Source organism: Lissotriton helveticus, chromosome 9 (assembly GCF_964261635.1).
Source record: "Lissotriton helveticus chromosome 9, aLisHel1.1, whole genome shotgun sequence".
NCBI classification, from domain to species: Eukaryota; Metazoa; Chordata; class Amphibia; order Caudata; family Salamandridae; genus Lissotriton; species Lissotriton helveticus.
In genome coordinates, this window is record NC_136070.1 from 667432686 (window position 1) to 667504774 (window position 72089).

The window sequence follows — 72089 nt, forward strand, 5'->3', positions numbered from 1 at the left end:
TTGGCTCAATAGTGCTATCCAAGCATCCTAATATATTGGGAATAGACCACTTGGCTGCTCCATGTTACTTTTTAATGAATAGGCCCATATATCCAACATGTACGTAGATGTCAATATACCTAGATTTCACAATGAGGGATGGCTAGCGGTTATCTGCACCGGGCTTTCTCTCCGTCACTATATATCTGAGAGCAATTAGGTGCCCCATAGTTTTCTACTACTGTCACTGTCCATTAAGAAAACATTCAACAGTCTCAGTTTACTACTACGATTCTGCCTTTCAAAAACCATTGTTGACTTTGGGCTGGCCTGCATTTGACCACTACACATTCCGAGATGGCAACCACTGAGGGATGATACCTATGTTACACCAGTATGTGAGGGGCTTGCTCCTATTGGATCAATATCGCCCCTCCTCTCCTGTCCTCACTGGCCATTTTGTCATCCTCCTTCCTTTAGCTGCACGCACCCCACCTGAAATCAATCACTTCAATACCCGCACCTTAAAAGGCAGGTCTTCTCCTCTGCTGAGTCTCTATCCAGGTGACCAGAGGAAGGTAGGTCTCTGGCACTCTCAGTGCAGAATTCACATAAGTATGGTTGTTTCTCTAGAAATCTCTCAGCTTTTCCTTTTCTTTTCACCCTAAGGTCATTTGGGTCCCCTTGATTTACTGTTTCTTTATGTTGGATATCATTGCTCTTACCACAGTTAGCAGCTAAGCTCTACCCTCTGCTTTTGACCTATGGGGCATTATAGATTGATCCAAAGGATAAGACACGTCATTCACACCTGAGGACAACTAATCACTTATGATACACTGTGTAACACCAACACAGATTGGTTTTATTTTGTCTGTTAGACCAATGTCTACTTGCCTGTTCTGTTATATTTGATGTATCAGTGTGGAATGTATGTTATTATCCCGCTGTCTTTTTCACGGAAATCACAACGCAGTTGTTACAACAACTGCGTTGTAATCCTGCATACCATTACTCAGCAAGTTGGAATGACGACTTGTGGAGGTGGGCGCTGGATGTTGGAATAGTATAACTTACTATTCCAACTCCAGTCTGTGCGGACAATAGGGAAGGTGTTGGATATTAAATCCAACACCTTCCCCCCGCAAGTCGTTGTTCCAACTTGCGGAGTAATGGTATGCGGAATCACAACTCAGTCGTAATGACCGCATTGTGATTCCCTGCTGGGAAAAAGATTTGTGGTAAACGCTGTTTACCATCAGATTGTGCTTCATTTCTTTCACGTTGTGGTAACTGATCAGCGCCAACAATAGCATGAACATATCTACCTTAGGAGACACTATGATACACTGTGCTGAAAAAGGGATCCTGGTCTGGTGACGCATTGGACCATACATTCAAAACATTTGTTTACTGTGTGTTTTCTCTATTTTCTCATTCATTTTCTAGGTTGGAAGATCAATTTTAAACTTTTTGATCAAGGTATTTTCCTCCAGGGGAATGCCTTCACTGCATATTAGGTCTTAAGTGAGGGGTAGGTTTATCCCCCTTTTCTTTTAGATCCTGAAGAAGTAGCGGAGATCTATTTTGGGCCATCAGTCGTTAAACATGTCAACCTGATCACACTAACAGGATACATCATGCCCCTGTAGTAGCCCCTACCAAATTATGATTTTTTAATCCTGCCAGGAGAACCATCACATTAAAGTTAAGTTTGGTGTGTCTTAGACAGCTTTAGTGTCCCTTTATTTCAATATACACATTCACTCCAGCCCATACATTCAAAACGCACTCACACTGGCGCTTCTCATCAGACGGCAAAAAAATAAAAGGTTTCTGCTAAAGCTACCCTTTGTGGAGCCCTACGAGGAGCAAGTCCAATGATGATACATTCATCCTCATGGATGTGTAAGGGTACCTAGAAATAATTTTTAGGATTCCTGCTTCTTTGCCCGCATTTTTTTCTTCTTCACTTTCTAGAAGAAAAGTACCTCCACTGCTTTTTGCATTAGCACTTTCTGAGCCTAGGTACAGGACCTTTATTGGCTCCCACCCCCTCCCCCTTTTTGTTGTTTTGAGTCATATTCATGGCCATGTACGAATCTTTACAATGTCCATAGGATATAACATAACATTACATAATAAACATTTCTCCCAAATCATTAAAAGCAATTTCAAAGTGAGAGACGACATGTGTAGAGTTTAATCAAAGATGAATGCTCCTCTACAAGTAAGACTTTCATAGAGAGGGCAGGAGTTGCTGCATATTCTGAACTCGAACTGTCTTTAATTCACTCCCATATTAGGGTTTTATTTACCGGTGCATCGGTAAGTGCCTCGCCGCCTGTGATGATAATGCGCCGATCTTACAGTTCCTTCGAAGCATGTTCTTATCTGCCCGGTTCATCTTAACTCCTAACCATTCAGTAAGTACCAAGTGTATTTCTTACAATAATCATAGATCTATTCCCCTGAGATAAAATGTCCCCCTGTACGACCAGATCAGACACATGTTGAGAAGGAAGTCGTAAAGGACTGAGGAGCATCTGGGTGTACATTTTTCAGGTTTGTAACTTCATTAGAGGAGCTTGACGGTAAATTAATGATGACCATGAAACTTTCCTCACTCAGCACTTCCTCTCATCCCAAAGTGGGATATCTACTCCATGGATAGCCAAATCATATCAAACTGAAAACCCTCCACAGAGTAGATGAGGACTATGTAAGCAGAAACTAGACGAATTGTTCCTTTGTTCAGGTGACCACTGCTGCATTTCATCTGGGATAGTTAGGCGCCTCTTTAGGTGATCTCTCCTGATAGATGCAAGTGATTGAATAAGATTAACCACGTTTAATCAATATAGCAGATAAAGCGGAGGAAGGTCTAAAGCTATGTAAAAGCTTTGACATGATTCTCTCAGAGAGACCTACAAATAAGACAACAAAGCTGTCTGTTTCTACCTATTGTCAGGGGGGGGTTTCTCAAGGATTGAAGGGCAAAACCGAATCTGGTGTAATCCCTGCACAGTAGACTTGAGGAAGAAAGAAGAAGCCCTCCTGCTAAAGAAATCTCACTCCTTCGTCACAAAGAAGGCTTGTGAACTGAACTTTCCTTGCAGTGCCTTTATGTGAACACTAGAGAGAGAGCCTAGTGACGGAGCACAGATAATGACTGAACTCTAATCTTCTTATCCAAAGATGCTTCTTCAGTCCCATGGTAAGAACACTCCAGCATAGTTGTATAAGAGTATCCTTAAATCATGCTTTCTGGGCACTGAATATATTTGCTTTAGTAGTGGAGAATCATTCGCCAATGCCAGTTGTAAACACTGAAGGTCCAATCAAGTACCCCATCTTTAGCTTTTCTTTCTAATATGGAATCTCTTGTCCTAAATATCTGTGTTTGGTTAATGTCTCCCTGAGGCTGTGAGTTGTCTTTCATTCTTTGCAGGATATAGTAATTGGCTTTCAAACATGTGCCAGAGCTCATGAATTCGAATGCCGTCAAGTACTTGAAGAGTTCAAGGGCTCCCTTTTAGCTACTGAGCGGGTAAGAACCATGCAACTCTTTCTGTGTCATATTTTGAACTTTTCCCAGCAGCAGCGGTTCACATTTGCAAAAGTGTATTTTAAAATTAGATAAAAGTTTACAAGGAAAAAAACAAAAATATGTCTAAAGACTTATGCGGTGTACAATACTGAAAACAAAAATGTATCAAATAGATAGCCAGTTCAGTCTCCCGTGCCTGATGTGTACATAACATTTGTTGAAAAAATATTGAAATTTGTATAACATTTTTATTTTGAAGGCACCTATGATACCAAATGCAACAACCTCTTACATTCACCATTAATGACAAGTAATTAAACCTTCACTTCCTCCTTTGGATTACTCGTGACTTCAGAAGTGATAGAGCACAGACGGAAAGGCCGCTCTCCAAGACAACTCATATTTAGGAATGTGGGTGTTCAATACAAGACCGGGTCTAAGACCAGGTCCTGGACTCAAGGGTGGTGGGGTGCTCAGGACCAAACGTCAGGCATGGGTAAAGACTGGGCTCTGTATCCCCAGAATACAGAATACAGCTACATTGAGGAATGGGACAGGATGATAATATATTCTATAGCACACAGCTTACTGTGTTCAAAACTGATGCTGAAATAGTGACTGGTCCTGGCCAGGAGGCAACTGGTACTGACCCTGATGAGTTTTGTTACAGGATTACCAGTCCTCTCTTTTGGCAAAGTGGAGGGGCCTTCATAAGGTCGACGTGAACAACGCACCCTGACAAATGGCAGTGTATTGCAGTATGATTGCATTATACGGGCTGAGAGCATAGTTCTGATAGCATCCAATGCTATGTTGGCTAAAATAATGCTTCCAAGTTATTAAAATCAAATCGGAGTGCTCAGTCAGATCTCATTGGAAGCAAGCCTGCCTATAAGACCCGGCAATGAGATCTTAGATGGGACTAAGAGGGGCTGCAAGCAAGACAGGAAAAGTTGGGGTATAAGCTGCAGAGGGCTGCATTCTTTTCTGTAGGTTTTTTCCTCACCAGCAGAAACACTCGGTTTACTTGTGTACTTTCTTTCTGGTCTCCTCCTTTGACTTTGTGCACATGTTCATGTTTAACAGCGTGAACACTGTAATAATAATATATTATGTTTTCATTTATAGGTCTCGTAGCTGTATTTTTGTCATTTCATAGTGTTGCCACATGTCTTGAAGATACTATTTTTAATAAATTAATAACCCAGGCAAAAGTAAATATCACGTAGGCCCAGGGCTTTAAGTGGGCTGGGTCTTGCCGGTGCACCAGCTGTTCTAAAAAGCATGTGCGGGGACAACTCCCTATCAGGCTCAAGTCAAAGTCAAATATAACTTTATTCGATTTTTAGAAAGCAATCATAAAAGTATACATAAAAACAGTTCATTAAGATCTTTAAGAAACAATAGATTTTACAATTCATCTTTGGCGTACAAAAAAAATTCATCAATTGCAGGGGATTCAAAGTCCATAATATCATAAATTTTAAGGTGCATTTAGATAATCATACTTTTCCTACTGCGCATCACATATTTCAAATATAATGTTGTTGTTGCGACATACAGATGATTATCAAGACATTGAATGTTAAGCATGGCCACACGACATTGACGGTGGCCCATTTCTCTCAAGAATGGTAATAAAACATTACGTCTTATCACATCATAGAATTTACAAAAGAGAAAAACATGAATAGTACTCTGAGGTGAGATGTCATCACAGGGACAGGGAGGTAAGTCGTGCATCCAGTTATTTACTGTAGGGAAACTAACCAATCTATGGAAGGTACCAAATCTAGAGCAAGACAATAAAAATCTTTCGTAATTATCTAGCACATAGATTAAATAGGGCTGAATATTAAAAGTCGTTAATACCATTTGATGTTGCAGAACAGAAGGTTTTAAGACCTCAGTTGAGACTCTTAGAGAATCCAGGAAAGCTAAACCCTCCCTCTTCAAGTCTTTAGGCGAGATAGCTGAGATATTAGTAGGGTTTATAAAATAATCCACTTTTCCAATGCCATTAAAAAAATTACGGACATAGCTCAGCCACGGTATCCTCATGGCTCCCTCTAACTTTAAGATATCTGTCAGAATATCTCTATTAAGCTGTGTTGCTTCTTGTGTCCACAGCCTGTGCCATAATAGTACAGGGTCCAGCTTAATTAGGTCGGATATGAAAGCAAGACCCAATTCTGCATGACAATTGTAATTAGGGGTGCTCTTGGGAACAGCAGGGATAAACTTCAAGAAGGAGTTTTCCACCATCTGGATAGGCGTGGGGTCAGAAAAACCCCATACCCCGCTGCCATAAGTAGCACCAGCCACACATTTAGCTTTATAGATCTTAATTAGCTCCACAGGTGGTCTGGTGCCTAGTTTCTTTGAAAAGGTCTTAAGAGCGGCCGTCGATTGAATCATCGCAAGCTTTTTAGCTGACACAGCCTGCGACCACGACTCACTCTGAGTAAAGAGTATCCCGAGATAGGAAAACTGCTTGGTAGATTCAAGCTTCTGTCCTGCGATAAATATAGCCCTCTTAGGTTTACAGTGCCTGCCGCAATACATAGTAAAAGTTTTAGTTGTATTAACTTTTAAACCCAGCTCATTCATGAAGTGGAAAAAGCTATTTACCACACGCTGTAATCCCACTTGAGTATACGTGACAAAAGAACAGCGTCGTCAGCGTACAAAAGCGCTGGGATTGGGCGGCAGGCTACATATGGGGGGTCCAAACTATTATTGCACAGAGCTTTTTCCCATCCATTTATGTACAAGTTAAAAAGGAAAGGGGCCAGGACTCAGCCCTGTCTGACCCCACTCCTGATTGGAATTTTGTCGGTGCGTTCCCCCTTTAGGCCAAAGCGAACGTGGGCTGAAGCGTCACTATAAAAGCGTTTAAGATAATAAATAATATTTTCTTCAACCCCAAGTTTTCCCAGTAAGATCCATAGTTTGGAATGGATCACGCAGTCAAATGCGGCCGAGAGGTCAACGAAGGCCAAGAACAGGTTACCCTTCTTGGCCCTAGTATACTTCCCGACGAGCATTAGTAGGTGTAGACCCTGCTCCACTGTCCCTAAACCAGAGCGGAAGCCATACTGGAGATCAGATAAAATGGAATTTTCTTCTGCCCACACCAAAAGCCGGTCCAGAATTATTCGACCCGCTATTTTGGTAAAGGAATCTAAGAGGGAAATGGGCCTGTAACAACCGGGATCTTGTCTGTCCCCCTTTTTACAAATAGGGACTATTACAGATTCCACCCAGGTGGGCAGAATGTCTGAAACACAGCTAGCATTAAGCACCTGGACCAGGAGAGGGCCCCACAAAGAAGGGGTAGTCTTAAAAATATCTATGGGGACACCATCTGGGCCAGGGGTCTTACCACACTGGCTCACACACAGGGCTTTTTCAACTTCCTTCAGGGAAAACACAAATTTCTAGAGGTGAGATATTCAGAGGGAGATATCACAGATCCCACTTGTCCCTCACCCTCATACACTCTAGAAAAGTGCCTGATCCAATCAGATTCAGGAATTGCTATTTCCAATTTCGGACCAGCCTCTTCCCTAAGAAAGGGAGTTCTAATGAGTTTCCAGAAACCCGCACTATCATTCCTAGTAGAAGCAAGGTGCAGAGCTTCCCAGGCTTCCGTTCTCAACATATTCTTCCTATCTTTGATTGCTATTTTATATTCCTTCCTACCTCTACCAGCCTCCCCGACACACCTAGGTTTCTTACGCAATTCCTTCTTTAGGGCAGCATAAGCCCAGTACACTTAGAATCGAACCAACCTCCCTCCTGCTTATGGGTTTTAAATTGTCACATAAGGGAGATCTTAATTTCATTCGAAATTGTCGATAAGGAAGCAAGAAGCATTTCGGGGGGAGAATGTATCCTTAAGCAAGTCATTATTTTATGCAAGCATTTACCAACCACTAATTTAATTATTTCTGCCTGATTCACCATGGCCCATTTTAAACTGTATCCATTAACGCTACCAATAGCTAGATTCACGTCCACGCTGTCCCTTTCTTTATGATTAATCAGAGTAGACGTTGGTGGAAGCTGGATGGCCACACAGAGCGGAAAGTGGTCACTTAATGCAATGTCAGAGACAATTAAGGAGTAGATTCTACCACTGCATTTATTGGAAACAATAGCATAATCAATGGTTGTAGTACAACCCCTTCCATTAAATGTTGAGGATGGGACAGATGCAAGGTACAAAATTAATTTGCAAATCCTACGTCAAATTTAGCTAACAAGCTATTAAATTGTTCCCCCTAAGGAGGAGTGAGTAAAATGTAAATGACCTAGACCGTCTTCCTGTGTCATACCACACCTATTATCCTTCACCATACTACACAGAGTGCAATTAAAATCCCCAAACAAGAGTATCATCAATTTATGTCTGTAGATATTTTCCTGTAAAAACAGTGCTTTAGTCAATTTACTTAAAACAATAGGTACATCACCAGAAGGAATATTGTTATATAGGTTAACTAGAGCAATTGGAGTATCAAAAGCCAGGACATGTACTAAAAATTGAAAATAAATGTCTGTAATAGGCTCAATTACTCTTACAAGGTCCAATTTATTAGACAAATAAATACTCAGACCACCCTTTGCTCTTCCATGTAAAACGGCGACAGCTGGAGTGTGAAAGGTCCTAAAACCATTTAAATGGACCGGATCAAGACTCCAGGTTTCTTGAAAACAGAGCATATCTTGTGTCTGAATGAAATCCCACCAGATTGGATCAACGATTTTAGATCTAATACCGGCAATATTCCAAGAGGAAATTTTACACACCAATGGGACTACCGGGGGGACAGCCGAGACAGCAGGGGTGGAACCAGTTGGTAGAGAAGAGACCATATGGTCACCTCCCACTTCTGTTCCCCCATCTATAGTCACAGAACCCCCCGTATGTCCCAAAGCCCCAGACATAGTCGGGACTATACTAAACACTTTCCCCCCATTTGCCCTTACATTTTCCCTGTTACCAGAATAGGGGATAGGGTCAACTTTTACATCTAGATGAATGAGGGTAATGGTGCCTACCTGTAGTCAGTCGTTATGTTCTAAGCCACTAAGAGTGTCAAATGGATTAAATGTTGGGACGTCATATCTACTACCCGATAGTCCATCAACGTTTAAAGGTGGGCAGGGAGGAGCTAAACACCAAAGTTGGTCGAGGTGGACAGTAAAAATAACCGAGGGGAAGAATGTTAACAAAGTTTGAGTCAAGTATCCCAGTACAACCTCTCTCGATTAGAGTATGTACCAATTGTGGTGACCGGAATGACAGAATTACACAGTCACCCCTCACTGTTTTATCTGAGGTGCCCAGCCAGCTCACTCTTCTGGCCATCTTAAATTCTGAGAACAAGTTGTTTTTAAGCCCACACTTAATGGATAGAAAGTGAAGAGATGTATTCCTTAAAGTTGACCAATGTTTAAAGGCATTAGGGGGTAATGGAGGAACATTTGCTAACACCACAGTATATGGTGTCGCTTCTGGGGGCAAATTTAGAATAGGTAAGCTTATAGTGGCAGTTGCCTCAACTTTATCCTCAGCTCTTCTAGTTTGATTAGATGGTACTTTGAAGAATGCTGGGGTTGAGACAGTTAACCCAGGAGTATTAGTTCCAGTATCCCCCCTTGGTTTTTTATGCTCTAATCGTCCATTAACCTTGGAATTTTTGGTTTGATCCAAAATTTGGGTTACTGGGACCGGTAAAATAGTATTGGGATTTACATTCGAACAAATAACAGTAGGTTGGGGTAGAATAGAAACTGATTTGTCCTGGGATGGCTTCTGATTCATAACAAGCTGTCCCTCAATGTTGGTCAACCTTGTTTCAATATTCCTAACCTTTAAGCAAATTGGTTCTAGAAGCGTTATTAAAAGAGTCTCCATTCTTTCCCAAAAGGAGTCCTCTGCTATAGGGACCCTAACACTAGTTGATGGAAATACAATTTCTGGCTGGTTATTCACCTTATTTCCTCTTTTCCCATTAGGCTTTTCAACAACTTTTCTTTGTTTGTTGCTAGTGTTCCCTTTACCATTTTTTATAGATTGACCTTCCTTAATGATGTGCTTTGATTTACGTATTGCCTTCTGCCCTCCAGTCCTGACATACAGACTGTCACTGTTATTGGTTAAAATAGAGACAGAAATTGGGCTTAAAGGTGTGCCACATCCCACCATTTCTGGAGAATCCACATTCAAAGGAAGAGGATCGAGAATTACATTACTGGTGAATATTGTGGGGGTTACAGATAGCCTTGTTAAAGAGGGCAGGGGTTCAGTAAAAGCGGGGGCCACCCCAAGAGATATCTCATTAGTTGGTAAAGTGGGATGTACCCGAGGTAAAGCAACAAAAGATGGAGCTAACATCGAATCCTGAGAGTTAGTGGTAAACATCGAAATGTTTGTAGCAGGTAAGGGAGGAAGGGTACCAGCTGGGAGTGAAAAAAGCCTTTCTGTGCTTTCGATAGCAGAGGCAACCACACCGATAGTCTTCTATAGCATTCTGTCGATAGCTGTCAGATTAGGTAGAGGTGGATTAGAAACTACCCTTTGTTTTGCTATTGGAACAGGTTGAATAGGGATATTCTTCCTCATTGTTTAGCACTGAGTAAAAATAAAATATAGATAAAATGGTAAATGTATAAATATCCAAGACAAGATATCAATATAACCATACGCCAGAAAAATTAACACTTTAAAAAAAAAGTAAAAAGAGCACTTACAATGAGCTCATGATAAAACACAAATTAAACCCCAGTAGAGTGATTGCTTTTTAAACTAAAATGTAACTAATTACTATTTAGTGCCATATAACGTAAGAAGTATTAAGAACCTGTCGACAAAGTCAAAGAGGGGGGCCCAGCCCGGCCTCATCCGGCCCCTGACGGCCACAGACGGTCCTGCCCTTGTCCCGGGCTTCTCCCGGCGCGCTCCCGCGCGCGTCCCGCGGGACGAGGTTCCGAGGTGCCCTTTATGCGCCTCCTGGCGCCACGCGATGACGAATGCGGCGCCCTAGCTGCTAGCGGGGGAGCTGGGAGATGGAGTCCAGTGGAAGGGGCTCGGCGGAGCCAAGCCCGGCCAAGAGGGAGAGCGGAGCAAAGCCCTGCCCACAGGCGCTGCCAAACAAAGAAGGGGCTCGGCGGAGCCAATCCCGGCCAAAAGGAAATGAGCGGAGCAAAGCCCGGCCCGCAGGAAACAAGTCTGCCCAGCAAGTAAAGTTCCTATCAGGCTCTTTATTTGCTGACACCCTCCGGGCAGAAACCTCAGTTTTGTCTGACTCCTGTTTTCCCTGGAATGTCTGCTCTGATCCCACTGCTTGAAGAACTAATGTTCATTGCTGCTGTGAAGCGTGGCTCTTTTCCCAGTGCAGAACAGCAAGGCACTTTCTAATATAATGCAGAGTACAACATTACAGTGTTCACCACAAATGACATTAACTTTCATTGTCCTCTACTAGAGAAGGTTTCTACCCTTCATACGCTTGTATACTTTTACAGTCAAGGCAACTACTTACATGCTGTTGTTACACAAAAGGACATATTCCCCAGCCAGGACACTCCAAGGCCACGTTATGCTGTTCTCTGTTTTTTAATCTGTCAGTTTATATAGAGTAAACCCACCAGTGTTTCATCCCACATAGGCCCTTCGTCGCAGGCCAGGGTGTATTTCACAAAGCATGCTCCGAACAGTAACTTGCTACATTCCATTTTTTTTTCTTTCTGAGCATGATGAACTGGCAACTGTGGTAAAAGTGTATGCATGTGGTAATTCAGCATCATTCAAAGCTGGGAGAAGCATAGTGATATAGTGTTGGATATTTGCATAATGCACCCTGGCAGCTGGTGTTGTTGCAAATTGCTGGGGGCTTTGTTTCAATTATGTTGTGGCTAATCTTGGTAATTGTTTTCTGATTCTAACTCTTGTGGCCTTGCACGCCCCACACTGCAGTGGAACTGAAAATGCAAGCAATTAATTGTCCCTGGCCACCGCCCACCTGGGCAATCTGCAGGTAGGGCCTTTCAGTGCATAACGTGGCGCACACTGAAGCAGCCTCTCACTCCGTGTGCCGCCTGTTCAATAAAATGTGAACATCGGCAACTTTTTTAGAAAGTAAATGTGGGTGAAAAGATTGGCATGTGTATGGAAATGAGTGGCAAACCCTACGTAACCAAACTATAAACATTCTGGCAACAGTGGAAGTCATTTTACAATCGTTATCTGATCTGAAGAAACCTTCTACATATGTTTTTTTTCTTAAATGGGATTATACTGTAATTGCATGTACAGGTGATTTTCCTAAGATTACCTTTGTAGACGTGTGCTGCTTTCGTGGGCTGAGCTCGTCATGAGCATGGGGGCGCCCCCCACCCCAACCCCCAAGCATAGCAGGGGAATTTGCCCAGCTGTGAAGGGGCTATACTGCCGGCTCACACAGGCTACTTTCCTGTACCACCTCACACTCTGCACTGGTCCAACTCTCGCCTCCCCCATATGGGCCCCTGTTAATCGTACCTCCATCTCTCTCTGTCTCTTACTTTCTCTCACCCTTCTCTCTCGCTCTCTCACACTCTGTTCTTGCCTCTCTCATATGGTTCAATTCATGTCTTCCAGCACAGTTTCTTTCCTGGCCTTTTCAAAAAATTTCCATCCCTCAAACCCACGCTCTCCTCCTCTTCTTCAGGTGTATTCTGTGTACACATCTGCTCCCTCTTTATGCATCTGTGGCTTGCTCTCCCCTTCTTTCTCACACACTCTTTCTGCTCCTCTATCTCAAATTCAATCAACACTTCGTGCACAAACTACCTATTCCTGTGTATCCTCCTTTCTATCTATTCTGTGCAGCTCTCACCCCTTTCTATTCACCATGCCACATAATTCCACCACAGGAATACACCATACAATTCCATCCCACACAATTCCACAACTAACAATTCCAATACAACCCACATAATACATCTCAACACCACATACATCCACTACACTCCAAACCAAGACACATAGGTAAAAGAGTTTGTCATTTACAATGTCAATAGCTCTAACTCTCGCAAAACGAAGACATATTGTATTGCAAATGTTTGTTAAATTATCCAAGCCAATAACTGCGCAGGTCTCTGCTTATTGACTGAGGGGTATGACAGGGGTGATGAAGATGCTCAGTGGCTAACAAAAGCAAGGCAATGAAATGCTCAGACTAGATTAATAGTTTAAAAAAATGCCCCAGCACCAAAAAGACGGTGCCTACCTTAACCAATAGCTGTCGATCCAGAAACATGTCATATGATTCTCTAAGAATACGTCAGCCACAACAACAGTCCCAGCTCATTCTAGGTAACCTTTTCACACTGCACTGGTATTGCATGAATGTATGCAGAGATATTTCTATAATCTGAACATCAGAAATATTGGAGTGTCGATGGATGGGCCAGCCCATCAAATAATGTACTCCATTTGGACAGGGCAGTGTAGGCATGTACTCCACTGACCTGGCAGATATACTGCCCACCATATTGAGGGATTTCTGCCAGCCTGAAAATTCCATGCTAGTTTGTAGGACTGGAATCAATAACATCAAAAGTTGTGGTAAAATCCAGCTCGCACAACTGCAGGTCCGGGTTTGACTGTGAAGTGAACAGATTAGAAGCGTTTCATTGCTGCATTTCACCCTGATTCGAGAGCAGCTATTGCACAAGAGGCAATTCTTGTTGATTTGTCCTGCAGCTGGATAGTAATTTCTTTCTTTAAAAAAAATCTTTTGATTGAATTTTTAACAACGTTAAGATCACAATACTGTAGCACTGCATTGTCATCCACCCCATGCTCCCCTTGCACAACAACCCTTTTAGTTCCAGAATACCATGAAGTAGACCCAATTAAGTCAACTGCGACCAGTCCGGTAAACTATGGCGGGATCTATGCTCCAGACAACTGTGTGCTATCCCCCAAGAACTTCCTATGGGTTGTCTACTCTGATTTAAAAATTTGTAAAGCACACGAATGCCCTAAGGCGTATTGGCGCTACTCTGGGTATTTTTCTGCTGCTCTTTCCACTGTCCCCATAGTCTATCATACTCTTGTGAGCATCCTCTGGACCTGTACACTGCTTCCTTAACTAAAGAACAGTAATCCATACCTCTTAGCCGGTTTGAGATTGGGGAGGCCCCATGGATCCCCAATAGCCCGCTATGTGACGTTTAGCCAAAACACAACCTATCCCAGCCATCATTTTTTGCCCCCTTACCCATCCCATCCGTGGAATACTTCCATGATTCCCAATATGGGGTTGCGTTCTATCAGAAATCGACATACCATTTCTAGGTTGGAGAAAAGCAGGTTCAAATACACCTTAATCACCCGGAATTCCTATACCACATGCACAAGAGAACCTCTGGCCTGTCCCCAACTGAGACATTCAGGGCTGCTGTCACTCCCCATCCTCCACAGCCTGTCAGGGGTGTAATACATTCTAGGAAAGTATTTAACCTGGTCTAATCTAAAGCAAGGCAATATTTCCAATTCTCCAGTTCCCATTGTTTGCCTCAATCCATTTGTTATCATCCAAGGGCCGCAGATCTGATTCCTTTCTTTCCTGAAATTTGTTTAGCAGGTCTGGAATGTTTATCACCAGAGTTCTGTATAAGCAAGATCAGTCCTTCCTACCAGTAGCTGACATCATGAGTCAGATTTCTTATGGGTTGTACTCTGCGAGAGCTGTGTACATTGTGCCTGACCGCCAATTGGTAATTTTCATTATGCATCATTAATTAAAACTGTTACATACACATAGCATAAGTGAATAAATAGGATTGACTGTGTTAAATAGCAAGGTTAAAATGAAGGTTAAAAGGGCCTTATTTGACCAATTATGTCCATTTAGTGATTCTTTGGGTTAAAATCGAAAGAAAGCTGCTCTGTGCTCCATTTGTCCTTTCCCGTGCCGATGTTGTTTTGCCTGAAAGGGAATCTTGCATAGATTTGCATATAAATAAGTCTTGTGCGAAGTGCCGCAATGCAGAACAGGCTTATGAGATTAAGCAGTCCTTTGTTGTGTGTTGGCTGTATTGTAATGCTTATTGGAGTTGTGTAATGTGCTGGACTAGAATGGTTCTAACTTCAGTCTCTTCTCTGCAATATTGAGAAATTTTGTAAATCGACAGGTCAATTGCATGTTGACAGATATGAAACAAATCAGCACTGCCTGTCTGCAGGAACGGATCCCGTATAGATTAAAAAGAGGTAGCTAGAGTAGATGTTATTCTTGTACTTGGCTTTTCCAGTTGCAAATTATGTGCGCGAGATCTTCCGTTCCAAGGCTACATAGTTGACATATGTTGTCTCTGGGTTTCCTCTTCCATGGTGGAAGGTATGGTAAGATCGTCGTTATACCCATCCTCTATTGTAAACATTTATCTTTCAGATGGATATTGAATCCATAACTAAAATATTTTAGTAGTTTGGCTGCTACATAGTTGTTCTGATAGATACATCTGCCGTGTGGATTCCTCACCTTGTGAATATCCCCCTGCGTCAGCAACGTTCGGAAATGTTCTTCGTAGCACGCCGACGTGGACGACGTCACAGGAGTACGACCTCGCGCGTGACTCTGTCTGACATCACCGACTCCTTATCAGGCCCACGCCGGCGTGATGACGTCAGTTCCCTTTTTTCCGCGTCTTCGACGCTAACGGTTTTTGGGATCTTCTGCGATACTTTGTATTCTTCTACTATTACAGTGTTGCTGTTTTTCCTTTAATTCTTCTTCTTTCATCGAAGATGTCGTCGAGGAAGACAGGCTTCAAGCAATGTGGGTCTCGCGCTCGAATGATGTCGATCACCGATCCGCATGGCGACTGCTTGTGGTGTCTTGGGTCAGACCACGACGTTAAGAACTGTCGGTCTTGTTTCAAAATGAACCCTAAGGCACTACGAGAGCGTGAGGCAAAACTTCTTCTTGCAAAGATAAAAGGAAGAGAGACTGGGAGATCTTCGAGGTCGACGTCGAGACGCTCGAAGTCGAGGCAAAAATCTCGTTCGAAGTCGAGGTCGGCGTCGAGGTCAAGATCCAGAGCGAGGGCGAGGTCGAGGTCCAGGGAGAGATCGAGATCTGGATCCAAATCGGCTTCGGGTCACGCTTCGAGCTCCTCGAAGAGGAAGCACAAGAGGAGGAAGCACAGCTCTAGACATCATTCGGGGAAGGAGTCCTCGGATTCGAAGAAGAAGTCTCGTAAGCATCATAAGGACTTCGTTTCTCCTTCTCCTGCTCAGTCTCTCGGATGTTCCCCGGCTCCGGAACAAGAACCGGATCCGATGTCTCAACATTCTTCGGAGCATGAGGAAGAGGAGGAGGTAGTTCCTCAAACTCCAACTCAGATGGAAACTCCTGTGGATCAGGAAGGTCAGAATGAGCCTATGTCGGAGCGACCTCCTTCAGAACATCCGGTAGGTTCGTACCCTCCTTTTCCTGGTCCTGGACAGGACCCCTCGCATTTCCTTAATGCGATGTTTGGAGTTTACTCCAGGGCAATGTACCCCACTGGAGCACCTGTTGGTCCCATGGGTCCATTAGCTTACAACTTGGGCATTCCTCAGTCTTACGCCCCAGCTCCATTTGTGCCATGTATGCCGGCGCCTCTTACACCTTGGCTCGGTACGGCTCCACCGAGGTCTTCGACTCCGCATGCGGCTTCGCCGACTCCGGATCGACCTCGTAGTTTGGATCGAGGTACCACGCCAGTCCGTGAGTCTCGTCTTCCTGTTACCCCAGCTCCTCGTTCGACGTCGGAACCGGCTCCGTCGGAGTCGTTACCGGATCCGTCGACTTCGGTTCGTGTGGAGTGGTCGAGACGCAGGGCTCAGCGTCTTTTGGAAGAGAAGAGGGGTGAAGATGCTGATGTGGAAGAGGGTGAGCTTCTTGATCATGATGATTATTTTGAAGACCTACAGAATGCTAGTGGTCTGGAGCTCTCTCCTGAATGGGGTTTGCCTACAGTTTCTGATGCATCATCTAAGGACGTGGCACCCTACCATGTTGTTATTAGGAAGGCTGCAGATCTTCTCAACTTAACCTTGCCTACTGTTGAGTACAAACCCAACATCCTTACAGAGGTTTTGCACTCTCCTTCTTCCATTATTGAACCTACACTGCCGTTCACTGATGCCTTAACTGATCCGATAAAGGAGGTCTGGAAGAAACCATTGACTGCTCCTGCTGTTTCTAGGTCTGTTGCAAGACGCTACAGAGTGGCTCCTGGTGACCCTGAATTTATCTCTTCGCATCCTTCTCCGGAGAGTCTAGTAGTGCAGGCTGCATGTTCAAACAGATCTGCTGGTTCTTTTCCTCAGGTGCCAGCAGACAAAGACTCAAAAAAATTGGATCAGTCTGCAAAGAAGATTTTCTCTTCGGGCAGCATGGCCCTAAAATCCACTAATGCTACTTGCCTTTTGGGTGGATCACTGACATAACCTCGACAGACCGAATATCGACTGGACAAAATATCGATGACTAATTATCGACAACAAAATTATCGATTTACTATACTTACACAACAAACATCAAAAATATCGACTACACAATATCGACTACTAAAAACAACGACTACAACAATATCAACTCACAACATTATCGATTTCTAAAACACCGATTATTAAATATTTATATAACAACAGTCAAAATATCGATTACACAAACATAGATAGCAAATTTATCGATTGTAAAAAAATCGACATTAATAGATCCTAAAATAAATGACTTTATTATTTAATAATTAAGTCATACTGATCATAAAAAACCAGATTTAGTTAATATAAATAGATGACATATATTATTTATTTTCATAACATTTACAAACACACAATAAATACTAACATACATTTTATAATACATAAACAATGTTTCGACCTTCTACACATTTTTTACAACTAATTATATATATTCCTCCACTTTACAAATATCAAAATAACATTACCTAGAACATTACCTATACAAAATAAATCCTTACACATTCAATAAACGTTAATTGGCGTCACCCATATAAGGAAAACAATTAGCATAACAGAAAAAAAAATTCAAATCAACAAATAAAAACAGACTATCCATTTAAACAACCAATCCTATTTCTGAAACAATTAACCTAATACTATATAAATGAAATAATAAGTAACTAAAAACGCAGTATACATCTCCTAAGTAAAGGAAGACGAAACTCTGCTGGATTTCTGGAAGAAAACTGATGGACTTCAACAGAAAGAGACCTACACATATCTAAAGTAAGTACTACTACATTATTAGTCAGCGAAAATGTAACTCTCAAAGCTCACACCTATATTTTAAAGCAAAATACATCAAATATATCTTTTTTTTTTAGCACTCATCCTACAGATGAAAAAAAAAAACAGAAGACCTACACAACACCTGGACATCAAAAGTTACATATAAAAAAGTAAGTATATATTAGAAATGTAAAATCGAGAATTAATAGATAGGTAACTAAATCTAAACTAGCAAAAAACGTCGAACAAATTATCATAAATAGTAATAAAATATATCTACACATTTTCTCAACTTCCACAGGTACAAAAAGATATACACAGAAAATAACAGTTTGAAGAACATCAACAGCTGAAAATAACGACTTGAAAGCATCAAAACATTTACAGGTAAAATACAAATGTGTGAAACTGTATAATGTGATTAGAACATTTTTTTTCCTTAAAAAATATTTACATTCTCTTTTAATTACCTCCTAGCACTACAATACTATCATGACTGAAGGAGCTAAATTCATTTATTCACAAAAAGGGAAAATGCTTCTTTGTTACATGGGATATGTCTACACTCAAGAGAAACAAAAAGATTTGAAAGTGTTTTGGAAGTGTACGAAATATTATGCCAACAAATGTTATGGTAGAGCTATAACTCAGGAAACTACTGTTACTTATACTAAAGAACATAATCACCCACCCAATGTAACAGAAATAGAGATTAGACAAATGCTAGATTCCCTTAAAGAAGCTAGTACTAGCACTGACCAACCAACAACTGCTATTCTGAAACACCATTTAAGTGTACTTCCCCAACATGCTTCTAGCCAATTACCATCTATAGAATCCCTTAAAAGAACAGTAGCTAGACAAAAAAGAGCAACATGCACTACTCCTCCCACACCAAAAACTTTAGAAGAAGTCCAAATTCCACCTGAACTCTCTGTAACTCACAATAAAGAAAATGTTATACTCTATGACAACAAATCTAAAGATAAAAGAATTATACTGTTTGCCACAGCAAACAACATGACAAAACGTACCCAATGCCAAACTTGGATGATGGACGGTACTTTTTCTGTATGCCCCAAACCTTTTTATCAATTATACACCATCCATGGTCATTTCCAAAATGCAAATATTCCATTCCTTTATGCCCTTCTACCAAACAAACAGCAAACTACCTATCAAGAAATACTAACTGAAGTCAAGCAACATACTAACAACTATTTTCCACAAAAAATTATCATTGACTTTGAAAAAGCTATGATAAACAGCATCCTTAAAACATACCCACACACAGCAATACAAGGTTGCTATTACCACTTTAATCAATGTATCTGGCGACATCTACAAAAATCAACCTTGAGTATCCAATACGCCACTGATAGCACATTTGCTTATCAAATCAAAAAACTCATCGCCCTAGCCTATGTTCCACTAACAGATGTAACTGAGCACTATAACTTATTAATAGACAGCCCCTACTATAAAAGAAACGAAGATAAACTAAGCCCTATGCTTGACTACTTCGAAGACACATGGGTAGGAAGGCTACACAGATCAGGCCACAGAAGACAACCCAAATACCAAATAGCTTGGTGGAATGTCTACCTTAGCACACTAAATAAGGAAGCAAAAACAAACAATGCAGTTGAAGGATGGCACAATGCCTTCCAAGCAACTACAGGCCGAGGAACGCCTACCCTTCACAAATTAATACAATCCTTACAAAAAGAACAAAGTTACCAGGAGCTCCGAATGGAGCAATCAGTAACTTTGATTGGACCTAAACTCACCAAAGAAACTAAAAAAATGTATAACACACTCCAAAGTCAAGTTACCCTCTATCCAACTAGCAAAGGACTAGAATATCTATCAATGATTGCCAAAACTATTCTTTAAAACATTACATAACTATACACGTAAAACTAAACATATTTTTCCTAAAATTCTTCATTATAATATGTAACAAATTGCAATTAAATTATCAAATACATAATATTAACATATATAAAATGTATTTAGATAATGTATTTACAAAATGTTACATACAACGTAAGTAAAGCAAAATTAAAAACAGTTTTCCCACCCATTAAAAATCCAGAAAATACTTATATTTCTGATGCAGCTTCAAACGTAATCCAATTCCAAGCAATCCATAGGACACCATTCCAAAAACCCATACAATCCATGAAAGGCCAAAAAAAATGCAAAAATACAAGCAAATGCATAGCGACTCCTTTCCACTTCAGTAGACACCAGATACCATAGAAAACCCAAAAATCCGTAATGGCGAAAAATAAACGCTCCAAGAAAATGTAAAAACCCAAAAAATAGTGTGCAAAAATAAGAGTATATAATACTCGTTACACAGCTGTGATCAAAAAAGAAGGGAGTCCTCCAAAACAGCGAAACGCGACGATAACCTAGAAAAAATAAATAACATACCCACCCACATAAAAACACCCATACATATATAAAAACACATATTTATACATCAAACATATTATCTTAGTAACATTTAAACATATTACCTCACCTCACACACCTACAACAAAAACGCGGTAAAAATCCAATATCGTACACTCTACCTAACACCGAACACACAATCTTCTCTAATTAACTCTACCTACATAAACATAAACACAGCACACATACACTAGCAATAAGTTCAGAAACTTATAAAACACAATTAAAACAAACTTACCCTCTCTAACGCGAAGCAGCACCCAACCGCGATCTGTTGAAGCACCAAATACACCTAAGTAACATTACGCGGTAAAAAAGTAGTCCCTGTATACAGCTAAATGCTATTTAATTTCTATATTCCAACACTTTAAAAAATACACAGAGTATTATATTAAGTGTAAATATTTTTTTAAAGTGTATAAAATTATTTCATAAATATTCATAAGTTTGAAATAATTATTCAACTGTTATGTTATAGTTAAAAAATTAATTTTTGATTTATAAATACATTTAGTAAATAATGTTAATGTAAAAATAAATTGCATATATAAGTTTGTTACAAGAAATGTTTTTTTTAAATTTGCAAATATTATGTAAAACATTATGTATGTATATAATAAATGTTTTTGGTGTTTATGTATTTAAAAATGAATATTATAAATATGTTCAATATTCATAATAATTATTTCCAAAAATATAACATGACTTGGTAATAAACAAAAATGTTACAATTACAAAAAAATGTACATAATTTGCAATCACAATAAATTCAATGTGTATCTGAATAAATATTTTGTTATTAAATAAAAAGTACATATTACCAATTTGTTTCAGAAACTATTTAAATGTTAATATATGTAAAAGATAAAAAAATTATGTTAATATAATTTATGTGTTAAAAACATATACATGTACTTAATATTTTTGTTATGTTAATAAAAACATTGAATGAAAATTTTTGATTATAAATAAAAAATGAATCTCTACTTACAAATAAATTTTTATATGTGAATAAACAATTTTTCATTTATGGCATTTAACCCTGTCTATGTTTCCTTCTTTATTATTGTATATAAATATTATTTGCATATTAAATAATCTATTAAAAAATACCTTATACATTTAAATATGTTTAAAAATGTATTAATATTTAAAGTCCTACAATACCAATAATTGTTTTAATGTATATTAATTCAAATATTTTATATAAAATATATGAAAAAGTAACTAATTTAATAGACATTTAAATTGACCATATTTTTACCCTGTATCCCTCTAACCTAAAACCCTAAACTGACCCAAAGCCCTAAAAACACCCCTTTACCCACAAACTAAAAACTGACCCAGAACCCACAAAATACCCCTTTACCCACTAACTGAAAACTGACCCTGACCCCTAACAATAACCCTTTACCCACTAACTGAAAACTGACCCTGACCCCTAAAAATACCCCTTTACCCACTAACTGAAAACTGACCCTGACCCCTAAAAATACCCCTTTACCCAAAAACTGAAAACTGACCCTGACCTCTAAAAATACCCCTTTTCCCACAAACTGAAAACTAACCCTGCAACCAAAAAAATACCCTTTACCCAAATACTGAAAACTGACCCTTAACCCTAAAAATAGCCCTTTACCCACTAACTGAAAACTGACCCTGACCCCTACAAATACCCCTTTACCCACTAACTAAAAACTGACCCTGACCTCTAAAAATACCCCTTTACCCACAAACTGAAAACTAACCCTGCAACCAAAGAAAGACCCTTTACCCAAATACTGAAAACTGACCCTTAACCCTAAAAATAGCCCTTTACCCACTAACTGAAAACTGACCCTGACCCCTAAAAATACCCCTTTACCCACTAACTGAAAACTGACCCTGACCCCTACAAATACCCCTTTACCCACTAACTAAAAACTGACCCTGACCTCTAAAAATACCCCTTTACCCACAAACTGAAAACTAACCCTGCAACCAAAGAAAGACCCTTTACCCAAATACTGAAAACTGACCCTTAACCCTAAAAATAACCCTTTACCCACTAACTGAAAACTGACCCTAACCCCTAAAAATACCCCTTTACCCACTAACTGAAAACTGACACTGACCCCTACTAATACCCCTTTACCCACTAACTGAAAACTGACCCTAACCCCTAAAAATACCCCTTTACCCAAAAACTGAAAACTGACCCTGACCTCTAAAAATACCCCTTTACCCACAAACTGAAAACTGACCCTGCAACCAAAAAAATACCCTTTACCCACATACTGAAAACTGACCCTTAACCCTAAAAATACCCCTTTACCCACTAACTGAAAACTGACCCTGACCCCTAAAAATACCCCTTTACCCACTAACTGAAAACTGACCCTGACCCCTACAAATACCCCTTTACCCACTAACTGAAAACTGACCCTCACCCCTACAAATACCCCTTTACCCAAAAACTGAAAACTGACCCTGACCCCTAAAAACACCTTTATCCACAAACTGAAAACTGACTCTGAAAGAAAAAAATTACCCTTTACCCAAATACTGAAAACTGTCCCTGAACCCTACAAATACCCCTTTACCCACTAACTGAAAACTGACCCTGACCCCTAAAAATACCCCTTTACCCACTAAATGAAAACTGACCCTGACCCCTACAAATACACCTTTACCAAAAAACTGACAACTGACTCTGCACACAACATATACCCCTTAATAACCAAACAGAAAAGTAACCCAGAAGACTAAACCAACCTCTTTCCCCAAATACAAAATAATATATATATGAGAATATCTATAATTATATATATATATGTTATATATATCTTTATATATCTAATTATAAATATATTATATATATGTAATTAAATGTAATTAGACAATTATATTTCATATATATATATTTTATATTTAATTATTATAATATTAGTTATATCTATTTATATCTATATAATTAACATATTTTAAGTCTTTAACAATTATTTCATTATGAATACCAATTAATTAATTAACATATGTCATTACTTATAATTAATTAACTTCCCACCCTATACCCCTATTAACACACAACCCACTACATAACATAAAAATGTGATATGTAACATAATTTACTATAATAGCATTAATGTTAATAAATTTACAATTACATAAAATATAATTAACATATTTAATTTATTTTACAAATATTTAATTATTCATAACAATTAACTAATTAACATAATTAATTACTTACAATTAAATTATTTCCCACCCTATTCCCCTATAATCCCACAACCCACTACATATCCTAAAAAAGTTTGATTTTACATATTCAACAATAATTCCATTTATTTAAATAAATTAACAATTAAATTATATATAATTAACATATTTTAGATAAATAACAAGTATTTACTTATTCTTACCAATTAATTAATTAACAGATTTAATTACTTACTATTAAATTACTTCCCACCCTAATCCCCTATAATCCCACAACCAGCTACATGAAAAAAATTATTTAAATAAGCATAATTCTCAAATAAGCTATTAAAATAACATATTTACCAATTACATATTATATATTTAATTAAATAGTAATTTAACAATTAATTACATATTAATACTAATAATTATATTTACATATTTAATTAATTAATACCAATTAATATATTTACATATTTAATTAATTAATACCAATTAATATTTTTACATATTTAATTAATTAATACCAATTAATATATTTACATAATTAATTAATTAATACCAATTAATATATTTACATAATTAATTAATTATATTTAAAATACTTCCCACCCTATTCCCCTAAAAACCCACTACCCGCTCCTAGAAATTATTATAGTAATATAATTTTTTTTTAATTTATTAATTATTTTTAACATTAATTCTATATAAATAAATAAATAAAATTAATACATTTTAACACAAAATGCTATTATAAAACATTAAAACAATGTACATTGAACTATTACATATTATATATATACATATTAAAATTTGATATCATGAGAGTCGATATTGTGACAGTCGATAACACAACTTTCGATATTTTTAAACTAATAAACATATCGATATTTTTTACTGACGATATTACTTACTCGATATTTTTTATGTCGATATTTTTTACATACATAACAATCGATTAAAAAAAATTCGATATTACTTACCTCGATATTAATGCCATCTCGATATTCTCTAGTCGATATTATGTCCAGTCGAAATAAATGACTCGATATTAAGACTGTACACCCTTTTGGGTAGATATGTCCATGCATTGATGGATTCTGTGAAGCAATTATCATCTAAGCTTCCAGAGGAGGATAGAAAGAACTTTAATGAAGTGGTCCCTGATACTCAGGCTGCGGCACGCATGGTTATTCAGAGTGGCATGGACACAGTTCATTCTGTTGCCAGGATTATGGGCTCTACTGTTGCAACCAGGAGAGCCGCATGGCTAAAATCCTCTGATTATTCTCCAGATGTGCAATCCACGTTGCTAGACCTACCTTTTGATGGGACTGGTCTTTTTGGGAAAAAAGGCGGATGTCGCACTGGAAAGATTTAAAGATAGCCGGGCTACTGCAAGGTCTTTGGGTCTCCAGATGAGAGGATCGACAACTAGGAAGTTTAGAGGCTTCGGTAGATCTTCTTTTCATCCCTTCAGGCAGGGCCAACAGCAACAGCAGCAGAACCCTCTGTACAAGTCCTATAGAGGTAGACAGAAGGGTTGTGGACGTGGGCGTCAAGTCTCTTCCTCCTCCACTTCCTCCAATAATGCCCAACCCCCACCCGCATCAGCAAAGCAGCCCTAGATCCACCATTCTGGATCATGTGGGTCCGGTAGGGGGTTGGCTTACTCATTTTCTACGAGATTGGGAATCGGTTACATCAGATCTTTGGGTTCTCAATCTTGTAGAAAATGGGTATGCGCTTCCTTTTCAGGAGTTCCCTCCCAATTACCCACCTTGCCAAGGTTATTGTTCGGAGGACCACCTGCTTCTCCTGCAGGAAGAAGTCCTGGCTCTGTTCCGAAAGGGTGCAATATAGGTGGTTCCAGAGCAGGAGAGGGGTCAGGGATGCTACTCCCGGTATTTCCTGATACCCAAGAAGGATGGCAGGCTTCGACCAATCCTGGATCTCAGGATTTTGAACCTCTATCTCAAACAGGAGAAGTTCAAAATGCTCACCCTTGCTCAGGTTCTTCAAGCGCTGATGGAAGAAGACTGGATGGTGTCGATCGACTTGCAGGATGCGTACTTTCACATCCCAATCCTGAAGTCGCACAGGAAGTATCTCCGTTTTACGGTGGGATCGCAGCATTAACAGTTTGCGGTCCTTCCTTTTGGACTTACTACTGCGCCTCGAGTTGTCACCAAGGTGATGGCGGTGGTGGCTGCACATCTCAGAAGGTCGGGGATTCCTGTTTTCCCCTACCTGGACGACTGGCTGATCAAAGCAGAGTCGCCGGAGAAGGTGCTCCATCATCTGCAAGAGACAACTCTGTTGTTACACAGGTTGGGTTTTTCAATAAATGTGCCCAAGTCTCACCTGGTGCCCTCCCAGCGCAACCTGTTCATAGGTGCGGTACTGGACACTACTGTGTGTCGTGCATTCCCTCCTCCTCAAAGGATTCGCGACATACAGAAATGATTCCTTTATTCTACAATGGAGCGGTTGTGCCAGTCCTGAAGGTCCTTTGTCTGCTCGGTCTGATGGCTTCTTGCATTCTGTTGGTCAACCATGCACGCTGGCACATGAGGGCACTCCAGTGGTGCCTCCGCAGGCAGTGGTATCAGCACAACGAAGATCTCAGGGAGTCAGTGAGGATCTCCAGAGAAGCTGCAGCGGATCTATCTTGGTGGGGCGTGGAAGACAATCTGTCTCAAGGAAAGCCTTTCCAACTGCCTCCTTCGGTTGCCACATTGATCACGGATGCCTCCACTCTAGGGTGGGGTGCTCATCTGGGGGATCTGGAGGTCAAGGATCTTTGGTCTCCAGAGGAAAGGTTGCTTCATATCAACCTTCTAGAGTTGCGGGCGGTACGTTTGGCGCTCAAGGCCTTCCTCCCTTCCCTTCGCGGTCAGTCAGTTCAAGTCCTGACGGACAACACGACCGCGATGTGGTACATCAACAAACAGGGAGGAGTAGGGTCGCAGTGTCTCTACAGAGAGGCTCTGCGTCTCTGGTCCTGGGTTCAGGACCACCAGATTTGTCTGATGGCAAATCATCTGGCCGGAGTTCTGAACGTTCGTGCAGACGTTCTCAGTCGGCAGTTCTCTGCCGATCACGAGTGGAGGCTTCACCCGGAGGTTGTTCACGACATCTTTCAGATGTGGGGGACTCCTTGGGTGGACCTATACGCCACTCACGAGAACGCTCATTGCCTGTCATTCTGCAGTCTCCAGTATCCGATGCAAGGAGCTTTGGGGGACGCGTTTCAGTTGAGTTGGGGCTCACAACTCCTTTACGCGTTTCCTCCCATACCTTTGATTCCTCGGGTTCTGAGGAAGATTCGCCAAGACCGGGCCCAAGTCATATTGATCGCCCCGGATTGGCCAAGAAGGGTGTGGTACACAGACCTTCTCCACCTCTCCTCTCACCCGCCGCTCCGTCTCCCTCACAGGGCAGACCTCCTCTCTCAGATGGAGGGGCAAGTTCTACACCCCACCTCCAGACATTACACCTTCATGCCTGGAGATTGAGCGGGGCAACTTGAGTTCTTTTTCTCTCCCTCACGATGTGGTGGATGTCATTCTTTCTGCCAGGCGTGACTCCACTAAGTCCATTTATTCGTATAGGCAGGCCCGGACTGGCCGTTGTGTGCACCGGGCAATCCCCCTGTCGGCCGCCAGGGTGGGGCCGGTTTTGGGCCCTGGGGGCCGTTTTTGTTACAGAGCCGTTTTTGCAGCATAGCTGCAAAATCGGCCCTGTAACAAAATCGGCCGAAAAGTGGCCCTGGCAAAGCGCTCGGCCCCCCGAGGGGGGGCCGGCCGAGCACTTTGCCAGGGCCGGTTTTGGTTCCCAGTCCGGCTGCACGTATAGGTGGTCAAAATTTGTCTCTTGGTGCAGGGAGAGGGATGTTGACCCTTTGAGGGCTCATTTGTCTGACATTTTGCAGTTTGCTCTTTCTCTGGCGCAGCAAGGATTTGCTGTTGCCAAAGTCAAGGGGTATCTTTCAGCCTTATCGGCATTTCTCTGTTTGCCGGATCAGCCCTCTCTTTTTAAGTCTCTAGTGGTTTTGAGATTTTTGAAGGGACTCACTAATAAGTTCCCTCCTACTCCTTTTGGGGTTCCTCATTGGGATTTGAATCTTGTGCTGACCTTTTTGATGGGTTCTCCCTTCGAACCTTTGCGCAAGTGTCCCATGAGACTTCTTTCTTTTAAAACGGTTTTCCTCGTTGCAATCACCTCGGCAAGGAGGGTAAGTGAGCTTCAGGCTCTTAGTTCCAAGCCCCCATTCCTGTCCATTCATGCTGAAAGGATGGTTCTTAGGACCAGGGCTGCTTTCTGCCTAAGGTGGTAACTCCCTTCCATCTTGGACAATCCATTACCCTTCCTACCTTCTATCCTCCCCCTCACCCTTCTAAGGAAGAAGAGAGACTGCATCGCCTGGACCCTAAGAGGGCGGTGTCTTTCTATCTGGACAGAACTAAAGACTTCCAGATGGATGACCAGCTGTTTGTTGGTTTTGCTGGCTGCAAGAAGGGCAGAGCGGTGCACAAGCGCACACTTTCCAGGTGGATAATCCTGTGCATCAAGATTTGCTACTCCTTGGCGGGTAAGGACCCTCCTGAGGGTATTAGAGCACATTCAACTAGAGCAAAGTCTGCAACATCTGCTTTGTCTAGAGGTGTACCTGTTGAGGACATTTGCAGAGCCGCGACTTGGGCCTCCCTCCACACTTTCGCGAAGCACTACTGCTTGGATACCGAGGTGAGGAGGGATGGCCACTTCGCACGTTCTGTTCTCCAAGATTTCCTGGTATAGCAGAGTGGACACCCTCCTCCGGGAGTTGGGCCTGCTGTGGGACTCTATTCACAAGGTGAGGAATCCACACGGCAGATGTATCTATCAGAAGAACAAGTTACTTACCTTCGGTAACGCTTTTTCTGGTAGATACAATATCTGCCTGTGGATTCCTCACATGCCCACCCGCCTCCCCGTTGTCCACTCTGTTATACCTGGTCTTTATGTATATATGTTTGCTGCTATTGTGCTATTTCTACTGCACACTTTGTGTGCGTATTTGATTTGTATGTACTGTGTACACTGTATATTTGCATATTTGCTGTCGTTGGTCCGTCCGTGTGCCTCGAAGGCACGGAAAAAAGGGCGGAACTGATGTCATCACGCCGGCGTGGGCCTGATAAGGAGTCGGTGACGTCAGACGGAGTCACGCGCGAGGTCGTACTCCTGTGACGTCGTCCACGTCGGCGTGCTACGAAGAAAATTTCCGAACGTTGCTGACGCAGGGGGATATTCACAAGGTGAGGAATCCACAGGCAGATATTGTATCTACCAGAAAAAGCGTTACCGAAGGTAAGTAACTTGTTCTTTAGTACATACCAGGCATGTACTCTCTTCGCAAGTGCAGGCTTAGCTTCTTCCAATGACAGTGCTTTGATGGTCTTGTTAACCACTTTCTTGAAGCTGATGTGGGACACTGATATTGCCCATAGGTTTTCCAGACCAAGGAAATCTCTAAGATACATTCCCACCAGTAAGTTCTTTCTTACTGATAGTTCAACCCAAAGTTGCCAGTTCAGTGTAATTTGCTCTGCCCCTGTGATCTTGTGCCAGCATTTTTTTATAACTGCGCCCCTTCTGGCCAGTAAATACTTCTGTAACCCAAACTCTATCCTTATTTGGGCAGGGGAGGTGTATTTTGGGAGGCTGAAGATTGTTCTAAATGACCTGGTGATTATTTTTCCACAGTAGTGGTGTCTCTTCCTCTCATTGCCTCGCTCCCGGATGTTAACGTTGGCAGGAGTTTGACTTCGATAACCTCTAATAGAGGGCTCAGAGAGGGCCCGGCTATCACTTTTTAAAAAGTTTTCTTGGTGAAGAATATTGTATTACCTTTTTGTTTCAGTGTTTCCATATGAGTGTTGAAGGAGCCTTTGTTATCTAGTAGAACACCCAAGTATTTGTATTCCTTTGCTGATTCTAGTTGGTGTGTGTCTAGAAGCCTAACTGGTGCATGTCAGCGCTGTAAGATAAAGAAAGAACTGGGATATGTGTAAATCGTATTCAGCTGTGAGTGGATCATAGAACATCATGTGGTGTGTCTGCCAGACATCTCACAATTTAGGGATCCCCCAACTTATCTGCCCTGGACCCCTACCGTTTTCCATAGCCATGTACTAATCCACAGTGGCTTATTCCTAGTGGGCACCCTCCACTATCCAACCTACCCAACCTACTGCAGTGCCTCTTGCCAGCTAATCACAGGAATGGCTGCAATAGCTGGGAGAGAGGGCAGGGGGGACTCCCCATACAGCCAAAACCCTGGGTCCTGCCCGGTTAAGAGAGTCCGGTCAAATCTCGTAGCTGGGTCCCCCCGATCCCCAAAGATCCAGTCATTAACCGCAAGCATGATTGAACAAAGACCTGGGCACACATATTATGATCAACAGTTAATACAAAATTTGTAAATATGATATTGTCGACACCGGAGGTTTTCTTATAGGTTTTTATGTGAAGATGTTCATAGGAAAAACAATGCCAGCCGACACGTGTATCGTCAACAGGTCAGTGCCTGTGACTATTCAGGGCTTGGGAGGCGTGGAAGTGGTATTGAAATTCCGGTGATAATTTCAACCCGGAGTGCGGGTAACAGGGTAGAAGTGAAAAAATCGTCGGGTAAGAGAGTTGTCAGGCGGGCGGGTGCGTCCGTGACAAATGCGGAGCCTGTGATTGCAGACCCCAGTCGGTGCTCGTCTCGTCGGGAAGATTAAATCCGAGCCCGGTTAAGAGACTCCGCTCGAATCTCGTAGCTGGGTCCCCCCAATCCCCAAAGATCCAGTCATTAACCGCAAGCAGGTGGACCGACTAGTAATACAGTCTGATGTCTACTGCCCCTAGTCTGCCATTATAAGGGGATTGTATGCACTTCTTATGGGAGATTCACAGTGCAGATCCTCCCTACTTGTAGCTATTGATGTTGGCCAGTAGGATTGTAAATTAATGGGTACAGATTTTGTGGGGCTAGTGTTGCAAAACTTATAACAGCTTTGGCAAGTCCACTATTTTGAAGAGGGCTATACGCTCCATAATGTTCAGGGGAGGGTGCTCCATCTTGCCATATATCCCTTAAATTTGCAAGTCAAAGGGGTGATTTTCCTGTCCCAGCGTTCCTGTGGGTCTCTTGATATGCGCATGCTCTAATGTTAGACAATTGGTTTCTGATTGGCAAAAGTATGCACCCTGTCCAAGCAGAAGCCATAATCTTGGTCAGGGTAAGCTAGATCCACACTTAAAGATAACCTGTGCTCACCCTCTGTTGAGGCTTATCTAAAGAGGCAATGTGTAAAGTATTTGTGCAACACACACAGTAACACAATGAATACACCATAAAAAGACTCCAAACAGGTTGAGAAAAAGCAGTTTATCATATTATAAACAAAATAAGAAAAAAATTACAAAAATCCAATGTACAGACTTTGAGATATTGAATTTTAAAGGCATAAACTCAGTAAAGTGCTTAGAAGCAAGTAGTGCTAAAAAGGTTACTTTAATTCATGCTGGACCAGGTCAAAGTCAAATATCAGGCTGACCACATGGAAGTGCAGGCCAGCTAAGAATCCTCGCAGGACCTAGTGAACAAAGCACCTTTCCTGATCGCAAACAATGAGATGTGTCGATCTGCACCATCTAGTGAAGGCGATGTGTCAGCTCCGAAAATGGGTACTGGAGTCAAGAGGTGTCGAACAAATTTGTCGCATCGGATTCTACCACGCAGTCGAGGGGATGCATCAATCTCACCAAGCAGCAGTGGCGGTGTACTTTGTCTGATGCATCGATCTCTGAAGGCAAAGTGCTGGTTCCAATGTGATATGCTCATTTTACTTGCGCAACCGGATCGATGCACCCGTTGTGATATACACAGACAGAAGATGCGTCAAATTCCGTGCAGCAAGTATCTGGGCCACATCCAGTGAGTTCAGGCTTAGGAGTAGGGGTAGAAACTTTAATATCCCTCAGTCTCAAGCAAGAGGAGGAAAGCCAACAAGCCCTTGAAGATCACTTGGAGGGAAGGTAGAGTCCAGCTCTCCTTCAGCAGAGTCAAAGAGCTGCAGACAGCAGGGAAACACAAGAGAAATGCAAACCTTCCAAGCCTGCAGTCCAAAAATTAGTTATCCAGTATTGGGGTATCTTTCATAGATTCACATGCCTGAATCATTCCCCGTCGTCGAGGCGGGAGTCCCACGGTAAATAAAAAAGCAGTGCCAAAAGCACTTTGCAGTAGTAGGCCCTAGAAAAAAGGCCTGAGGCCTATATTATAGTAGCCTATCTACCTCCTTATGCTAAAAGACCCAAAGTCTTTGCTCCAACCAATCAGCTCACAGCACCCTCTAGAACCTTCCCTGCAGAGCCAGCTCTCCTCAGATTTTCACCGCACGTCGTGTGGAAGGGAGTCTCCCTGAGTCTTGACTCAGTTTTTTCTTCAGAGCTTCAAGATGTCTGACAAGAAGGCCTTGTTCAGACCCTGTAGAACATGTGAGAAGAAGAGGGTCCATGTGGATGACTTACACAAGGACTGCATTTATTGCCTATATCCCAAGCATGAGGCAAAGACCTGTAAGATCTGTGTTACCTTCCCTGCCAAGACCTTAAGGGATAGGGAAGCCAGAGTCCTTTTGTGGCTTAAATCCTCTTCCAAGGATGATGATGACAGAGCCTCTACCTCTAGCAAGAGGGCGAGGTCTCAAGAGGATAAGATAAGTGAGGGGAGAAAGCATGTTAAGGCCTCCCACTCTACTTCAGGCTCTTCACAGAGATCCAAACATTCTGTCTCTGGAGCCTCAGCCACCAACGATCCGGCAAAGAAAACAGTGAGTAAGACTTCTACTGTCTCCTCTCCAGTTACCACTGTCTCCACTTCAACCTCTTCTTCTATGGATATGATATCCACTACGTCTATCACTACACCTATTGTGTCTACTAAAATCAGTATCGTGACAAAAAGAACTCTCGTAGACGACTCGTCGACGAAGACGCCGTCATCATCAAAAAACTCGTCATCTAAGAAGAGCCCGTCGACGAAGTCGGCGACGCCGCCGTCGACGACTGCCTCGTCGACGAAGAAAGCATCAACGTCTATCCCGTCGACGACGAGCCCGTCATTGGTTGCCTCCTCGACGACCGTCCCGTCGATGGTGGCTCCATCGACGACGAGTCCATCGACGATTGTCCCGTCGACGTCCAGCCCGTCGACGACAGTCCCGTCGACGGCAAGCCTATCGTCGACGATGCCCTCGTCGTCGATCTCGTCGACGATAAATCCGTCGACGACGACATCTTTTCAACAAATGGATGCACCTTGGTCTGCGGGGTCATCAAGGTCGATGGAACCAGCTTTATTAAGACCTGCCACTGGGAATCAGGCCTTTTGTACGCCAATAGCGACAAAAAACTTTCAACTGGTGTCTTTTAAGAGGCAACAAGGTTCATACATATCTCCACTTCTGCCTTCTCATCTTCTGGAAACCTATGTGGACGATGAAGAAGATGACTATGAGGATGATGATGATGAGGGTGCTTTTGGTGTGGCACGTCATCCATCCGAGCTTGTCATCAAGTGCCAAGATGATGATGAGGAGGATTCATACGTTGAGCACTATTACCAAGAGGATATCATAGTGCCTCACTCGTTGGATCATCAGAGAAGGCCTAGAGTCCCGGAAGTCACTCAGTTGCCGCCTAATTTGATACAGGATTTACAGGCTATGCTGGCGGATTACAAACAGCGTTTTCCTCCGCAAGTACCTCAATCTGACACGGTAGCTCCTCCTCGGCAACAGCCACCGGCTTCTCCAATTGTGGACACTCCACAACCGGTCTTGCCTCCACAAACTCCGGATTCATCATCAGAAGAGGAGGTAGAAGATGGAGAGTTGCCTAACATTCCTTCATCGGACCCATGGGATGAATATGTTATTCCCATGCCGTCCCCTCCGACTCCACAACCTTCAGATTCACCGCCTGATGATGTAGGTGGTTTTCACAACCTGATGCAGAGGGCATCAACCAGGTTTAAGCTCCCTGTTACAGTGGAGCAAACGGAGTGTTTTCTCCATGACTTTAAAGAGGAAACAAGGAAGATATCTAGAGCCATTCCCATAGTTGAGTTTATTTGGAAGGAAGGCATAAAGATAATGGAAAACCCCGCATCTGTGCCTGCTGTGTTACCCAGAATAGAAAAGAAATATCGTGCCCCGCTTTCTAGTCCGGCGTGTCTTATTGGCCATCCACGCCCGGATTCAGTAATCTCTCAAGCGGCGCAGCAAAGGTCAAAGAACCCAGCTACCCCTATTTCTACTCCACCAGATAAAGAGGGACGAAGATTAGACCTTATTGGGAAGAAGTTCTCCACTATGGCTGCAGCATCCATCAGGATAGCAAATTCAATGGCGATTATTGGACGCTACGATCGCCAAATGTGGTCGGAGATGGCTAGGTTCATAGAGCTATTGCCAGAGGACTCAAGGCAAGAAGCCAGGAAAGTTTTAATGGAAGGAGAGCGGGCAGCGGAAGAATCCATCGACTGCGCTCTAGATATGGCGAATACGAACTTCAGGCAGTTGGCTGGAGCAGCCGTCCTGAGACGTCAAGGGTGGTTAAAAGCCACTACGTTTCGTCCGGAGGTTCAGTTGAAAATTCTGGACATGGCTTATGACGGAAAGTCTCTCTTTGGTAAACATGTCGATGAGGCTCTCCAGACGATTAAAACTGACACGGATACCGCAAAGTCGCTAGGATCCTTACAATATAAAAGAGGTTCGTTCAGAGGAGCTAGAGGACGAGGTTATTCTTCCAGGGGAAGTTATTACCAACAAGGCAGACAGTATCAACCACAATACCGTCAAAACTACCAGTCTTCTTACAGACAATCTGGATCGGCTGGTTTCTCTCGTCAAGGAGGAAGAAGGCGCGCAAACAACCAAGGACGAGACAGTCACAAGAAACAGTGAGAGCAATTGGGCGCCGCCTCCAACCCCTTACCTTCCCGTGGGCGCGAAAATATCTGCTTTTCAACAACAATGGCAGAATATAACATCGGATCGGTGGGTGTTAGACTTGATCCAATATGGTCACACCCTAGAGTTCATCACCAAACCTCCACCAACTCCGCCCAGGGGCCCCCCTCCCCCTCGTCTTCACTTATTGTTCAAGGAGGTTCAAGCTATGCTACTCAAGAACGCAGTAGAAAAGGTTCCAATCCATCAGAGAGGGACGGGTTTCTATTCCCGGTTTTTCCTCATAAAAAAGAAAACCGGGGAATGGCGACCGATCCTAGACCTGCGCAATCTGAACAAATATCTCAAGAAGCAGGGATTTCGAATGGTCACCCTCTCGGACATTCTCAGTTGCCTCAACGAGGGAGATTACATGGCCTCCTTGGACATGGAAGACGCATACTTCCACATCCCAATCCACCCAAACCATCGGAAGTACCTCCGTTTCACTGTGGCAGGCGCCCATTATCAATTCAAAGTTCTCCCATTCGGCCTCAAGTCGGCCCCAAGGATTTTCACGAAGTGCCTGGCCCCGGTGGCAGCAGCTCTTCGGGCAGCAAAAGTGCAGGTCTTCCCGTATTTGGACGACTGGCTAGTCAAAGGTCCATCAGAAGCCAAAGTGAGAGCCGACATTACGGCATGCTGCAATCTCTTCGCATCGCTAGGCCTCACAATCAACAAAACCAAGTCTCAGATGCATCCGGAACAAAGCCTGTTGTTCCTAGGAGCTTGCCTAGACACGGTGGAATGCAAGGCATCCTTGTCTCGAGAGAGACAACTCCGTCTGCAGGTGTTAGCCAGAAAGCTGGCAAGAAGAAAGTCACTTTCAGTTCGCCTATATGCATCACTTCTGGGGATGTGTTCTTCAGCCATCAACCTCATTCCATTGGTGCGTCTAAAGATGCGACCGCTGCAAGAGGAGCTAAACTGTCAATGGCATCAAGCGACAGGTTCATTCGAGGACACCATCACAGTCACCAACAGGATGGTACACGCACTCCAATGGTGGTCTCAGATCAGCAATCTGGAGCAGGGGCTTCCATTCTTGCAGAATCCTCCGGATTTTATTCTTACAACGGATGCGTCCATGGAGGGTTGGGGTGGTCACCTCCAGGAACTGCAAGTGCAGGGACGATGGTCTCAGCAAGACAAGAGATGCCACATCAACAGCCTAGAGCTGAAAGCCATTTGTCTGTCTCTTCAAGCGTTCCTCCCCAGGATAGTGGGATCCTCGGTCTTAGTCAGAACGGACAACACCACAAGCATGTTTTATATCAACAAGCAGGGAGGAACGAGATCGGCAACACTATCCAAACAAGCCCAAGAGCTATGGAGGTGGTTAACAGTTCACAACATAACCCTCAAAGTGGAGCATGTCAGAGGCCTCTACAACACCTTGGCAGACAAACTGAGCAGAACTTTGTCAGAGTGCCACGAGTGGGAACTGGACAACGGCCAGTTGAACTATGTGTTTCAGAGATGGGGCAAACCCAGGTTGGACCTATTTGCGACCCAACAGAACAAGAAATGCCGGTTCTACGCCAGCAGGTATCCTCAACAGGGGTCAAGGGGGAATGCCCTTTCGATGCGATGGTCAGGGACATATGCATACGCTTTCCCTCCGATCCCTCTGATTCCACGAGTGGTGCGCAAAATGAAAGTGGAGAGTTGTCGCCTTCTCCTCATTGCTCCCAAGTGGCCTCGCCAGTATTGGTTTCAGGAACTCATGCTACTTTCTCAGGAGCCACCGATCAAGCTGCGGGTAGTTCCGAAGCTACTATCACGCAACGAGGGTCAGGTACTTCACCCAGATCCTCAATCACTGAAATTGCACGCATGGCTCCTAACTTCTTAGAATTTGAGCATCTTCAAATTCCTCAGGAATGCCGGGACATTCTAGAGAAGGCAAGAGCCCAGAGTACATTAAAGACTTATCGTCTCAAGTGGAAGCGTTTTTGCGCATGGTGCATCTCTAGTGCTTTGCACCCTATAGAGGCATCGGCAGAAAAGATATTGCCCTATTTGTTACACTTGGCGCAATCTGGCCTTTCTTTTTCATCAATAAAGGTCCACTTAGCGGCTTTATCCAGGTACAGAAAGAGGACCAATGCTCAGTCACTCTGCTCTTCATCGCTAATCAAGCAATTTATGAGAGGTCTGTTCCGGGCTTATCCACCAGTCAAGCCCTCACCACCGGAATGGGAGCTCAACACGGTTCTATCACAACTGATGAAACATCCGTTCGAGCCTATCCATAGAGCCGACCTAAAGTTCTTAACATGGAAGGTTGCTTTATTATTGGCGCTAACTTCCGCAAGAAGAGTGGGAGAAATTCAAGCTTTCACTATAAAGGAGCCCTTTTTGCATTTCTCCCAGGAATATGTCACTTTACGAACAAATCCAACATTCATACCGAAAGTGCCTTCCCAGTTTCATTTAAATGAACCTGTCAAGCTGAAAGTTTTCTTTCCAAACCCGTCAACCCCGGCTGAAAAGACATTGCATTCTTTAGACATCAAGAGATGCTTAAAATTCTATCTTCAGAGAACCAAAACTTTGAGAAGATCAGATCAATTGTTTGTGGCTTATGGTCAAAATACTTTGGGGAAAGCGGTCACTAAAGCCACAATTTCAAGATGGATCGCATCCGCGATTCAATTCTGCCACGTCAAGGCTAATCGACCATTGACAAGGTCTGTTCGATCTCACTCCACAAGAGCTGTAGCAGCGTCTGCGGCTTTATTTGCAGGAGTGACGCTTGAGAACATTTGCCGTGCTGCGACATGGAAGAATGTCCACACGTTTACAAGACACTACTGCCTACAATCAGCAAATCAGGATGATGCGGCAGTAGGTCAAGCTGTTTTACGTCACCTGTTTCTATAAGGAGAATGTTCAGGTACTGATGTTCACTTATTTCATTTAAAGTATATGCTTTTATTAGATTGTATTGATATTTATATGAAGCATTTAACATGTTGTGTTTTTGTTGTATGATGCCTAAGATTTCTTTCCAGAAAGAAAATGCGTAATGTCAATGTTGAACTTGAACGTGATGTAGTAATGGTTCAATCTCTAAGCGTTTGTTGGTTGTTGACGATACACTTATGGGGGTGCACTGCAATAAGTCTCCCACCATCCGCAACCGACTTTGCCTGGCTTACTGCTTGCTATTCTGATTCATATATTAAACACAAAGGGTTAAACCCAATAAAGTCAAGGGACCTGGGTAATTTAGTGGTATATAGGGAAGGGGTCCCAGACAAAGCAACAAAATTCACAATTTTAAATGAACCTTTACAAAACAGATAAATCAATGCAAAAAGATTTATTTCAAATTTTGCATTCTAACCATTCATTGGTTGCATTTCATCAATAACACATTACAAAAATTCTTATCTATGTGCCCACATACACAACAGGGAGGGGGGTGAAGTGAGGGAAAGTGCCAAAGTTTTTGAAAAGGATAAAGAAATGATCAAATTCGTTCGTGATACGGATATATCCAAATTCAAAAAAACACAAAAGTTCACGTGATTCCTTGAGAACAAGGTCCACAATACTATGCTCATATAGAGTCCATCATAAAATTCCTTTAGACCACCTAGCTCCCCAGCAGCTGCTTTAGTCTAGCTTGGGGGTAGGAGTTGGTGGAGAGATTAGCGTCTACGTTTCGACCCGCTTAGCACGTAGGATGTTCGTCCTTACAACGGGGTCTTCTTCAGGACGGGAAGGTTGTGGGTGGGCAACCTCCTAAAAAAACATTTAAAAAATCATTTAGTACGCAACTACCTTGTTATACCATACGAGGTAGGTGGATATTTAAAGGAATTAATTTATAGGTCAGAAAGGGAAAGGGCATGTTGTCTACTGTCCACTGTACAAATCGACTGTGGGTAACTACGATTGGAGTGAACATCCATAGTCATTTAAAATGCAACTCACCTAACATACACAGGAAGCTGAACCAGATGCGAGTCTTGATCCAAATGATTCCCAAACCTTAAGGGTATGTTCCTAGGTGAAAATCATACAAGAAATTAGTGGGTCCTGCATAGGCCGTCCAGAAAAGTCTTGCACAACCCAACTCGGGTTTGCTTTGACGTGAAAGCTAACACTGGGATTTGCCGGATATTGTTGGCCAACCTACCTATTAGCAAATATGATGGCGATGGCCAGGGGGTACTCCTGCCTGGATCTATCTTAAAACGGGATTAGATTCAACCGTAGGGCCATCAGTGTGTCACCAGACAGTCTGTTGTAGAGTATGAATCAAAAAGTTCAAAAACACCACATATTGTATCCTTATTAGCCAGTAATTGCGTGTACTATAAATGGGGGCTAATACTGACTCGGCTACACGTACCTCTAATTATTGGGTGGCTTGGCTATATTGAGAAAACAGCTATGATGCTGGCAGGTGAAGATAAAGTCTGAAGGGTGATTGACTCAATTGCCTGCTAGTCCAAAGAAAAAAACCCAAATGCCATTATTGTCATGGAAGAATCACAAGGACTTTCCTTAGATAGATGGCTACATTCCACAAATATACTGCACCTTAAATTTCAAAACAAACTCGGGATAGTTCGATATCACGTTCTCATCACTAGTGGAGCCCTACAGCAAAATGATGACAACGTTAGTCACAGTCCACCTATCAATTAAAGACATTCAGGGGCCGGTGGAAAACAAAGATCTCACCTGGAGACTCGGTACGTATTAACTGTTCGTGTACCCGACTAAGCTGATTAATCATTGGCTCCCAAAGGAATAAATCTGGAAATCCAAAACAGTTAGGCTGTTAGTCCCCTGCATGTAATGCGCTGGCCGTAGTGTGTTAAACGGGGCATTTTCAAACTGGCGCTCACCTTCTTACTCGTCACAAAAATGAAGACTGGCGGCGGTGACCATCTGTAGAAAGTCAAAAAAGGGTGCAGACCGTATTAGAGGGACGTGACCCTATGGTTGTGTCAATCATCTGGATCAAGACTCGCATCTGGTTCAGCTTCCTGTGTATGTTAGGTGAGTTGCATTTTAAATGACTATGGATGTTCACTCCAATCGTAGTTACCCACAGTCGATTTGTACAGTGGACAGTAGACAACATGCCCTTTCCCTTTCTGACCTATAAATTAATTCCTTTAAATATCCACCTACCTCGTATGGTATAACAAGGTAGTTGCGTACTAAATGATTTTTTAAATGTTTTTTTAGGAGGTTGCCCACCCACAACCTTCCCGTCCTGAAGAAGACCCCGTTGTAAGGACGAACATCCTACGTGCTAAGCGGGTCGAAACGTAGACGCTAATCTCTCCACCAACTCCTACCCCCAAGCTAGACTAAAGCAGCTGCTGGGGAGCTAGGTGGTCTAAAGGAATTTTATGATGGACTCTATATGAGCATAGTATTGTGGACCTTGTTCTCAAGGAATCACGTGAACTTTTGTGTTTTTTTGAATTTGGATATATCCGTATCACGAACGAATTTGATCATTTCTTTATCCTTTTCAAAAACTTTGGCACTTTCCCTCACTTCACCCCCCTCCCTGTTGTGTATGTGGGCACATAGATAAGAATTTTTGTAATGTGTTATTGATGAAATGCAACCAATGAATGGTTAGAATGCAAAATTTGAAATAAATCTTTTTGCATTGATTTATCTGTTTTGTAAAGGTTCATTTAAAATTGTGAATTTTGTTGCTTTGTCTGGGACCCCTTCCCTATATACTGCTATTCTGATTCAGGCATGTGAATCTATGAAAGATACCCCAATACTGGATAAGAAAACAAGTTACTTACCTGTAACTTCAGTTATCCAGTATTGGTGTCTTTCATAGATTCACATGCAACCCACCCTCCTCCCCGGAGAGTCAGTTCTCTAAGTTTGGGATACTTGTTCCCACTTGTGCTACGAAAATCTGAGGAGAGCTGGCTCTGCAGGGAAGGTTCTAGAGGGTGCTGTGAGCTGATTGGTTGGAGCAAAGACTTTGGGTCTTTTAGCATAAGGAGGTAGATAGGCTACTATAATATAGGCCTCAGGCCTTTTTTCTAGGGCCTACTACTGCAAAGTGCTTTTGGCACTGCTTTTTTATTTACCGTGGGACTCCCGCCTCGACGACGGGGAATGATTCAGGCATGTGAATCTATGAAAGACACCAATACTGGATAACTGAAGTTACAGGTAAGTAACTTGTTTTCTTATTTAAGCAGCACAACAGTCCTTGCAACAAAGATTCAAGTTCAAGATCCAGAAGTGCCTAATTTGTTTTGGGGGGATGGTCAGAAACCCAGTACATATACCCAAAAGTGCCTTTGTTGTGGCGTGGGGTGACTTCAAGGCAGCTCTCTTAAATGCACATGTTTCCCTTACAGGCCAGACCTGTCTGCCAGGCTATCTATGGGGGGTAATCGGTCCTTTGTGTGGGGAAAGGATACTACCTATTCAAGTGAAGTGTTAACCTCTCCATTCCATCCAGCCCAGGCAAGGCCATCAGAATGCAGATGTATGTAGATGGGTACTCAAACCCACCTATCCCTCCTGTGTTGTGGCTGTCTAGAGGGAATGCACAGACATGCATTGGAGACGGGCTTTCAGGCACACAAAGCAGTAAGTGCAGAGAAATGTCCACTTTCTAAATTCAACGTCATCAGTAAGTAGGGTTTATCACTACCATTCCAAACATATGAAACAGGAAACAGATACTCTTCTCTGATAAGGAATTATAGCTTAAAAAGTGTATTAAGGAATTCCTGAAGCTAATCTATGAGAGGAGGAGGCCTCACAGTAGTGAAAAATGAAATATGCCATTTGTCACTACTAGGACATGCAAACTATAAAGTAAATGTTCTACCTTTTGCTTACTCACCACCCTGCCCTAAGCCTACCTTAGGGGTGACTTATATGCAATAAAATGGAAGTTTAAGGCTTGGAAAGTAGTTTTAAATGCCAAGTCCAAGTGGCAGTAAACTGCCCACAAAGGCACTGCAGTGGCAGGCCGAGATGGGTTAGACAGGCTTCTTCTGTTGGTGGAACAATCATGGCTGCAGCACACTAGCGGAAGTAAATTTACAGAGGCTGGGTATATGGTATACCACCTTACAAGGGACTTACAAGTAAATTAAATAGGTCAATTAAGTATGCACCAATTGCACACATGTTAAGGGAAGAAGCACATGCCCTTTAGCACTGATTAGCAGTGGTAAAGTGCTCAAAGTCCTAAGGCCAACAAAATATTCAGCAAAATGTGCAGCCAAAATGACCACCATAAGACTGACAAGTTTAACACGAATGTATGACGTTACAACGAATTCCGTTGCAACGCATGCCTTTACCACGCATGCGTTACAACGGAATTCGTTTACCACGCATAACATTTACCTCGATTGCTTGCGTGGTGACGTCATACGTCGTTAAGAGAAAGCGGAAGTTTATTTTCCGATTTCTCTTAAATGACGCTGATTAAATACATAACCCGACGTGACATCAAGTGAGTTTTTTTTGGGGGGGGGAGACCCCCCAAGCCCCCCTTTTTTTACTTTTTACCTTTACCACATATACCTTTACTGCAAATCTCGTAGTAAAGGTATGCGTGGTAAAGGTTTTCGTGGTAACCACACATGCGTTGTACTGCATGCATGGTTAACGATTTCGTGGAAACGGCTTCGTTGTAATGGCCGTTTCCCGTTTAACACCAAGTATTTAAATACTCCCTCTCGCCGGGGAGTCTGGAAGTAAATCTAGAGGAGGACCCACCATAGGATTTATGGCTGATTCCCCCCAGTTCACCCTCAGGCCTGACACTTCTTTGCAGATTTTTAAAATATCAATTAGCTTTAGGATGGATTGATTTAGGCACTGGATATAAAGGAGGACATTGTCTGCATACAAAGAGATGCAGCCCTCTAATTTTCCGCCATACCTCAAGCTCTACACCTGCACGTCCCGCCAATCTATTTGGCATGTGGTTCAGTTGCGAGAGTGAGCAGGAGAGGAAACAGCAGGCCTCTGCCTATCTGGAACAACTGTGAGTAAATCCTGTTCACTCTGACCCTAGCCATAGCATCATGTCTAACAGCCTCACATACTAAAGGAATCTAGGACCAAAATTAATATTTTTCAAGATATTGTGGAGGAAAGACCATTCAAATGGACCAAAGGCCTTCTCAAAGTCAAGTTGCATCATGGCTGTGTGGTCAGATACAGAATGTATGTGGTCCAAGTACATATTTAGCCTCCTAAGACACGGCCTTGTGCTTCTGACTGGCATGAAGCCATTTTGATCGCAATACACTAGGGTGTCTCACCTGTTTCAGTAGCCTGGTTGCTGAGGCCTTTGCAACTATTTTGACATAAATATTAATGAGGGAGATCAGTCTGTAAGACGCGCAGTCTGTAGGTGGCTATATGGTTTGGGGAGGGATACCACTGAGGCACTCCAGATATCATAGGGAAGTAGCAAAGCTGTCTCTGCAGCTTCAACCTTCGTGAGGAAGTGAGAGAGTAGTGTGGATGCAAACCTTTCCAAGAATTGCATATGGAATCCATTTAAACAAGGCATCTTCTCAGATTGCATCTCCTACAAGGCTGCAAATAACTCCTCCTTCGACAGGTGAGCATCCAAATTCACCCTCCCACTGCTGGAGAGCCTCGGCATGACCAGGTTTGCAGGCAAGAGGTTTTGTTGCTCCAACCCGCCCGGCAGCTTCGATTGGTAAAGTGCCTCATAGTAATGTGTGATTTGTAATGGGTCACCTCACTGTCGGGCCCCATGTCTATGGGACAAACCTGTCTTCCAGAGTTGGTTGCAAGCCTGTTTAGCAATTTCCCTGTCTTGCCTCAAATTCGTACTCTCGGTTTTTAAAAATAAGACACGGGTGCCCTGGCATGAGTCATCAGTTTTTGTTTAAGGGCCTCCTTAGTAGCTTCTAGATTACAAAATGTGTCACGATCTCTCATTTGGTTAAGGCGGTACTTTTCTTTTTCCTCCCACAGGGTATGCTATTATTAACCCCCAATGTGATTAGGGAGACTTCTGTTGTGGAGCTTGCTCTTAGTAGACTTCTATCTTTTTGTTCATGTGTTCTTAAAACCTAACACCCTTCAGCCACCCAACCTAAAGGCTCCAGTGCATGTTAGACCTACACCTCCCCAGCCCCATAGTTAATTACATCGGTGATTGGCCCAACAGTACCCCTGCATGAATTGTAGCTCCTAACGACTATCAGAGTCCAGCAGCTGGGAGGAAGAAGTAGTCTAGTCTTGAATGTGATCTATGGGAGTGGGAATAATATGTGAACTCGCATGCCGACTTGTTCTTTGCTCTCCACGGATTGCAAAGTCGCAGGGACTCTGCCCATGATGCAATGGTTTAGCCCCTCTTTTCACATCAAGTTGTAGGTACATGACATCATTGAAATACCCCTACGATAAGCTCCTCATCCAGGCCCAAGGTGATAACTGTCATCAGATTTTTCGTCGTAGTCACCTGCAGTGTCGGTGGAATATACACAGACACTACTGCCAATGGAATGCCAAACAGGAAGCCCGTAACCACCACATAACTCTCAATGGCATATCAGATAGTGTCCACGACCATCAGGGGAAAAGTAACTCCTCTGGAACCCCTAGTGAACCCTGCATGATTAAAGACATAGTGTCAAAAAAAGGACCCCTATTCCCAAGAAAATGTGTCTCTTGCAATAATGGAACCACTAGGACCAGATTGTGGGCCTGTCGAAGGATTGTTGTGCATTTTATTTTATCCAACAACCCACTGAAATTGCAAGACAATTGCTTGTAATGGATGGTGTTGTTGTCAGAGGTCATGGTAGGTCATTGCGCCCATTTGACTCGGGTCTGCCATCTGTCTTACATGAGACGTAGTGTTGTGACTAAAATCAACCCTAAAGGACCCAACTGTCCCCCCAACAACCCTCTACTCAATGCCTCTAAAGTGGAAGCATTTTTCGCCTCTAAAACAAGCAACCCCAATAGAAACAACATACAATACAATGTAATACTTAATCAAAATAAAGTAAACACAATAATCTTGTGTAGTGGGGAGTGCTTTGCCTCGGGCCAGCCCCTCTCCCAAGAGGCAATGTGTCTCTTCTCCCTCCATTTTTTTTTGTTTGAATATGTTTATTGCATTTTTCATCATATCACAGTGTTACAGAAATGAAGAAAAGAAAATGATTAGTTATGCCGCAATATAATTAACAGATCAGTGGCTACTGCAGACAGTCACATACATTAAGCAGTATGAACGTGAGGGCCAGTATACAATCAGATTAGCAAAGTAGCGTGTCAATCTCGTGAGGATCGGGCATATTAACAGTAGGTAGTAGGTTACATGGGGGTGGTAAAGCAAACGTTACTTCCCGACGTCACCTCAGAGTCTCATTTAGTCCGCAACATAGAGGCCAAAGTAGGTTGGGCATATCCACAACGCAACATACATTCAAAGCTTTATTGCTAAACAGTCAAAGATAAAGAACAATCTGAAAAAAAAGGATGTTAAAACCAAAGACTGGGCGGTGTTTAACAGTGAGTGCATGTGTTTGCATGGAGTGCGCAGGTTAGGTGGGCGGAGACAGGCGGGGATCAAAATATAGGTTTCGTCAAGTGCTCAGCAGGGTGGAAGGAAGGAAAAAAGGGGGGGGGACAGGGCCGGACGGGAAGGGGGAGGGGGGGATTCCCAATCAGAGTTACGCAGGGGTAGGCAGCAACGCTCAAACAATGCCATTTTGCAGGCACGCTTGATGGAAGGCCGCCAGAATGCTATCCCAGTCCAGCGTTATGGGATACTTGCGGAGCCCCGCTGTTTCTTCCCTATGTAGCGCTGTGCTTTCCGCTCTTGCCCAGTTGTCAAGGGATGTACGCCAGTGCATTGCTTGGGGGGGAGTGTCATTTTTCCAGTGCTTGGTAATGAGGCGTTTCGCCGTTATCAACCCCAGATCCCAGAACCTCTCCCGGACCCTTGTCTGTTTCGTCCGTCTGAACAAACCCAGCAAGCATGTCTCCCATGTATGCGGCAAACTGCCTCCCGTCGCTTTAGTCAGGGTATCTGTCACCGCACGCCAGTAGGTGTGCTGGGATGGGCATGTCCAAAGTGCATGCAGGAATGGTGCATCTATGAGTCCGCATCTGGGGCACGCTGATGTTGTCAGTCCAAAGTATCTATTTATTTTGTCATGGCAACAGATAGGCGCGGTGCACAATATAGTACTGTATAATCTTAAATCGGGCATTGCGTGGTATGTGTAGCATTCCAGCCAGTACCCGTGACCACTTCCTGTCAGTCCAGTCCCGGCCCCTATCAGCTGTCCACTTGTCGCGCAGTCGCTGTGACGAGAACTGCGTGTGGGTGTGTAACGCCTGAGCAAGCCAATGCACCACGTGTGAGCCGTTCCCCATCACATGCAGATATTGAATCAACAGATGAGTTGGGGGCTCCTCTGCCAGCGGTCCCCAAGCTTGCGTCAAGACAGGCAGGAGCGTTGCGTGAGTCAAGAATTGTCCGACCGGTAGGCCCGCGTCGCCCACCAAAGTCGCGAAAGGAAGTAGGGCACCATCTTCAAACAAGTCGCCTAGGCTCTCCAGATCAACCGCCGTCCAGCTGCTCAACGCAGGTCCCGTGAGTGCTCCTCCGTCCCAAGGTGTACCCAGTAGTGGCAGGTTGGGTGCATATGGTTTGGTAGAGCTCGTGAGTTTAAGTGATCGCACATAGCACTTTCTGGCCACCGCGAGGTGGAGTTGGTCAGGACAGCGGGACCTAGACAATGGATGAAACAATGCATGTATTTGCGGGGCCGTCATTATCTCATCCATCGTGGCAGTATCCCCCAAATTCTTCCCACTTAGCCAATACGTGACCCATTGTAGTTGCGCCGCCAGGTAATAGAGCTCATGGTTAGGGACCGACAACCCCCCATTCTCCGTTGCAGCGTACATGATTTTCAATGCCACTCTGGGGCGCCCCTTGTTCCAGATCAGGCGTCTGATCAGAACTTCCAGTTCTCGGAAAATACGAGTAGGAACATACACAGGTAAGTTTGGATAAAAGTACAGTAACCGAGGTAGGGCAATCATCTTTGCCAGTGTAATGCGACTGGGGACGCTCAACGGTAGGGAGGTCCAAAAGGACACTTGGGCTGTGAGCCAAGAGATTGTTCTTGTGATATTACCATCCAACAGAGCAGCGGGATCACGATAAACTCGAATTCCCAGGTATCTGAATACGGTTGGATACCAAAGAAGCCGCTCTCCCACCACCGTAATGTCGCACTCCGGGGTGTCTGCGGCGAAAGAGTACACCCCTGATTTCGCCCAGTTGACGCGTAGCCCCAATGCATCTCCAAAGGTGTTAAATATGGCAGTGAGCGCACGCGGAAAACAGGTCAGGTCTCTGACATAGATCAGCAGATCGTCAGCGTACAAGGACACTGAGTGCACCCCATCAGCTAGGGGGATGCCCCAATCCACGCCCGAAGTGCGTAACTGGGCAGCCAAGGGTTCCATCATGAGCGCAAAGATCAGAGGGGAGAGGGGGCATCCCTGTCTGGTGCCTCTACGCACTCGGATCGGGTCCGAGAATAGTCTGCCAGTGCGTACCCGCGCCACTGGGCAAGAGTAAAGGAGTTCTACCATTCGGATGTAGTCAGCACCTAGGCCAAATTTTTCCAGAACCTGGACGAGGAAGGGCCATTCCACTGAATCGAATGCTTTCTCAAGATACAGTATAACACAACCTGATCGCGGCCAACGGGACACAGCCAGGCTCTGCACCCGGAATAGGCGCCTAATGTTATAAGATGTGTTACGGGTGGGTACAAATCCATTTTGGTCGGTATGTACCAGCATGGGGATCAGAGGCGCTAGTCTCTGAACCAGTGCGGACGCCAGAATTTTAAAATCCGTGTTAAGGAGGTCTAGCGGTCTATAAGATCCCATATTGAGCCCGTCTCTACCAGGCTTCAAAAGGGAGATCACATTCGCCTCGTTGAGAGTGGGCGGGAGAATGGCATCAGACACCGCCGCTCGATACATTCATAGGAGCTCGGGGATGAGGATCGTTGAGTAGGCCTTGTAAAACTCCGCAGGCAAGCCGTCAGGGCGTGGGGCTTTACCGTTCGATAGGGAGAAGATAACGGTCCGGAGTTCCTCTGCCGTGAGAGGCGCGCCCAGGTCGTCGCGTTGCGCATCAGTGGCTGTTAGTAGTGGCAGGTCCGACAAGTACTCAGATATATCATCTCTAGTGGCCCGTAGTCGGGAGCCGTACAGATCCGTGTAGTGACTAGTAAAAGCCTTGTGTATGGCCCTCTGTGTGTACACCGCAGTCCCCTGTGCAGTGCGGATCGACATTATCGGCAGTGTTTGAGTGTCTTGCCTAATCAGCCAAGTCAAGAGATTGCCTGGCTTGTCACTAGCATGACGTGTGCGCGCCAAGTGTGCGGCATAATCCAGGTTCTTTAGTCTTTCTAAGAGTTGGGCATATTCCGCGCGTGTGGTTATAAGTCTCGTGTCGTCGCCCTGCGTTGCTTCTTGTTCGCAATCCAACAGTGTGGACTCCACTCTCGTCAGGTCCCTATCCACTTGACATCTCAGTCCCGCCTGTGTGCCCAGACAACAACTGCGTGTGACCACTTTAAATGCGTCCCACTCAACCTGTGGAGTGGATGCAGTATCAGTGTTATCCTCAAAATATTGAAGAATGCGAGATGAGAGCGTTTCCCGGAATGGGGCGTCCAGTAAGACATCTGGCTGAAGTCTCCACGTGGGGATCGGTTGGTGCGGGCGTTCCCAGGCAAAGTTAAGTGTATGAGGGTTGTGATCTGAGTGAGTGCGGCCTAAATAGCAGGTGTCCGTGACATGAGGTAATAGGTCGCTAGACAACATGTATCTGTCCAGTCTTACGTGCAATGTGTGTGCGCCTGAATAATACGAGTACATTCTTACGCTGGGATTGCGAGTGCGCCAGACATCGTGGAGATCCCACTGAGCCGCCCAGTCAGCAAATGTTCGCGATGCACAGGCTACCGGTGCACTCGCCAGTGGGGGGAGGTCTAGGTGGACATCCAGCACGCAATTATAGTCACCTCCGAGCAAGAGTGGGACACCCGGCCATGCCGCCAACGCTGTCGATAGCTGCGCAAGAAATCGTTCCTGGTCAGTGTTTGGGGTGTACAGAGAAGCTATGACTATCTGCTGACCGTCCAACCTACCCTGCAATATCACATATCTGCCCTCAGGGTCTAGCGTGCTGTGAGTGAGAGCAAAGGGGACCCCTGGGCGAATCCATATCAAAGTACCACGCTCATAGGCTGAAAAATCTGTGGCATGTAGCTGCCCCCTCCACCTGCGTCGCAGTATGCGTGTCTCATGTTCTGTCAAGTGTGTCTCCTGCAGCAGCGCTATTTGTACTTGGTGTCGTTTGGTAACGTCGCGAGGGGGTATGCATGCCACGCATGTTCCAGGTGCAAAATTTAACAGGAAACATCACATTGCCATTTCCTCACCTCCCACCCCCACCACCCACCCCCGGCATCCCACCCAACAGCACAAAAGATCAGTTCGTCCCACCATGGCCACCGCAGCACCCGCACAGCCCCACCGCCCCGCAAGCACAGAGCAAAGGGGAAGAGAATAAGTACCAGTCTCATAAACATGATAAACATAAACAGAATTCCAAAGGGACAACAGCAGAACATGTCGTCGTCCAAAACGCTCTAGTGAGCACTAACAGTTCGCACCTTCAGGGGGGGTGTACTGAGGTTATAATGTTAAGTATATCAAGGATACATGTAAACAGGGTGAGGATATAGACTCCCCAACACAGGCAGTTATAGTTTCAATGTCCACCATTAGAGAAAGGCGCCAGTACATGGTGTAGGCAGTCCAAATGGGCCAAGCGCCAGGGGAAGGACAGTGGTAGTTGGCGGGGCACGTATAGGCACTCACCTCTGGGGAGGTATGTCCACCTCGCCATACAAACCCGGGATATACCATCATTCGGAGCAGACATGAGGTTACATCAATGTATGAGACGGCACACAGGTGCACAAGAGGCAGGTCCAGAGTCCGCCACTGTATCATGGTACCATCCCCAGAAGTACAGCAGCAAGGCCAGTGTCTTGGAGGATAACCTCTGGATATATGATGTCACCTTGTATGTGTAGGTCGATCCGTTGCAAAATATTGTCAATGGAGTAAATCAGCCGTTTACGGTGTAACGTCTGGAAGGTCTCCCGATACTTGGGAGTCTGGCAGTCCGTAAAGGTATTCATCGTCGCTCAGCTGGCGTTCAGGGCTAGTACCCGGGGCAGGGTCTCCCGACAGCGATCCACTGATCTCCGCAACCATGCGGAGGGCCTCCTGTTGTTCGGTTTGCTGATGTTCAGGGGTAGGGCCCACCTCCGTTTCTGTATGTGTCGAGGCCGCCGTCGACGGTCTCCTACGCCGGCGCCGCCGAGCTCCCCTGTCGCGGCGCATCCTTGGGGGCATCCCACCAGGATCGGTGTCAACGCCCGAGTCGAGCCATGACTCAACCGCCTCAGGGGTGTTGAAAAATTGTGTCTTGTCTTGAGCCACGACACGTAGGCGAGCAGGAAACAGTAAGGAATATTTGAGAGCCAGGCGGCGGAGGCGCTGTTTCACTCCCAAGAATGAGTGTCGTTGACGCTGTACTTGTATCGTGTAGTCTGGAAAGAACATGACTTTTGCATTATCAACTCTGACTTCAGTGAGCTTCCTCACTTCACGGAGGATAGCGTCGCGATCATGATAATTCAGCACACGAATCAGCAATGGCCTCGGGTTGGAGCCCTCAGGGGGAGGTCGGGCCGGCACTCGGTGGGCCCGTTCCACAACAAAATGCTGAGAGAGGGTACCGTCCGGAAGTATGTCTCCCAGCCAACATTCCACATGTTCAGGTGCCGCTCTAGGTTCCCACCGCTCCGGCAGGCCCACTATGCGAATATTATTCCTTCGGGCCCGGCCTTCCGCGTCCTCTGCACGGTCCTCCAGAAATTCCACCCTGATAAGAAGGTCCCAGACGTGCATGTCTAGTTGGGTGATCTTGGGAGTTAGCTCTGTCACCGTGGACTCCAGGGTGGTTGTGCGCTCAGAAAGCTTCTTGTGGTCAGCCCGGAGGTGTGTCAAATCTATGCCCACACTGTCAATTTTAGTCTCTAGAGAGGTGCGGGTCAACTGCATTGATTCCTCTAGTCTTTCCATTGCCGCCAGCATCGTGTCTAGCTTGGAGGCCGTGTGATCCTGCTCAGGCAGCTTCATTGTCTTGCCCCTCGCCTGTATGCCACTGGCCACAGCTCTTGTTTTGGGCCCCGTAGACATGGGAGGCTTCGCCTAGTATAGCCAAGTGTAAGGCGCGAAGATCCTATGCGCATATGCAGCAGAGGAGCAGCTCTCCGCAGGGGGGCAGCGTTATATGGCTGCAAGGAAATGGAGTCACCTGCGCTCTGTAAGCATGTTGCGAACAGGTCCACAGCAGAAGTAGGCCACGCTGACAAATGACTCAAGTCCAGGACTAGCGTGTCACATCCCAGGCGCAAATAAGGAGCCACAGTGCCAGAGGGCGCCCGGAGTGAAGAATCCCGTGCAGGAGGGGGGGGGAATCCATCCCCCAAGTGCACCCACGTCCGCCCCCACCGGCGGTAGCTGCTGCGTACCAGTTCGCAATCCCCTGCGGTCCTCTCCGCGCCACTGGGCACTCGGCGGTCTCCTCAGGTGCCCCACCGCCCCGTCCACACTCAGGGCACCGGCACCAGCGCCTCAAAGGGGAGCACGGTATGTATGGGTAGGAGTCGAGACAGCCCAAGGGTCCAACGCTGTCTCCACAAGGCAGTAAGGGGCGGACGGAGGGCACAGCACACAAATCAGGCCTGTAACTGTAATTTGGGCCCAGAGCAGGGGGCCGTGTATGAAAAGCGGCAGGCCCGTATCGGCCGTGGGGTAAGGCAGCGGGTGAGTCTTCGTTACAGTCTCTCAATGGCGTCACCCACCACAGCGCCGGCACTCAGGGGGAGGCCGTTCCCGCATCTCAGTGGGGGTGAAGGGGGTGTCAAGCGCAACTCACTTCGTGCCTCGCCGTCCCCGGTCCGGGCAACAGGTGGTTCTAACGATCTCCCTCCGCCGAGCGTGGCCCTAGTTAGGATCGCAGCCGAGGCGCCACAGCCACCCTCATTGGTCGGCGCCCCGCGCCTCTGCAGGGCCGAGTAGATAGGGCACGTCTCCTGAATCAAGCGGCCTCAAGCGCCGGCCGGAAGTGGTCGCAGCCGGGGGGCCCGCGTTCAAAATACAGGGACGTAGTTCATGGCACACAGTCAATCCCAGTCCCCAGCGGACAAAAGAGACCCACCGCAAGGCACCTCGGAGCAATCCACAGTTCAAGCCTGGTAGCCCCAGCGCCGGGGACAGTCGCGGGCAGCAGCTCAGCCTCACGAGCCCCTCCGCGCAGCAAAACAACAGGTGGGGGTCGAACCCGCCTCGCCCCTGCAGGCCCCTCACTAAGCCACAGACACAAGCTCCGGTGGTGGAGCCGTCGGGTGTTCCGAGGCGCTGTCCCTCCGCACAGGGCCCAGTCGGCCAGCTGGATCCCCGGCCTCGAGTGTCGCATCATGCCGGCCAGGAGCGCCCGTAGGCAAGGCGGACAGCGTCTCTCTCCGCCGGAATAGTTCAGCAAGAGCCAGCAGTCCCAAACTTCGTCAGGGGAGAGATGGGTGTTCCATGCACACTCGCTGACAATCTCGAGGCGATACGGGCAATATTGGCGGAGAAATGGCCTGTGGTAGGGGAGCCTCTCACGGAGCTCTGCCCAGGCATGTCCTCCACCATTGCGTGCTCAGCCACGCCCCGTCTCTTCTCCCTCCATGAATGAGAAAACACTTGTAGCTCTACATTGCGGAAATAAAGGAAGGGGACTAAACCCCTCCTCTATACCGCTGAATAATATCTCATCATCCACTAGTAGGGTCCCCTTCCTGGTACTCACCAGAGCTCTATGAGGAGGATGCCCTATGTTTATCCTCCTGTTATAACCAGATTTGGCCTCATATCAGTCTGCTGCATTTCAGCCTTCAGTCTCCCGAGATGTCATTGGCTCCTTTGTTGATATAGGCAGTTGTTTCATCTCTGCCGCTCAGATCCAGGCTCCCTACTGATACATAACTTTTAGTTTGGCAGGGTACATCAGCACATTCAATGTACATAGCCCTGACTTTCCACTTAACCTCTAACATTTACGAAGGAGCTGCACTTAACTGTGTAATTGGGGAAGAGTATAAACTTGGAGTCAGTGCAAAGGACGTCTGGATGTTGGCGTGCCTGCCGCGGGAAAGAGTCTCTGCCTACAAAGTTCAGTACCCTAATGATAATGGCGCTAGGCTGTGTCACCGGCGGAGGGCATGGGGCCAGCGCTCTGTGTGCCCTTTCCAGAACAAAGTAGGGGGATAGCTCACAATCCGGGACCCTGGTTCTGAACTATTCTGTGAGGAATTTCTCTGGGTGCTGGTCCCCCACGCCATCTGGCAGGTCTACCAGCTGGGAGGGGACAGAAGGGTCCTCCTCACACACAATGCAAGGGACATCTGCCCACGCTTGTCTCTGTGAGGCCATGTCTTACTGGCCCAATGCTGGGGCCCCCCTCTCTCCCCTCCTTTCTCCAGATGTCCTCCTGAGACACCATGGCGATCAGGGGTGGAATAAGGCTGGGCTTGTGCAACCGTCACTACCCCCCCATTGGCCTTAGCAGTCTCCCAGGACTTCTGGGCTCCCAGAGGGGGATCACCTCCTGAGGTTGAAGCCATCTACCCAGTCTCCTACCTTTGGGGCGAGACATCTTGTGTGGGTCCCGGCCCACCTGGGCTGTAATCTTAGTCGTTGATGCTCATGCTGCCTATCTAATCTCCTCTAATGTGGCCCACCAATTCGGCTCAGCAGTCACAATCCGATGTGGCTGCCTAAACGTGAAAAGCGGTCCCTACCACTACCCTCCCATGTGGCTGTTTCCTCTGTGCCCCAAGAGTCAATACGGAGGTAAAGATGGATCGCCGCTGTGGGATTGCAGCTCCACGATGGGTACGTTGGCAGCAGGCGTTGTTTGCCTAATGCTTTTCTCTCATGCCTAGCTCCCTGCATGGGCTTGGGTAGGACAAAGGGTACAAGAGTAGGGGCCGCAACATGGATGTTTGCATCGGAGAAAAGGTTTCCCCATAGTCGGTTCGCCCAGTCTGCAAACGCAGCCCTGCCCACGTATCGCACCCAGTCCCACTCCTCCACTCTAAGGTCCCTGTTCTGCTGTTTCCAGCCACCGCTTGGAAGTGAAAGCGGCTTTGTGCCACACCCAGGCCACTTGGCTGTCTTCTCTCCCTTGCGCGACCCAGGAGTCGATGCACAGGGGGGTTCACCATTGTGATTTCACAGCTTCAGGTGATGTTTGTCACCGGCAGGCACGTCTCCAGGCAGGTCGTACGAACATTCATTAAACCAGGAGGAAGAGGGTCTGAGGGATGGCTTAACGACCCTATATTACTACTATCCCTAGGAACAGTTACTTCAACAAAAGGGAGCAAAGGGTCAAAAATACAAACTAAATAAATCCCTACATGACAACTGAACAAGGAAGGGAAAGAAACCACTAGTGTGTGTAGTGCAAGTCACACAGAGGGTCTCCTATCGTTCGAAAGAAGATTCCCATCAGTCACCACTCGGATCCGCCCTTCATCATCTGGGATCCTTTTACCCTCAAAGATAGATTCTGAGACCCACAGTGGACTGGCAGATGTAAATAGCCTAGTCCTACTGATGGTGTCTAATGTGAGGGGAACATTAAATGTCTTGTGATAACTGAAAAGCAGTGCTGAACAATTAAAGTGCAAAGTGAAGTGCTGGGAAAAAGAGTGTGAAAAACTGTAAAATTAGGTAAGGAAGTGAAAAAATTATTTATTAAGGTTCACTTCAATCCTAAAGCTAAAAAAGGGGTGCGTAGTGGTCTAAACAAATAACCACTGTTGGAAAAGTGAGGTCGACATGTTTCTGCAGACTAATGAGATCCACAAGGTATCCAGCTGCTTCTTCAGGACCATAACGCTACTGCTTTAACACAAAATATAGTGAGAAAAAAAGAGAAATAAACAGATATCACCTGAAATTTAGTGATACCGTCCTTCTCCTGACAAATTTGCAGGAGAGTAAAATCCCACCTCACCTGGCTACAGCTCAGGTAAAACAGGGCACCGCTCTAACCGTCGGTACCCCGGGCGTCCCTCTGGGCTGACGTACGAACACCCAGGCTGTCGATCGCCAAAATTGTCTCTCATCCCGGACTCCCTGGATGGGCTTCTGTGGGCCAAAGGGGGTTAGTATATGGGCCACCACACCGGTGCTTACGGCTGAAAAAAGGTATCCTAATGCTCGGATTCAGCAGGATTCTCGGAACTGGCACGGAGCTCACGTAAAATGTAGCCTCCATCTTACACTACTTGGCAACTCCTCCCAGTAATTTCTTTCTTGATGCTCTTTACAATGTAGTGGAGGTTAGTGATTTGTCAACAGTAGGCGAGAACTTTGGGAGCCAGGATGGTATTCATCAGATAAGGTAAACACTGTATTGTTTAGAAAGAGACATACACAATTTCTTGGGTCAAGGGCAGAGTGACCACTTCTGGCAGCAGCACACTTGTACACTGTCAGCTTACCATTATTCACTGTTTCTGCATCTTTGATCCATTACTCGCAAAAGTAATAGTTCTGCTTTTAAAGGGGATGAACACAAGGTGCTAAGGCCGTGAAATACCCAAATAGGAAGTGAACATAGTATGCTATTTCTTGTACAAATGTTTTTCTTAGTTTTTTAGTTTCTTGAGGTGTGCAGCCTTTTGTGACTTCCGTCTCTGTGAGACTCATGAGAGTCTAGATGTGTTGACAACGGTCTTGGAAATGCTGATATTTTAATTATATTTTCAGGATCCATCTATTCTGCTTGAAGAAGTAACACCACCGGAACACAGGGATGCCTTCGACATGCCCACCATTGCAGCTGAAAAATATGTGAGTCTTCTTGAAAGTTCTATACCATCAAGTTCATGTGCCCTCTATCTCAAACTCTGTCGCTTCCATTCCATCTACACAAAACAAAGTAAATCCAAAAGATACCAGAGGAATAACTGCCCATGGAAACTGTACTCCATTCTCAGAAGCAAAAGGGATTCATTACAATATTACCAAGGAGTGAATGGTGTAGTAACTCACTCGGGGCTAGATGTAGGTAAATAGTATTTACCGATTCGAAAATACAGAATTTTACCGATTCGGTATTTTCGAATCGGTAAATGCTATGTAGCTAAAAATTCGGTAAAAATTACCGAATCGTTAAGATTTGGTATTTACCGAATCAGTATTTACCGATTCGGTAATTGCCATTCATTGCCATTCATTGCCATTCATGGGCCTGGAGGTCCATAGGAATGAATGTCAATTACCGAATCGGTAAATATCGATTCGGTAAAATAGAGAAAGAGTCAAGGGTGGCAGGGTGGCACATTGACACCCTGAATAGTGCTTGTGTGCACATGTGGCAGACATACATGCCCTAAGGGCATGTATGTCTGCCACATGGCACTGGTGTAAATGCACAGATTTGCATTTACAGAGGTATTCGTTATTTACCACCAACTAATAGTTGGTGGTAAATAACGAATCCTTAAAGCACAGAAGCACTCTTCAAAGTGCTTCCTACATGTCATTTACCGATTCTGTAAATACCGAATCGGTAAATGATGATTCGGTAAATACCGAATCGGTAAATACCGATTCGGTATTTACCGAATCTGTAAATTGGCCCCCCGTTACCGACCTATAATAGCCGTCCTACATCTGGCCCTCAGTCTCTCTTCCAGTGGTACCCTTAGAGAGCTAGAACCGATTTAGTAACTTCAACACTGGTTTTAGTGCACAGTATAAATGGACAGAGGTGGAAGCTATCTCTTGTTAGGAAACAGGAATTAATTAAAACAATCACCCTTCTGACTACAAGACTAAACTCTTCTGTGAGAGAAGAGAACAAAGTACACAGGGGTTGATCGTATTTGTGGACGAGCAAGGAACTATGGGATAAAAAATTCCCTTTCACCTTAGGAGCAAATTTAGCTTTTTCTATCCTCACTTCTAAACCAGGCAAAGGATTCAGCTGCATTGGCAATGAGCAACAGAGAAAACAATCTCCTATTACCTGGGATCAACCTGTTACTGGCAATGCCCACAGTTTACAATTTTTTAGAAAAATAAGTCTTCTGTTATGCATGTTGTCACATTTAAATAGCCTTCTCGTTTCCATTCTCTCTATCTACCAGCTCGAGGACATGATCAAATGTATGAAAAACACTCTCAAGTTGTGCGACTACATACTTTCTAAGTAGGGTGAGGTAAGATTTTGATGCTTTTGTTTTCTGTCAATGTCAGTGAGAGTGTGAGTACTATCAGATTGAAAGGATAACACAACAAACCATCACCAATCAATGGGGTCACTGGAATGTAATGTAAATGCAAGGTGGATTTGTACAGTGCTGCTTGTCACCCATGAGGGTAGCTAGGCGCTTCTTCCATACAATTTTGGGTTTGCTGTACTTACCAAATAATCCACCCTATGCTACATAGATTGCAGATTTCCACAAATAAATGTATTGATAGTTTAGAATAATCAAAAATAACACATGGTGCTGCGCCACGGCAAACATTAACTACTCACCAGATTACCTCACCCACGTGCGATACTGGTATTAGAGAGGCAAAGCTTTTTGGGAGAACAGCATTAATGGGTGATAAAATAGCAGAATAGTATTCTCACAGAATGTAATAAATTATGCTGCATAATTTTCACTGTGTCCCATAATATAGCCTTCCAAATGTGCCTCCTGAACATTGATATTGGCATACACTAATATAACTGACAAAAAAGCGAGCCAAAATATCAAAAGGTAAAAATGAACAGATTTTCTGTACCTAATTCCACATATGTGTACCAAAAATATATATACATATATCTTCATTTATGTGGAGTTAAGAATGGTAAATATATCTGCCCCTCTTTGCATTTACCATTCAATATTTTGTCCTTCGATATTTTGTCCATGGCATTAATGTGCAACAATATTCTTGTACGAGATGTTCAAGAGAACAATTGGCCCTTCATAGTCTCATAATTTCAGAAGCACTTCTGGCAGAAGGCCTTTGATTAATGTTTTAAATTACATTACAATTGGGTGTGTTGAAAAGGAACGAAATACATAGGTTTTCAAGTCTATAGAAATATGTAACCAACAATGGACATGGAGAGACTGAGGGATCACATCACATTGGTGCTGGAGAAGGAGCGATTCTGGGGTAGGGTTGTCCAAAGCAGTTGTCATCAAAGAAATACCTCTATGTTGGGAAATATTGGGTGCAAAACCTTTTAGAAGAGAAAGACAGTGGACCTTTACTTTTGTGAATCAGGCCCCTTGTTTTTATGAATTCATAGATGTATCATCTGAAAATACAGCCACCAAGAGCTTGGCTCTAATCCCAGTATGGATGCTTTGTGATTTCCAAAGAGGAGCATAATAATTCTGAAAATCTGGTTCAGATGCAAGGGGGGGGGCATGAATAAGCATTGGTATCTGCCCCCTTGAGTTTAAGCCTGGCATTTATCAGGTTGGGATCACATTGTTAAAAATAATCCATCTGATTACAAAACACCTACTGCCTGTTTAGAGACTTCACAGAGTCTTGAATTCTGTGGAGTAGCTCCTGTATAGTAGAGGGTGTGACACTGAAGATGGCAAGAGGCAGCTGCTGGAGTACAATATTTGAAGGCAGCACATTTTTATGAACTAACTTACCTCTTGTCATATTTGAAGAGGCACAGTCTTTTCAGTGCTGACTCCCCTTCACCTTGGTTAAATTCATTCAAATTCTTTGCAAGCCAACGTTGGAAACATGGCAAAATATATCTTATGAGTTCATGGTGCCTCAATTGCTTGCTCCACTGTAAGGATGGACAATTGCCTACTTGACCTATCTAACCATGTACCTTTCAACTTCCAGGTACCAGCCTAAGTCCCATCTCTTTGGCCTTTGATTCGGACTGATAGCATTTATTGAGGATCCCTCACCATCTCCCTTTCTGATAAGCACTCAGTGCGCTGAAACACCATCTCCCACCAGAGGACATGCAGAGAACCATTAGAAATCATTGAACAGTAAAGCTTCACCAGCCATAGAGAAACACGAAGATTCGACTTTTGTGATTTGGTGAAGGATGATGACCATATCTCAGGAGTACGGTTGAGGATCACCTTGAATGACAACGAAGTATTGCTTCCTCCGGTCTGGGGCTCCTACATCAAATAATTAACCGATGTCAGTCTTGACACGTTGGTTCATCACAACCTGAGCAATATTAAGCAGTTGTAAATCGTTATTGTACAGCCATGATGAATTTTAAATTGCCTACTATTTCTAATGTTTTAGGGCCCTTGGCAGTAAATATATATTTTTTAAAGATAATAAATCACTCTTACCTTTAATGAGAACTCTCATATATTCTTGGCTACACGGTAATCCTTCAAGATCGAGTTTCATAACTAAGTAGGTTTGGGGCCCATTGCATCACCATGCGTCACTCATGAAAAATCTATCTCAGCATGGTATTTCTATGCAGAATTTAAGATTTGGATTAAACATGTTTCTTCAATCACATAAAAAAGTTTGAAACACAGGGACCCACTGATCTTTGTCTATTAATTGACTTGGGTCAGTCCTGTGCAAGGGAAGCAATATAAAATAAAGAATTCCTTTCATTAGCCTGGGGGTAAACTGCTCCACTCACGGAGTTTGCAGAGTTTTCCCCTCTTTGCTCTCCGCACAGAGTGCGGAGTTTCAAAAAACTCTGTGTAGTAGCATGGAACTGAGTTTTTCTTCTCGGATGGGTTGCCAACGTTAATTTGGCAAGAGCAAGCTAGGAAAATCCACCGCTAGACTATCTCCCGGGGAGATTTCTCAACACGGGCGGTCACAGGAGGTGATTACCGCTCACATTGAGAAGCCTGCCACTTGCGTTGAGAAAGCTGCCACTAGAGTAGAACATCAGCTCAAGGGGCAGAAGGAAGCTGTACCCTCTTGTGCTGCAGGTGGTGCCATTTGTGCTGTAATAATCCCAGTATGAAAAATCTGTAGCGTGTCTTAACTCACTCCGCCGCATGCGGAGCTCAGCGGAGCACAGTGGAGTTTTTTATGACTTTGTGAACTCCGCCCAGGCCTACTAATGTGTCCTTGTTTATGTAAACGCTTATGCCAGCAATTAAAAATCCATGAAGAACCTAGGAAATCACATTTACACAAATTACCATAAAAACAAACAATGTTGATCACATTTATTAATGGTCTTCAACTATTTTCAACCCTCATCACAATTAGGGGTGTTTCAAGGGACACAAATAATCTCACTCTTTAAATTGTGATTCAGTGTCCTTGAGCAGGGTAATGGGCACATACATCTTTCTTAGGGAAATAAATAAAGGACAATTTTTTTTTAAAGTGACCTCACATGGCTTTTTTACTCTTGACTCATTCTAAGAAGGCAGAGATGTAACTGAGGGTCATATGGCTTCTCTGGCATTGGTCAAAGACAAGGTAATTAGTAAACAACCCCCAGTTGCTGTTTGTCTCAAAATGTCCTTTGTGAGAGAGAATTTGCTTGTTGTTTTGTAAAAGTGGGAGATATGGAATCAAATGAGCAGGATGAGGGTTTGGTGCTTTTTATGGCAGGCTTAACTTTACTTGATGTATGAAAACTCATATTATTGGGTATAGGGCCTCACTAAAGTCCCATACCAACTGCCTTTTGGGGTATAAGTCTTTTATTTTCTTCTTTTTTTACAAAGAACTGTATACACAACCTGTGGTCTGTTCTCAAATAGTGTTAATTATTCACTGAAGACTTGTGCCTTGTGTTTCCATACGAGCTCTCTGTAGTATGATGGTTGTAATGTCACCTTGCCCAGCAAAAGATTGCTAAAAGACTGGACCTAGTAATGAGTAACTAGGGTGTGGCTTAACAGCTGGGGCGGCTGACTTTGAAACTGGGGAGCCATGTTAGAGTTGGGGAGGCTCAAACATCCTGTGATTCTGGGCAAATCACTTAATCTCCCCCACCTAAAAAACAAAAAAAATGAAGGTGTCAATCCGTAATGCAACGGATGCTCATGTACCGGGCTCTGATACCTTAGGGGGGAGCTCACGCTATATCAAACTGAAAAGAAACCGCTTCACCCAACAACAGCTTGACAGACACACTACCAAACAATCGGTTTTCATGCCATTCTAAATAGGAAACAGCTACAACCAGGCTACAATACAATATAAACCTGTCTCTCCTAAGGAGAGGAGGAAAGACTGTCTACAGAACTAGGAGCACTACCTGTCCAAAAGACATTCCAGCTGATAAAGTAGAGGCCAGTCATGTTGGTCGTAAAATGGTGTGCAGGTGGTGTTACATAGCTTTTCAGATCTAACAGCAATTGCAGGCTTTGATTTCCACTAATAACATATACTATTTTGCTTTTGATACTTTTAGCCCTAATGTATTGTGCCTTTGTTAGTACTGGCCTTGTTGGGATGACTGTTCTAATCCTTGGATGATACTAGAGGATGGGGCTTTTTAAACCCCAGTACATTAATCACCTATTGCCTGCATAATGAATTGAACAGCCACAATTGTGGTAGCAACATCATAGTCCCTCCAACTTATCCGGTAGATTTGGTCACAAATGGGCTTTCTTCCACCATGTATGGCCCATAGGGAGGAGTGTGAGATAGCTGTGTATTTTCCCTTTACCTGCAGAAACACACATATATTCCTACAGCTCTGTAAGCTAGCAAACCTAGCCAGGAGTGATTTTAGAAAGAAGTGATATGATAAAGTGGTTCCCAAAGTTAGGCCATTTCCCTGGTTGCTCCAAATTTCACTTTTGAGTGACATACCGATATTATTTAGGGGACACATATGTACCTATAAATCTTCAATAGATTCAGGAAACAAGCCCTCTTATCCATCAGTGCAAAAACAACAGCTGATGGACAGAATGTAGAACAATGTCATACATTTACCCCATTACTGAGATCTGGGCCTAAATCCATCGTTTTTTTGCTCATCAAGCCATTCCAGTTCGAACCCAGCCATATGCAAATCAGTCTTGACCCTGTGCCCTATGGCAACAGTCCAGCTGGAACTGCCAAGCCAGGTCCACCCTGGACTGGAAAAGAGAATCATAGGACCGGTTTCGGGCTTTCAGCCCTCATCAGCCAGGATAGCTTGATTCCAGAGGCTGAAAGCCCGAAACCGGGCTTTCAGCCACTGGATGCTTGTTTCCAGTCCAGGGAGGACCTGGCTTGGCAGTTTGAGCTGGACTGTTCCCATGGGGCACAGGGTCAAGACTGATTTGCACATGGCTGGGTTCAAACTGAAATGGCATGGTGAGCAAACAAACGATGAATTTAGGCCCAGATCTCTGTACTGGGGTGAATGTATGGCATTGTTCTGCGTTCTGTCCATCAACTGTTGTTTTTGAATTTGTCACCCCGAGTGGGACGGGTATGCTCAGACGTGAGTACTCTGCTCTCCATGCCTCTGGAATCAAGCTATCCTGGCTGATGAGGGCTGAAAACCCGAAACCGGTCCTGGGATGCTTGTTTCCAGTCCAGGGAGGACCTGGCTTGGGAGTTTGGGCAGGACTGTTCCCATGGGGCACAGTGTCAAGACTAATTTGCATATAGCTGGGTTCAAACTGGAATGGCATGGTGAGCGAAAAACGATGGATTTAGGCCCAGATCTCTGTACTAGGGTGAATGTATGACATTGCTCTGCATTCTCTCCGTCAACTGTTGTTTTTGCATTTGTCACCCTTATCCATTAGGGCTTGTTAAGTGTAACAGATACAAAAGAAACCTCAATGTTACTAAATCTTGGCTGATGAAGTAAATATTCCACAGAAAGTGCATCCTGTGGTTACAGCCTACTTGGCAGGGAATAGAGTTTCTGCTGACAGAAGAAGTCACATTCATTCCAGGGACATGATCACTTGTTAAATCTATTTTTAATGGGTAGCTGCAGCTGCAGCCGAAGATAACACATGATGAAAAAAAATGACTTGCTATTATACCTGCCCAAAATCATCATTACCAATGCAAAGAGCTTCTCTTAACATATTCAGAGCACATTAAGTGATATCAAGGAGGGTTACCACATGTCAAGGAGCCAGGGTGGGCGAGTCCATTATTGTTACCTGTCAGCAGTGGCTAGCATTAGTAGAATACACCTTTCACCTACCAAGAGACCAACAGTAATTAGTGGTTGGCAAAAATATTCTACAACAGATTATACAAGTTTACTGACAGCTGAGACAATATGTATTACATGAACTGAGACTGCAGGAGGCCCACTTTACTTGTTACTCCTACCCTGATTAATCCAGACGGGGCAGGAACAAGAGAGGGAACAGTGTGAGTTGGCAGGGGGGTACGAAACCGACCCCAGAATGAATACCAGGAGTATGACAGGTGCCCTACAGAACCAACCATCAACGAGCAAGAGAGGTACCTAGTGGTCAACATTACTCCATGGCCCCTTACAGACATACAGAGCCAAGTGCTAAACAAAGGACTGGACTATGTCCCGACTAACAGATTGGACTCTTTCAAATTACATACAGAAATACAGGAGTTCATCAGAAAAATCAAACTCCAAACCTTTTTCCGCAACCAAGAAGCCCCTCAGAAAAATTCAGACACAGTTCTGAAACCAAAATCTACCTTCACTCCATCAGATGCCCTACTGCCAGTGGAAGTACTGGCATTTGAAAAAGCTCTGATGCATGAATTGAGCAAATTAAACACCTCTAATTCCAACAGCTATCAAAACACTAGTCGTAAGGAGCGAGAAGCCTTGAGACAACTATCAATGAACAAAGAACTTACCATCAAGCCCGCAGACAAAGGCGGGGCCATAGTGGTACAGACTACGGCAGCCTATGATCAGGAGTGCCTAAGACTCCTATCTGATAGGAGAAACTACTAAATTGTAACAACTGACCCCACAGAATCACTACGTATCACCATAGGGGCTATGGTAGAAGAGGCACTGACGCATGATTGGATGTCCAAAAAAGAAGCCGAATTTCTGATCCAGAAGAACGCAAAAATTCCGTACTTCTACAGTATCCCGAAGATACATAAAGACCTGAACCATCCACCTGAGAGACCCATTGTCTCCGGCATCAGATGCTTTCCTACGCCCTTTAGTCCAAGCCACAGACACGTATCTTAAAGATACCAAAACGGTCCTACAACTACTCAAAGATTTACCATTTGATCCAGAAACTCAGTTAATGCTGAGCCTTGACGTGGAGAGCCTTTACACAAGTCTGCCTCATGACGAGACCCTTCTCATCATAGAAGAAGTTCTCTTTTCAACCACATGGCAATATCAGACCCCAAGGGGGATTGTCATGGAATGCATTTCCATGGCATTGACAAAAAAATTTTTTGAGTACGGAGACACACTGTACCTCCAAAGCCACGGGACCAGCATGGGCAGCACATTTGCACCGAGTCTGGCCGGACTATATGTCCACCATCTAGAGTCCACTAAAATCCTCCACCAAAACAACCCTTTCAGAAACGAGATCTTAACATGGAAAAGATACATAGATGATGTGCTGGTCATCTGGCAGGGGGATTCACAGTCAGTAACAGAGTTTCTTTCGTGGCTGAACATCCAAAACGATTTCCTGAAGTTTACACATTCAGTGTCAAATAAGTCAATGATTTTTCTAGATTTGAATATCTATAGCAAAGGAGGTTTCCTCAAGACCGTGACCCATTTCAAACTGACAGCAAGGAACTGTCTGTTACGATTTAACTGTTTCCATCCTCGACATCTACGAGAGAACCTTCCCTATGGCCAGTTCCTGCGATTGCGCCGCAATTGCAGTGATATAGGCCAATACAAAGCGCAAGCATCTGAGTTGAAAATCAAACTACAACAGAGGCAGCACCCTGACAGAGTCATAAATTCCGCAATGAAAAGAACTCGCAACAACAATCGCGAAGCTCTGCTGGAGGACAGGGGCGAAAAGGAAATGAACAAAAACAGACCGGTCTGTGTGACAACATACTGTACCCATTCAAACGACGTATCCAAATTGATTAACAAACACTGGCGCATTTTGACTAGTGGTGAACTCAATTTTGAGAAACCTCTTTTTGCCCACAGATGGGGCAAGAACCTAAAAGACATTCTAGTACATACCAGACCACAGACAAGACACCAACAACAAACTACAGTACATGGGATACAAGGCCAGCATCCGTGTGGCAATTGTAGCAGTTGCCACCTTACCAAAAAAAGTCAACAACTGACTTTCAGGAATTGAAGCAAGTGGGAACAACGCAAATTCACCAACTGCAATAGTAAAAATGTAGTGTACCTTATCACGTGTCCCTGTGGTTTGGCATACGTCGGAGTGACCACCAGAGCAGCCAAAGTAAGAATAAACGAACATAAAAGCAATGTAAGGTGCAAAAAGAGCACTACAAAAATGGCATCACATTTTTTACAGAAACAACATTGCGTCAACGACCTCAACTGGACAATAATTGAACAATTGCCATCTGAAGTAGGATTATTCAAAAAAGAGCAGAGATGGGTGTTCCGCCTGGGGACAAACAACATTGGTCTCAATGATGAAATACCTTGAGGTCAATTACGCTGAGCCGCAGTTGACCTATAAGTCTCTAACATAACATAGGCACTTCAATTTACCCATGATTCTGTTGATAAAATCCAGGATTACGTGGGTGTGAACATCACCAGTCTACCAGTGGTTATAAGCAGTTGCCAGTGGTATTACTGTATTCCAAAGACTAGGAACACCCGGAGAGGATACAAGCACCCCATAAGAATTTATAAACACTCGTATTGGTCCAGACATACTCTGTTTTATGTTTTTATGTATCTAACAGTGTGGAGTACTTTCTGATATAATGTTATCGGTTTACAATATTACACAAGATCCCTATATATTTTGCCATCACACAATTTTTCCTACACCAGACCTTTCTAGGTCGCGAACACCATTGTAAGAGGCGCCCCAAACAACTCCACTCTCGAGTTGTTACTACCACGCATGCGCATTCGTATAGTACTAGCTTTGCGCATGCTCTGGTGTACTAACAATACAATCAGAAACCGCGCATGCACGCAGGACAAAACACAGCTCCCCACACCTCACGGGGAACAACAATTACTGGCACGCCCATGTTTGGGCATATTGCTGGACACTTCCGCCTCCCTATTAACCAATTTACTGGCAATTAAGAGCATATTTCCAGTATATAAGGACATGACCCGCTCAGAACCTCAGTTCCAGTGGAGCCGCATCGAGGGGATGGAGACTGACCCTACAAACAGCAATCGTGAGTAAAAGCCTGTAACGAAGAGGGTAACTGCAGAACCATGTAAGTAGAAACCCTGAGCCAGAGTCCTTTTTGTCCGCAGATTGCATAGTGGCCCGATCCAACCCCCAAAACGCAATGAGGCTCATTATTAAGTAAGAAACACACTACACAAAATTTTAATATTTATTAATTTTCACAGAACACCAAAACCCATGGAACCAAGTTACTTTAGAAGCGTGTGCTTTATGTTTTTTGTGTGTTGTTTGTCCTGTCCTTGTCCTTTTTTTACAGGGGGCACGATCACTAATAGTATGACAATTCTGTCTAGATATCGGCTTCCCATCACTTTACTATGGTTACATTACCATGAGAAACGTGTATATCTTTGTAAATAATGATTACAATGCATTATTCCCTTCTAGGTCTTTTCTTACAGCAACGCCTATTGGGCGAAAGACTACGAAAAATATTGTGAATTAGGTACAAATATATCCTTAAGTTCAATTTTCTGTATAATACACTTTTTTAACATATGTGAGTAAGGTGGGTGTTGGACCTAGGGAACCCCAAGTCACATAGGGTAGCTTGGCACTAAGTGGGAAGGCCTAACTCCAAGGAACATGTGCTAAGTTAGCGGCACACCCATCAGTAACATCACCTCCATCCACTCAAAAAGGACACTACACCAACATTTTGTAGGAAAATACGTGTCTCTTTATAAAAATACTTTGTTTTCCTTTTCGCTTTATCACCTTACTTTGGTCAATTCATTGCCTTGAATCACAAGTTCTTTCCATTGGTTTTAGTTACATACATAACAAGAAGATTTAACATTTCATTGACTTGTAGTTGATACCAGAGGTTCTCCCTCCAATGACTGATTCCCAGTAATCTCATACAGTGCTAAGATTCTTAGACAGTCATCCTGTAATACTCTACACCATTCTTTACCCTCCTCCTGTTTTGGGAATCAGGGTTAATGCCTTAACTGAATAGAACAATACCCTCACAAGCCCTTGTCTTCAGATCAGGTACAAGTAGAGATCTAGTCAGAGTGAGTTCCAGGTACTCCCAATGGGACCCAAAGAGGAGTTGGACACTGCCAGTTCTCTTAAACAGGTTTCACCCAGTTCTCCGATTTCTGGTTTCCAGATCCGTTTTCTACTCGGACCGTCCCCTGCCGCTAGGTGGAAGTCCTGTGATTTCCCCTGAACCCCCGACACTTCTTCCCCTGGAGTTGTCAGATGGTTCGTTAGTAGGCACCCTGCCGGGCTATCCCTCCAGAGCCCCCACTCCCCCGTCTTACTTGAGGTTGAGCACAAGCGTTAATGGCCTCTCCCTGCCGCCGGGAGTCTTCGGTCACTTCACAGCTTCCCGGGGGGAAATGCAGGCCGTTTACCCGCTCTCCGCCGCAGCGCCACCTCCGCTGAAGTTCCGGTGTACCAGGGGGGACGGAGCCTCGCTTCGCTCGTCAGATAACCTTCGGCCCCTGCGTGGCGCCCGACGAGTGAAGACCAGCCTTCTCTCTCACCAGTCCTGTGCCGCTGGAGAGACGCTACCATTCAGCGTCGCCTCACGGAGCGTGCGCGGAAGTAGGACTGCTACGGTACTGCACCGCCCACCACCGGAGGCAGAGTCCTCCCCAGCTTCCTGGCTTGCGCACTCGGCGGGACACTACTCCGGGCAACACTCTCCACTCCAACAAGCCTCAGCGGAGCGCCAGAACTCTCCGATCACCAGACGGAGCCACAGTTCCTCAAGGGGGGCAAATGCTCCCACGCACAGCAACGGGGTGAGCTCCCTGCATTCGTCGGAACCCAGAAACGTTGGTAAGTGGATGGGGTTGTCCCCGTACAACAACCCTAGCAATCCAGACGTTGGGGGTTAGCAAGAGAGAGGGAACACCTCAGCCCCCTTCTTCCTCCTACACCACCAGGCCAAGTCCTCAGAATGCGCTCACCGCTGTCGTTTTCCCTTGTGCCCAAACTAGGAAAACTGCCACAGGAAAGTCTAACTCAGCTGGGCCAGATCGGCTGTAAGAGAGGCAGATTCTCAGCTCGGGCAGCAGACCTTAAAGGACTATCAACCCTGACAGGACCTCCCTTCTCTTATCCACAGTAGTCCACGCTCCAGTCAGCCGTCAGTGATGCCTCACTACCTAGCACCTTCTAAAATGGCTGCCCAGCATTCCGCCTTATATAGGTTGACCCTAGAAGGTCCAGAAGGGACCAGAATATTCTGGAATGCTCCTATTCTATTCTATGGGTCAAGTCTCAGCAGTGGCAGTTATGGCAGTTGATGACCACCATTTTGTGAGTCTGGATAATTTTTAGTCAGGAAGGACACCTAGGCCCAGAGATAAAAGACCATGAGGGCAAAGAACACCTAACCCCTAGGACAACACCGCAAAAATTCAGTGGACATAAAAATCAAGGGTTTTGAGGGGCAATAAGGGGACAAAATAAATAAATAATTAGGAGGGACTACCCAAAGGCAGACAGGTCTAACACGCGTCCCCCCCAGCTGAAAGTGGGGAGAGCTACCCAACCCCTTGGGAGTCCTCATCACTAAGGCGGAAATACCTAGAGAGACCGTCTGCATTGGCGTGGTCCACTCCAGGCCGATGTTCAACCCGGAAGTCCATTCCCTGTAGGGAGATGGACCATCTCAACAACTTGGGATTTTCCCCCTTCATTTGCATCAGCCAACGAAGGGGTCGGTGGTCAGTCTGAACCAGGAAGTGCGAGCCAAACAGGTATGGCCGCAACTTCTTCAGAGCCCACACCACTGCAAAAGCCTCCCGCTCAATTGCACTCCACTTCTGTTCCCGGGGAAGCAGTCTCCTGGATAGGAAAACTACAGGCTGATCCAGACCCTCTTCATTGAGTTGCGATAACACTGCCCCAATGCCATGTTCTGATGCGTCTGTCTGGACAATGAACTCCTTGGAGAAGTCTAGGGCCCTCAGGACCGGTGCTGCACACATTGCCTGCTTCAATTTCTCAAAGGCTTGCTAACAAGCCTCTGTCCAGACTTCCCGTCGAGGTTGCTTCTTGGATGTGAGCTCTGTGAGGGGCGCTACAATAGTGCCATACCCCTTCACAAAGCGACGGTAGTAACCTGTGAGGCCCAGGAAAGCTCGGACCTCAGTCTGGGTCTTGGGGGGTTCCCAGGCCATGATTGCCTCAATCTTTGCCTGGAGGGGCTGCACTGTTCCCCTACCCACCAAGTGACCTAGGTACACAACCGACCCCTGCCCAATCTGACATTTGCTGGCTTTGATTGTCAGGCCAGCTTGTTTCAAGGCCTGGAGAACTGCTTGCAAGTGATGCAAATGGTCCTCCCAACTGCTACTGAAGACGGCAATGTCATCCAGGTAAGCAGCGGAGAAACCCTCCATTCCGGAGAGGACTTGATTCACCAGCCGCTGGAAAGTGGCAGGGGCGTTCTTGAGCCCAAAGGGCATCACACTGAACTGGAAGTGTCCCTCAGGCGTGGAGAAAGCTGACCTTTCCTTTGCTCCATCTGTAAGGGAGATCTGCCAGTACCCTGAAGTAAGGTCAAAGGTACTCAGATATTGGGCAGCTCCCAGCCGGTCAATCAATTTATCCGCCCTAGGGATCGGATGAGCATCAGTTTTGGTAACTGAGTTCAGTCCCCGGTAATCCACACAGAACCTCAGTTCTGGAGTGGTGCCTGGTGGAGTTGCTTTTGGCACTAGAACCACCGGACTGGACCAGGGGCTACTGGAAGGATCAATAACTCCTAGCTCCAGTATCTTGGTAACCTCTCCGTGGATGCTGGCCTTCACCTTGTCTGACAGCCGGTAGGTCTTTGACTTCACTGGTGGGCTGTCTCCTGTGTCCACATCATGAGTACACAGGTGGGTCCTTCCCGGGACAAGGGAGAACAACGTAGAGTACTGCTCCAGTATCTGGCGGCAGTCCTCTCGCTGCTCAGGAGTTAGGGATGGGGAGAGAATCACTCCCTCCACCGACCCATCCTTTTCCTGAGACGAAAACAAGTCCGGGAGAGGCTCGCTTTCCGCTTCCTCTCCTCCATCAGTCACCATCATTAAAGGTACCTTGGGTTCACTGTAGAGGAGTCCGTCCTCCCAGTAAATGTGGTAGTGCCCTGCAACGTTCCCTGCTGCCTGGGCTTTGGCCTGTCGCCTCAGTCCCTCAAGGGTAGGGCACTCCTTCTGGCCCTTACAGAACTCCTCCCAGGTAGGCCCTCCCTCCACATGCCACTCAGCCGGGATGGGTAGGTCCTCTAAGGAGACTACTTCCCCCTCCACGGACTCCTGGCCCACCACCGCAGGTGGCCGATCTGTCTCATGGGGCGTGGAAGCCGAAGCAGGCTTCTCCTGTCTCCGGATCTGTCCCTTTTTGGCAGCGGGCTGGGCCATTGTCCCAGGCTCCAGCCCAGGCGAACTCCCTCTCTGGGCAGTCGCAGACCTTGTGCTTACACAGGCCCAGTCAGGTGTACCCAGCATCTCCGAATGAGTCCGGTATTCCACCTCTCTCCAAGCATTGTGCTCCATGTCATTCCCCAGCAGACAATCGACTGGCACGGCAGGGCTTACGGCAACTCGAAGTGAACCTGCAACCCCTTCCCACTCAAAGGGAACCTCGGCTACAGGGTAGTGGCCCATTCTGCCGTCAGCCATCGCGGCAGGGTGGAGTACATTGGGAATCACCTGCTCTGGAGACACCAGTTGACTCCTCACCATAGTCATACTGGCTCCTGTATCCCTCAGAGCCTCCCCTCTTTGGCCATTGATGGTGATCCATTGCCCATACTTTACAGTATTTGGGGGCACCTGGATCTTAGGAACCATCTCCCGATCTCCCAGGGACACTAAGGTGACACCCGCCCACTCACCCCCCTTATTTAAGGGCAACTCCTCCCCGAGCACTACACTAGCTACTCCTGGGGCTTTTCCTCCAGTGGGAGGGGGTGGTCTCTTTGGGCACTTGACATCTCCCTTATAATGTCCAACACCACCACACTCAAAGCAGTGGACAACCCTTGGCTGCTGGCTTTGGCCAGGATGAGGGTTTCTGGGCGGGTTAGCCTTAGGGGTGAAACCTGTTCCCTTAATCTGGAAACTATTTTGGGGACCTTTAGAGAACTCCCGCTTTTTATCTCCCCCCTCCTTCTTCCTAGGGGCGCCCTGTCCGGCCCTTTGGGAATCCCCTCCAGTCCCCTTTGAGGACACCCGGGTACTTTCCCAGATATCCGCCTCCTCTGCAAGCTTCCGGGGGTTGGTCAGCTTGCTGTCCACCAGGTGTTGACGCAGCTCGGGAAAACATTTCTCGAGTAGATGCTCTTTGAGAAAAAGGTCATATAACCCCTCATAATCCTTCACCTCGCTGCCCTGTATCCAGCCCTCCAATGCCTTTCTTGCATAGTCCAGGAAATCCACCCAGTTTTGGGTGCCTAATTTGTGACTCCCCCTAAACTTTTGGCAATACTTTTCTGGGGTTAGCCCAAACTTTTTAATTAACGCCACTTTCATGGTGGGGTAGTGGGTCTGCTCATCCTGCTCTAGGGCCAATAGTGTATCCCGTCCAGTAGGAGGCATGTACTTATATAAACCACCCCCCCAGTGTTTCTCCTGGATCCCATGGGCTCTTAAGGAGACCTCATAGGCAGCCAGCCACTTGGCGATGTCATCCCCTTGGCTGTAGCTAGCAACTATGTCTTTAGGTAGGTAGGGTCTGGATTCCTTGGTTAATTCTTTGGTTTCGCTGCCACCATTCGGAGAATTGGAGGGCCCTAACTGTAGGGCCTTGAGTTCTAGCTCTCTCAGTTTTATCTCATGAGCCACCCTCTGTCCCTCCCTCTCCTGCTCTAACCTGGCCAATTCTAACTTTAATTGTCTTTTCTCCCTCCTGTCCATTAGTTCAGCTTCGGTCAAGCTTCCTCCGGAGACACTACTGCCCTTCCTTGAGCATGTCATCGGTCCTGGAAGTAGGTTTCCCATCTCAGGATGGAACAATCCCTCTACCCCTATGACTATGTCCCGGTCCGTCCCCTCTTCCTC

At 44.9% G+C, this 72089-nt stretch overlaps 1 long non-coding RNA gene across 1 annotated transcript; it reads left to right on the forward strand.

Annotated features, from left to right (window-relative positions):
- Positions 1–2286: 2286 nt before the first annotated feature.
- Positions 2287–55597, forward strand: LOC144782919 (uncharacterized). The gene is made up of 3 exons (XR_013601314.1): positions 2287–2405; positions 3431–3529; positions 55514–55597. It is a non-coding gene; the product is annotated as an uncharacterized LOC144782919 (long non-coding RNA).
- The last annotated feature ends 16492 nt before the right edge of the window (positions 55598–72089 follow it).